General features: G+C 42.8%; 3 protein-coding genes across 5 annotated transcripts; 1 reads left to right on the plus strand and 2 right to left on the minus strand.

The window, feature by feature from the left end:
* Window positions 1–13,808: 13,808 nt before the first annotated feature.
* Window positions 13,809–15,311, minus strand: sdhaf3 (succinate dehydrogenase complex assembly factor 3). Its single transcript, XM_004560963.4, has 2 exons — window positions 15,005–15,311; window positions 13,809–14,223 (listed from the first exon to the last, which is right to left on the minus strand). Exons 1-2 carry the CDS (start codon window positions 15,179–15,181, stop codon window positions 14,029–14,031), a joined length of 372 nt encoding a protein of 123 aa, XP_004561020.2. The 5' UTR covers window positions 15,182–15,311; the 3' UTR covers window positions 13,809–14,028.
* A 6,363-nt stretch (window positions 15,312–21,674) lies between these two features.
* On the minus strand, window positions 21,675–24,454 carry rpa3 (replication protein A3). Its single transcript, XM_004560964.5, has 4 exons — window positions 24,232–24,454; window positions 24,023–24,097; window positions 21,930–22,041; window positions 21,675–21,849 (listed from the first exon to the last, which is right to left on the minus strand). Exons 1-4 carry the CDS (start codon window positions 24,328–24,330, stop codon window positions 21,767–21,769), a joined length of 369 nt encoding a protein of 122 aa, XP_004561021.1. The 5' UTR covers window positions 24,331–24,454; the 3' UTR covers window positions 21,675–21,766.
* Window positions 24,455–24,503: 49 nt separating this feature from the next.
* umad1 (UBAP1-MVB12-associated (UMA) domain containing 1) lies at window positions 24,504–35,664 on the plus strand. Of its 3 annotated transcripts, XM_012921792.4 has the most exons (5): window positions 24,504–24,652; window positions 27,214–27,302; window positions 31,608–31,693; window positions 32,101–32,265; window positions 33,309–35,664. In XM_012921792.4, the coding sequence occupies exons 2-5, from the start codon at window positions 27,221–27,223 to the stop codon at window positions 33,360–33,362; spliced, it is 387 nt and encodes a 128-aa protein (XP_012777246.3). In that variant the 5' UTR covers window positions 24,504–24,652; window positions 27,214–27,220; the 3' UTR covers window positions 33,363–35,664. The 3 variants fall into 3 exon arrangements, with proteins under 3 accessions (XP_012777246.3, XP_012777244.3, XP_012777245.3); XM_012921790.4 differs by having other exon boundaries at window positions 24,506–24,652; window positions 32,101–35,664; XM_012921791.3 differs by lacking the exon at window positions 24,504–24,652 and adding an exon at window positions 24,769–24,850 and having other exon boundaries at window positions 32,101–35,664.
* The last annotated feature ends 22,553 nt before the right edge of the window (window positions 35,665–58,217 follow it).

Below are 58,217 nucleotides of genomic sequence, written 5' to 3' on the forward strand. Positions count from 1 at the left end.
CAGTTATGTGAGGCAATAATGATATTTGTGTGAGGCAGGCATTTAGATAAAAGCTAGGACAGGGGGGGCAATCTCAGTCCACGAGGGCCGGTGTCCCTGCAGGTTGTAGATGTGTCCTCGAACCAACACAGCTGATTTAAATGGCTAAATTAGCTCCTCAACATGTCCTGAAGTTCTCCAGAGGCCTGGTAACGAACTAATCGTGTGATTCAGGTGTGTTGACCCAAGGTGAGATCTACAACCTGCAGGGACACCGGCCCTCGTGGACTGAGATTGCCCACCCCTGAGCTAGGAGAATACAATATCAGTAGGTGATATTGAGAAATCCCCCCCAGTGGCTGGACAGAACTGGACTGAAAAACAGCCCAGAGGCACTAATCATGGCTCTAAGCAGAACATCCATATTTTCTACAAGATCCATACTGCAAAGCTCTTTACCTTAAAATATGAAGTCCCTTAAGGTGACTGTTTTTGTGATAAAGTCATCAACATTTCTTTCAATAAAAAAAAATATTTTCAGTAAATAAATGTTTGGCCTTGAGTTTCATCGTTTTGTGTCTTTGATTTTCCATCTTGTTTTATTAAAGCTTATTTCTACATGTAATCTCAGCGGAATTTAATATATTTTTACTTTGAAAACAACTTAGAAGTACCTTTGACTGAATAGTTTGTTTCTGACACAACGTTTTTTTCTTTAAAAATTTCCAAAGCAAGACTCAAGGTTATGTGGTCTTTATAACATGACAGCGTTCAGGGATTTGTTCATTGAATATAAGTTTGACATGTTGACTATGCAGGAATAGCACGCTTCAAGGTTACACTGGCAATATTGTGTTATTGAAATTGGTAGTTACTGAAGGTGAAAAATTCTCCATTACACTTTTAATCCCACTGTGTCAGCAGTCGCCTACTTGTGTGAGGATCAGAGTGGTGGAAGAGAGTCTTGTAGCTGCAGATGCATTGATAGAACAGATGTAATTCAAACCACTGTACCCACCACCTATTGCTCTGCGTTCTTCTTACTCTTAGGGATATAAGGCAGTGTTTTTTTACACAATATTTTTGTGTAGGAAACTATAGGAGCCTTTATTGGGCTACCAAAACAGATCACTGACACCTTAGTTGTAGCACTTAACATCAAGAAAACTATAATGATGCTATTTGATATAGATATGCATCCAGAAAGTGTTCACATCATCCATATTTTGTGATTCTGCACACAATACCCCATGCTGGCAGAGTGAAAAAGGTTTGCTGGAAATTCTTGTAAATTTATTAAACATAAAAACAAAAAATACATAGACGAGTTTTCAAAGACTTTGCCATAAAATTGAGCTCTGGTGCAGCCTGTTTTCACTGATCACCTGTCATCTTTTTCTACAATTTGATTGGAGTCCACATGTGGTAAATTCAGCTGACTGGATATGATTTGGTCCCATAGTTGACAGTGCATGTCATACAAATGTACAATGACTTATCTGCAGATCTCTGAGACAGAATTATATTGATGCACAGATCTGAGAAATGTACAGAAAATTTTCTGGTTTCAATGACTTTTTGTAAATGTTTACAAAATCACACATTGCACAAGCGTATTGGTAACCAAGTGTGAAAAAGAAATCTTCCCTGTAAAAGTTACATGTAACAGAATAATAAACAAACTAAATCCAATCTATCCCTTCATTATATCTAGACGTGTCTAGGTTGGGGTGTGACTTATCTAAAAATAGCTCAACATTGAGAAGCAGGTGAATGGGATTAATGAGCTTCTGAGAACAGAACATACTTATAATTGCAGCTCAGTTTTATTCATAGTGATTTATTAAAAGAAAAGGAAGGGGATCCTTGTCTAGCTCGTCTCATTTCAGTGGAAGCTTCTTTTATTCCATAAAGAATAAAAACATATATAAAAACAGAGGGGCTGTCCTCTTTCTTCCTTAAAAAAACGTAGATAAGAAGCAGACGTTGAAAGGTAATATGAGCTGTAAAATTTCAAACGCATCCCACACTACCAAAATTTGCATATTTTGCATTTCCATGTATGACAGTAAAAAACTGAAGATATTCACAAGAAAAAAACTAAACTCATTACACACTGTTGTGTGGCCTTAATTATATTTGAAAGCTTTCAGTTATTCAGCAGCACAGTGGCGGTTACCACTGAGTGGAAAAAGATGTACCACCTTTCACAACTGGGATAAGGTCAAGAACTGTCAACCAAACTGCTTTACAACTACATGTCCAATGAAAATCTGAAAAAGTGTTCAACTTTCTTAATATGTCCATATTATGTTTCTTTGGACTAGAAGAGCTGTCATGACAAAACTCAATTGATGAGCATTTACGTCTTTACAGTGTACCAAAGCAGTAAAGCCACACAACCTGCAAAGAGGAGCTAGCTTGTTGGGGATGGCAATTGATAGTGCGGTCAAGCTGAGGGCTTTCTATGCATGAATCCAAGCGATGAATTGTAATGAAAATAATTTTATCATTCATTTAACTTAGTAATGACATTTTGTGAACTCTTTGTTAAAGACCCCTTTTAATCTATTAATAAAATACATAAAATTAAAAGCAGTTAGAAATTAATTTTGACTTATTAATTTTAATCACCTTCATCATCATGTGTGAAGTACAGAACATGGAATTAGAAAATATTGGCCTTGAGTTTCATCAAGTATATTTTAATATACTTCTAGATGTAGGCCAGTGTTGATGGAGGACACCTGGTCCTCACAGGACTACCACTACAAATCAATGAAAATATTTGAAATGAGCTCAATCTTAAACATATGCAGCAGTAATTTTCCATTCAGCAATGATGTGGAAGATTTTTCTGCAGAGTTATTTTTACTTTTGATATCAGTTTCATCTGTAGTGAGGTATTCTCATGATGTTCTATTGATTCTTTTCTTAAAGGAAGAGTTTGAAAAAAAATGCATCCAACACTTCTCATTTTTAGCTAACAGTAAATAATTTTGGTAATATAGTAGATATTTAAAGATTATATAAACATATACATTTTTGTCACAGTGGACTGTTTTTTTGTATGTGTGTGTGTGTGTGTGTGTGTGTGTGTGTGTGTGTGTGTGTGTGTGTGTGTGTGTGTGTTAAATATTAATACAGAGTCACATGCATCAAAATAATGCATATTGTGCTCCAGTAATGAATTGTGCAATAAAACATGCATTTGTAAATTCATTTACAGATCATGTAATTCTTTTATTTATTTAAACAGGACTATGGTCATTATTTAATAATATAATTTAAAATTATATCACTAATTCAAATGTAATTGTTATCTATTAATAAATATTTCAAATCAAAAATGGAAATCACAAAAAAGATTTAAATTCATAATAAAAACTTCAAAAACCATTTTCAAATCCCAGATTTTAAAAAACCTGAATTTCAAACGACTTACAGAAATAGAAGTAACTAGTGTTGGAGTCAAATTGTTAAATGTTGTCATTGTGTTACTTAAATTTTTAAGTCTTAGTTCAAACTATAGGATCAAAGATATTATTTTGTTTCTATTACCCTCCCCAGCCTGTTGGTGGGGGAGGCTGTAGTGTTTTATAGGGGCACATCCTATGTGAGAGTTGTTTTCTTGTTTAGTAAACTTCCCGCCTTTATGACCCTTTTGGTGAGCAGGAGGTCACACAAACGCACCCCCAAACACACACACACACACACACACACACACACACACACACACATTCTCGCACAGGCATACACACACATGCACACACGTGCTTACACATACACACATGGTACCTTATCTTTTATAACCATAGGAGGGTTTTACAATGGGTGGTGCTTGTGTGTACTGTAACTGTTTTCAATAAAAGGCAGCAAGTAGAGGCCAGGGTCGAAGTGGTCTGACCAAGGGCAGAAGGGCTGCTCTGAGATCCTTGTGCAAGTAAAATCGATCGATCGCTGATTGTCTTGCTTCCTTGTCGTTAACGGGAATAAGTTTCTAAACCAGCGGGGCCTGTGGAAGCGCAGACCCAACAACTAGTGAAATGTTTTTCTGTATGCTCCATAGGCCTATAAGGCCTTAAATTCTGTAGATCAGTTCTTTTGGTTCAGTTACTAATATAAGCATTAATAAAACTCTTTAATTTAACCATTTTGCCTCCCTGTCTCCTTTCGACCCGGACACTTTTTGTTACCTTCCCTCATCCCCTGGACATTTTTAGGGAAACGAAACAGATGTATATAGTAAATTATGTAGAAATGATTATCACAGAGTACAAAAATTTAGGTTATTTAATCCCGGATGATGTTTAGGCGATGTATCCATTTACATTATTGTGTGTGTTTGTTGACAAGAACTTGAACTTCTCTGGGAAATGAGGACACACCCACATCTGTTCTGTACCATAGTAATGGAGGATGTTACAGCTTTCACATCCCTTTGAGTGAGCATTTTGGCATCTAGCATGCACACAGAAAAACCTGCCACCTGGACTTCAAACGAGGGGCGATCGTGGCTAAAGTGTTGGCAGTTCGTCTTGTAATCGGAAGGTTGCTGGCTCGAGCCCCGGCTCCGACAGTCTTGGTCGTTGTGTCCTTAGGCAAGACACTTCACCTGCCTACTGGTGGTGGCCAGAGGGCCCGGTGGCATCGGTCAGTGCGCCCCAGGGTAGCTATGGCTACAATGCAGCTGCCATGTGTGAATGGGCGGATGACTGAATGTAGTGTTAAGCGCTTTGGGGTCCTTAGGGACTAAGTAAAGCGCTATACAAATACAGGCCATTTTACCATTTCAAACAGGAGACACACCTTCACTTACTGCGTCCTCTGCTTTTACCTCTTAATCTCTTTCTCCTTTAACCCACAATTCAAATCACTCCAAAGGAGTCATGTAAAGTTATTAAGAAGGATGTTTGTAACTTCCTCACGTGTGTACTTTTACTCATTTCCTGAGTTATATTTGAGAAAATGATCTTTAAAGAGTGGGTGACTACATGTAGTGATGCTAGCGTTAGCAATTTTAGCCAACATGGCGGTCAGGTTGAATCCAGAGGCACACACTCAGAAGTTCAGCTTGAATTCCTTTTTATTCTTCAGCTATCAGTGTTGGGCAGAGTGTAACACCAAGGCTGAATGCTCCTTGTACAAGCACACACTTCTTAGTAGTATAAAATTATCAATCAGAGAGTTTCTGACATCTCTGTGGCTAGTTTGCATTGCTTTTTGAAGGACCAGAAGAGTCACGGAAATACTAATCTAATAGTTAATCAGTTATCTCATCCAAGAGCTAATCCTGTGGTTAATCCCAAAGCAAATACACTTACTTATACGATAGCTAATCCATGCGCTAACAGGAAAGAGAAATGCAGTAAGAAAATAGATTTGAAAATTAGTGAAATCGCCATTTTACATGTCAGAAATAAATCTTTGATTCTTGAATCCAGACCTGGTCCAATGTTCCACAGCCCAGACAAAAATCCCTTCAAACCCCACACTTGCCCTGCCACTACTCATCGACTCATCCAAGTGACTTCTTCAGTCTTAGCTCAATACAGGTTTTCCCAATTACACAGTACATTTGCACGATGACTAAACGAGCACCACTGACAAACAAGTTTTCTGATCATTAATATGCAAACTGTCATGACCATTGATCAATGTCAATTGATTAATGGTCATGACAATTTACATCTTTCCCCCAGGCTGTTTGAGTTGGTTTATCTGACATTCACACCATTACTTAAAACATTAAATAATGTCCTTAAACACTGGTTGGGCCCTACCACTATTGCTTACAGGCATTGCTCAAAATGTCTGTACTTCCAAATGTAAATTACAGAGGTCCTTCGTTTATCGTGGGAGTTATGTTCCAAAAATAACCTGCGATAAGTGAAATCTGCGAAGTAGCCAACTTTATTTTTTACAATTATTATAGATGTTTTAAGGCTGTAAAACCCCTCACTACACACTTTTCTCAGACAGGCAGGAACATTTTCACACTTTTCTCCCTTGTTTAAATACTCTCAAAGTTCAAACCTTCGTAGAGAAATAAGTCCAGTATTATAGAATGAAACCAAAGGCACCCTTTGGCGGTGCAAAACGTTTCATCGACATGTGTTGTGTTTGTTGGGGAGAAAACTTACAAACATGCACTTCAGACTCACACTGCTAGCATCAAAGATTTATGTAAATTTGACAAGCATTCTGTACTATACAGGAGACACAGCACAAGATTGGTTGACAATGGTCTACAGCCAATCAGGACACTGTAAAAAAAAAAAAATCGGTGAAACAGTGAGGCCGCGAAAGGTGAAACGCGTTATAGTGAGGGTCCGCTGTACTAGAGTTGGATGTCTCGATACCGGTGTTGTCTCGAGGCCACTCTTACGTGGTCTTGCTCTTGTCTTGGTCTCGCTGTCTCGGTCTTGCTTTCTCAGATCAACATAGTGGTCGGGAGATTTGGAGTCAACCATCGGTGGAGCGGGGGGGTGACTTACTGGCCTTAAGCCCGGGTAATTTTTAACTTTTGGAGTGTAATTTGTTTCATAGTTAGATGCCTGACTGACAACTGTATAAAACAAAAACTACACACATTATTCGAAGCACAAACCGCACAGTTGTAAATTCCCCCTAATTTTCGGTATGATCCGAGGTCAGGCACTATAGGCGACTGAACACAGCACTTACACGTGTGAGTGAGGCGGGGGGGAAGCTGCTGCCTGCGAGTTTGCTGTAGGAGAAGCGCAGCCAGGCAGACAGAGGAGAGCTTAAGTTTGAGCAGGTACCAAAGCAAATCATTCGTACTGTACAAATAATGTAAATATGGTGTATCACAAAAGATTGATATCAAACTGATCACTTGACCCATATTACGTTACTTGCTCTTCGAGTGAATCAACAAATGGCGAAATGAAAAGCCAAACAACAACACTGCTGTTTCTTTAGAGAGTCTTAGCTTACGTGTGTGTTTATTTCATATTTTCAGTTGTTTCCCTCCACGGCTAAATAAAGCTCTCTAAACCAGTTTCAGTTATGTACTGATGACCACAACAATGGACGTAATGGGCTTCTTACAAAGAAAAAACTCAGGTAGATGTTATTTTATATATTATGCTTTGTATGTTGTTCAGTATATCTCTATGCAAAACAAGAGGAATTTCAACACACAGCAGTATATTCACAGTTTAAACCAGATATTTACACTTTATGGAAAAAAAACACTGTTAAACATGAATTTAGAGTAAACTTGTTTTGTTTTGGATAAATAAATATTGAAATATCTTTTGAATTAGTTAAATGTCAGAATAAAGAGAGACAGAGCTGTCAATTTTTTTTATCTCTTTCATCAAATGTAGGAGTACATATACACTAAGTTTATTGTTAATTAATAAGAAAACTCCAGACGATTCCATTCTGAGCTGAAGAAGCTTCTGATAGGTTAGTAGAGTCCATGTGAGTGAATTGGTGGCACAGCTGTGGATGCATATAAGGCAAAACACAGAGCCTGTTTCTTTGACATGGGAAAATCCAGAGATATCAACCAAAACACCTGGAAAAGAATTGTGGAGCTCCATAAGTGTGGCTCAGTTTGAAAACAATTTGGTGCCATTTGCAATTAAGAAATACAGACAGTTTCTCTCTTTACTCTTAAAGTTAACAAATATGTTTTTATATTTATCAATCTAAAAAAATAAACATTTAGTCTGATTTGATGTTACAATTAAAAAAGTGTTTTTATCTGAAGAGTCTGTAAATATCTGGTTTCAACTGTATATTTGATGATGTTGGTGTTTGGCTTGATTGTCAGAACAAAGAGGGAGCGAGAGGAGCAGAGAGAGAGAGAGGAGAATGAACATAAGCAGGTGAGACACACATGTTAGTCAAATGGTTGTTTGCCAAAACTCATCAGAACATGTATCTATTACCTAGTGCAGAGCTTCCCAAAATGTGGGGCCCGCCCCCTAGGGGGGGCGCAGAGCCAATTGCGGGGGGGGGGGGCGCAGAGCCATTGCGGGGGGGGCGGTATGAAAAGGGGGGGGACCACCTGGACACTGCTAGCACGGGGCACCCACACAAACGCAAAGCAGGAGATGAAGCATCGCTGAATATGTTTCCAAACCAACTTCATTCTAAGCCAAAGACTAGAAAATATGGTGAAGCAAATCTTCCCTCTGGCTTCACCTGCACAAGTGCCGAGGTAGGTCTCCCTGCAGGATTGGTTTTCCCTGCGTCGGGAGCAGCGCTGGGCTGCTGGCTGTTTAAATCACGGACAAACAGGATCCCACATCCTTGATTTTTAGTTCACAAATACTTGTTGTAATGACTAACGACTCCTGACATGTTGGAGATGTTAGCTCTTTATACAGTAAAGTTACAGTGGGATACAAATAACATCAGGCTGATCCTGCCACGATTTGTCCCCCGGTTCAAATCACAGACAAACAGGATCCCACAGCTGTTTATGTTTTTAAACCCATTTTGCACAGAGAGGCATTTTTTGAAAAATGTATTCATAGTAATGTTGAATATTATTCCACAGGAAAAAAACAACTACATGTAAAATAATCACACCGTGACGCCTCTGCCTTTGTAAATGGAGGGACAGTAACTGTGTGTTTATATTTAAGTGTTTAAAAACTGAAGATAGTCAGGTTAACAGTATTTTGTCTCTATCTGCCATTCTGCAATTCATCTCATGTAAACAATAACGTGGCCACAGCGTGACGTGAAAAAAGGCACATACCTTTGACATTGTGTGACGAACTCTGTATTCCTCGTCCACACGTAAACGCAAAAAACGGCGTTTTTAAAAAATCTCAGTTTTCGGTGATTTGAAACGCTGTTTACGTGGACGAAAGGTCCAAATGCATAGAAACAGCTGCATTTTCAAAAATACCCGTGTAGGTGCGGATATAGCGTAACAGAGTTAGTAGTTTATTTTATTACTACCTGTAATTTATTGCAGATTACTTGTATTTGCTTAATTGTTTACTAAATGTTTGAGGTGTGAAATAAACCGCAATGAAGCAAAATATGTGTGTGTGTGGTTGGAGGATGTGCTTGTGCGTGCGCGTGCGGGGGGGCAACATTTTTCTTGTAAAACAAAGGGGGGCCTAGCAAAAAAAGTTTGGTAACCACTGACCTAGTATATCTTTTTAGATGCCATTTGTTACTTTTCAAATTCTATATTTATTAAGTTATGCTGGCTTGTTTGCACAACAAGGCTAAATAATTATATAAACGTTTCTCAATCTAAATATTGTACTTTGGTAGAATTAAAAAATAAGTGTTGTGGTAAATGGTAAATGGCCTGTATTTGTATAGCGCTTTACTTAGTCCCTAAGGACCCCAAAGTGCTTTACACTACATTCAGTCATTCACACACTGGTGATGGCAGCTACATTGTAGCCACAGCTGCCCTGGGGCGCACTGACAGAGGCAAGTGCAGGTCTATGATGATTTTTAGTGCCACTATCATCTAGTTCTGATTGTGGTTCTGTTTTGGTTAAGTCCTAAATAGTCCTGATTTTGAACTGTTGTAGTCCTGTTTTAATTCCGGATCAGTTCTGGGTCTGGTTGAATCGGGGTTTAGTCCCTATGTCTTGATACAGCCTTGACTTTGTTCTGCCTTGCTGCTTAATTAAAAAACTAGTTTAAGGTGTCCTGCATATGTGATATATATTTTTTCCTATATGAAGTCATTCTTTTTTTAAACAAAGCTCAAAACACAGCCTAATAAATCTTTCAGTCATTTCAAAAGCATCCGCTTTAAGAGCCATGCTTAGAGAGTGCTTTGTAGTGAATCAGAAGAGTCAGAAGCCATTGAGCGAGAGCCGGCTCCTCACTTAATTTCCTTTCGCTGCTCAGCTCTCAGTGGCTCAGCTATGCTCCAATCCCTCCATATTGTGGCCAATCACATGCGAGGATATAGGATAATATCAGTATGTGAAAAACAGAGAGGGTGAGAGACGCGACAGTCAGGTGGAGAGTGCGTCTGTCCTCTCAGTAAGTGAGTGAGACAGTAGACAGCGGTGAGGAGGGCTGTGCGAAAGCAAAAACACATGAATATGCCTGAGACCCGTAAATGAAGCAGCATCTGGCTGCAGTTTAAAGACTTTTTGTCTCTGTCCTGGTTTCGTCTCGACTTGGTCTCGGTCTTGGTCTCGGTTTAGGCGGTCTTCACTACAAGCCTACACTGTACTTATTTTCTATAATTCTGACCCATCCAGCAATGAGCTGGTTCGCTCCTCTAGATTCAGTCATTTCAACATTCTACTTGAAGAACAAGACACCCATGAGTAAAACTGGCAACTATACAAAAAACAAAAACACAAAGAGTCCTAGAACTCCACATTTTTTATTCTTTGGCAAATCAACTGCAGTACATACTCAAATGGATCCATCTTCCCCCATCATATATTACTTGGTCAGACATACAACAAAAGCCTCGTGGAAACATTTTCTGGAATATCTAATATTTAACTTAAATCAGTTTTCCATTATTATTATTAATCACTCCTGTTCTTCCTTCTTGGCTTGTTACCAATGTCATTATTGTTGTTGCTGGTTGTTATTATAATCCTTAACACAATCCAATATTTGAATTATTAATTTTTACTACAAACAGCTATGCTAAAAGAAAAGACGATGATAGTGGCAATGACAGCTTAACATTATTGCCATTTTTTTGTGTTGCTTACATATTCCATTTAGTGTTGTTGTATTATTATATATTGTCATATTGTGTCACACACACAATAGCTGATTAATTAGAATAAAGATTCTATTCAACACTGGACACAGGTAATCACAGAGGATTGATCCCTGTAAGAGAGGAGAAGCGTATTACTCCGCTGAATTTGAACAGGTAAGTCAGGAGGATATTTTTTTAAGGAGTAAACATGGCAGATTTTCTTACTTTTGAAATTTTAAGAGCAGTGATTCTGGAAGCATGCATCCAGGTGAATGTTTGGTGGAGAGGTGAAGTGAGAAGCCAAGATGTCCTATCCTTGTTCTTTTCAGAGTCCGGAGGATTCAGGAGGGCAGGTGTAGCTGAGATATAATGTACTGAGTGAGTCACAGTGAACTTTCTCAAACTTTACTATTTAAATAGAATTTTTTTAATACTAAGGGTCCACATGTCACTGTTGTTTCCAGTGGGACACTGCTGTTAAGCATGTTGCATGTGTGGGGGTTCCCAGCCAGATTGCATGGACTCCACACTGGTAAGGCACATTCTCTGTAGCTCCTTACATTTGGTGTATTTTACTTTACTAAGTATTAGTTCTTAAGGCTAAAGGTCCCCAAAGTGCTTTTGATTACTTTGAATGAGAAAAACAGCATTCAAAACTGCCATCATTGTATCATGGACAACCCCTCCCACCCCATGCATGCCTCCATGATGGACTATCAGAGCAAACGCAGCAAAAGACTCATTGCCCCGAAATGCAGAACTGACCACCACAGGAAATCCTTCGTACGGGTGGCATTAAGACTGTACAGCTCTTCCTCACTCTGTAGCGGATTTTCCTGAGGATTAATACCAAAGTTATTCTGTTCCCATAACTATTTATTTTTCAGGATATAGTCATATAGTTACTTCGTTAGAGTTATTTGATATTATATTTTGCACTATCCTACGGTATATTACTGTATACTACTAATATATTCTTATTGTATATATTGTATATCTTATTCCTCTGTCTCTCTTGCTGCATTCAGCACGTGTATGATAAAAGAATTTCCCTTGGGATAAATAAAGTTCTTATGTTATCTTATGAAGAGAGGCCTACTGCTGTGTGTGTCGGCTGATTTTGCTGCTGCATTTTGTCTTTTAGGTATGTGTAAAGATCCGAGTCACATATAGATTTTGTTTTATGTGTATAACGAGTTCGTTCTACGGCTGCATGATAAATAGTATTTAACATTTAGAGAAAGTTCTCATAGCCATCTCCCAGGCGTAATATTATGTAGAGCTTCTTTCAATACTACTGACATTTATTTAGACTCTTCTTGTCTTCAATTGATCTTTCTGAATTAGCAATTACTTCTTCTAAACCAAATGTGTCAAACTCAAGGCCTGCAGGCCACATACATTTATATCCGACCTAAAGTGTGTAACTGAGTTTGACACACCTGCCCCAAACCATCACTGTGTCCTTTAGACTCCATTCCTGCAAGACTGCACAAAGAAGTCCTGCCATTAACAAATGTTTCAATCTTAAATATGATCAACCTATCTTTATTAATAGGCTATGTACCACAGGTCTTCAAGCTGGCAGCAGTTAAAGCATTACTTAAAAGGCCATCAGTTAACCATTAGCTAATTATAGGCCAATCTCCAACCTTCCTTTCATATCAAAAATCCTTGAAAGAGTAGTTGTCAAACAGCTAACAGATCATCTGCAGAGGAATGGTTTATTTGAAGAGTTTCAGTCAGGTTTCAGAGCTCATCACAGCACAGAAACAGCTTTAGTGAAGGTTACAAATGATCTTCTTATGGCCTCTGACAGTGGACTCATCTCTGTGCTTGTCCTGCTAGACCTCAGTGCAGCGTTCGATACTGTTGACCATAATATCCTATTAGAGCGATTAGAACATGCTGTAGGTATTACAGGGACTGTGCTGCAGTGGTTTGTATCATATCTATCTAATAGATTTGTTCATGTAAATGGAGTCTTCTTCACACACTAATGTTAATTATAGAGTTCCACAGGGTTCAGTGCTAGGACCAATTCTGTTTACATAATAAATGTTTTCCTTAGGCAGCATCATTAGAAGCCATAGAATTACATTTCGTGCTATGCAGGTGACACCTAACTTTATCTATTCATGAAGCCAGATAAAATACACCAATTAGTTAAAATGCAGGAAAGACCTGGATGGCCTCTAATTTTTTGCTTCAAAATTCAGATAAAACTGAGGTTATTGTACTCTGCCATAAAAATGTTACAAATATAACATCTAACCAGATGCTTACTCTGAATGGCATTGGCTTGGCTTCCAGTAACGCTGTGAGGAAACTTGGAGTAAAAACTCATCTCACAGCCCATTGTTCGCCAGTGGTGATAGTTTCAGTAATTGTGCAAAGGTATGTTTTATAAAGCTGTGGAAACCTGCAGCCAGCTGAGACTAAAGAATTCACTTGGATAAGTGAGGAAACATTTCTCCCACTGAAAACATCCAGATGAACAGAATCAACTTTTTGGGATTAAAAAGTACGCTTGTCTTGACTGCTTGGCTGTCTCAGTCCACATCCTTGGGTTGCTTTTTCTGTGCTGTGTCACAGATGTTCAAAATATTTAAGAGATAAACAAGAAAACTGCTTAGTTTCTATTAGAGCTACCAATTTAGATAAACACAAACCTAGTGCAACTAAATTAATAGTGCTACAGCAAATGTAGTAATATTTACATAGCATTTTTCTAGTCTTACTAAGCACTCAAAGAATTCGATCCTACAAGCCACATTTTCATATTCACACAAATAGACTTTAATACATCACTTTACTCTATGCCTTTTAGCACTTGTGAAAAATCTAACATTCACACTCACGACTCTGATGAACTGGGAAGAATTTAGGATTCAGTACTTTGCCCAAGGACAATTGAGGACCAAAACACTGACCCCCCCAATGAGTAGATGACCCTACTCTAAACATGCTGGAGCACATTTACGTGGCAGACATTAAGAGCTGTCTAGAGATTTTAAAGGGCAGAAAATGCTGAAGAAATGCAGGGCAAAATGCAAACGGTCACTGGACAGCTGTACTGTGATACGGCTGGATGTGGAGTGACCATTATGCTTACATTACTAGCGTGCTAATGTACTTCAGGAGGAGCATGACATCACTTTTATTTGCACCAAAAAAGGGTCACACAAAGCAACACAGAATTAGTACACAGCATTTTAACGTAATCAAATATTCTTAAAAGACTCCTTAGAGCACCACCCTTTACCTAAAGCACTCACGAGTTTAAATTCATCATAGTCATATGTTGTTTGTTTTTGTCTTCTTTCTGTCCAAGCACTGCTCTCTGGCCTGCAGCTTCACTTCCTGTCCTCTTGTATGTCAAACTGTCTTTTGGATTTGGTGGATTCCACCATGAGTTCATACAGTTGGCTGATCTGTTCATCCTGGAAATCATTGAGCTTTTTCTGTGACAAGTGGTCTCCAAACTTTACTGAGTTGTATCTTTCCCCAGCTGACTCCAGAACCTGAGTCTGCAGAGTGTTCTTGTAGTTCTGCAAGGGAGATTGGGGATGAAGGAAACAAACATCAGGTTTGAGCATTTAGCATCTGCTCTCCCACACACTTATTAAACATTGTGGCTGCTAGATTTCATTTATTGCCATGAAATGAAATATATGCATTAACATGAATGGAAAAAATCTTTATTGGGAATAACTATATTCAAATGATCTGAAATCCTGTCTTCCTTTTTGAATCAGTGAGAAACGTTTCATATATTTTTTATTGTTTCTTTGGATTAGGGCCTAATTTAAATCACACTAAATAACTACTAATCATCAAATCATTGCTAAAACAGCATCCAGTGGTGTAGGAAAATGAGGAAAAGCAGTAATATTAGTCAAATGACATGTATTTAAATGTTCTTGAGCAGTAACGGATATTCATGATGCACTTTTTGCTATGCTTGAGATCCTTGAGCTCAAGGTCACAGGTCATAAGTCACCAGAGGTCGAGAGGAGATCACCCAGAGTAAGTGAAATAGTTATAGCACCTTCTGGTAACTTTTTTTTTTTTTAAATACACGTAGAATACTGTGAGAAGACAAATTATTTCATATTTTGTCATTTTCTGTCTCTATTTTTCAACAATGCGTTAACATAAGGATGATAATTTATTCTATTTGCAAATATAACCAAATGTCTATTGGACTATGAAGTAAAATGGTGAAAATCTGCAGATAAAGAAGACAGTCGGCACCTGTACCGTAATATCTGAAATATAGTGCAACAAAAGTCTAGCCGCGGCTGGCTTGACCGCCGTGACCCGCCTTACCTCCCACTCTGTCATGAAGCTCTTGACCTCCTTGGGTCCTGCACTCTTATGTCTTCTAAACTCGTCCTTCACATATTGGTCACCAAGGGCTCGGAGCTCTATGGGCAGGAAGCGGTGCAGGACCAAAATTCTCTTGTAAAGTGAACGGACTCTGGAGACGTGAGCGCACACCGCCATCAAGTGCACAGAAACCGTATCTAACACGGCAGGATTAAAGAAATAAAGGAAAACGGCGACAGACAGGACACAGTACCAGACCACAACATTCCCAAGTACAATTACTCAACTGAAGTCCGGAAATTGGTCTTCTTCGTTTAGTCAACAAAGTAGATGACTGGCGCATTTTCGCCCCCTCCTGGGTGCAGTAGACTATTTCAGCCGAAAAACCTTTTTATTGGAAAGTATTTTCATCTCTTAACTTTTAAAAATTACTTCATCAAAATGAAAACTTCATGTTTGATTATGAACGAGAGAAGCAAGCAAGATCAGCAGCCAGTGTGGCTGATTCTTTGTTGCATCATGAAAAGTCTGCTATGAGAAAACTCTTATCATCTTTCTGTAATTTGATGATTTTTTTGTTTGTTTGTGTGCGTTTCTTTATAGGCAGTCCAAATAGACATTATTCATTCTCATTTGATCAAGTCCCAGAAACTACTTTCTTGTTGTTATTTCAGTTTTGGGCATTTAAGCTTTTATGTCTACAAACATCTATGACATGTAGTTTAGGTCCCATCTTCAATTTACAAAATATGTCTCTCTTTGAATTCCTGGCTAGAGATACAAAAGACATGATCATTTTTCAGTTTCCTCCAAATGACTCTCATTAAAATCACTGTAGTCACTGTTTAGCTTTTCTATCAGCCTCTTCAATCCACTGCAGTTCTTGATAGAGATTTAAAAAAAAAAAAGTTGAATATCAGTTGACAGCTGGATTTGAAGGAACTTAGCCTCAAAGACCTGGAAATTCATTTGATTGCGATACATTTAGAGGAGTTAGAGTTTTCACTGAGTAAATATCATCAGATTGTCCTCAGTGTCTCTATTATCAAACCAAAGGCTTTAGAAAGGTAAAAATCTTCCTCACAACTGTAAATCTCTCATATAACTGAAATTTGGGGACACATGCACACATACTCTACTGCTAAGTTTTTATTGAAAATTATGCACTTTAATGTCTCATTGCACTCTGAAATGAAAAGCATAAGCAATAAGCAATTTGAGTTCAAAAAAGAAGTAATGTAATTTATAGACCAAAATATATTCTGAACTTTTGACTCATCAAAGTAGCCACTTCTTGCAGATATAACAACTGAACACACACGTGGCATTATTTCTACAATAGAAATCAAATATTCTTTAGAAAGTTCTTCCCAAATCTGTTGCAAAGTTCCCATAAATGTGGACCTTGTAGTTTGCTTTGCTTTCACTCTGAAACTGTAAATAAAAGTCGCCACTTTCAGGGATTTAAATAAAGCTGTCAGACCAGAATATGGATCACAAGTCCCCAAAATTCATAGTTTCTCTTCATATCTTAATTTTTCCTCCATGGATAGATGAAAAGAACATTACTTTAGGGTAGGGTAGTGCGTCGGGTATGTGTCTGAAACCTATGAATAATTATATAATGCACACTAGTATTCTGAGTCTTTAATTGAGCAAATCAGACTTAGCCCTTAGCGAATACACAATACTAGGAATAACATGATTTATGGGTTTGAAGTTCAACTAAATAAAAAAAACCCATAATTTGCAGTTACGTAATATTCTGAAGATGTCACTTGGATGAGTGACGAAATGTTTCTCCCACTGAAAACGTCCAGATGAACAGAATCAACCTTTGGGATTTACTGGATGATCGATCATGCATCAAGACATCAAGACTTTTACATTTGCTTGATACAAATTGAATGCAACTTAATCATTTTACATTTTATTAACTTTGAACTCAAGAGACTTCTAGTACAACACTTAATCAATATGAACACTGTAAGTATGATTTAAAAAATTAGTAAAAACACTTCTTATGATGCAGTTAAATCAGCCCAGTTTTGGACCATGTATAGCACCACTATTTTATCTAATTAAAATCTTCTATTTATATGTTACACAATTTAAAACAGCAATAACCTTAAACCAAGAGTCATATTTAATTATTTTGAAACTAAGTTTAAGTTTCCCATAACTCTGTATTTGATACGATCAATATAAAAAGTGTTTATTGTTAAGTTACAAGTAAAGTCTCAAACAACACATTTACTGCGACACATCTCATGTCAACGACCCCTCCCTCCCAACTTTAATAGCACACTGTCATACTCATCCAGTACACTTTATACACTCACACTCACCAACAGACCCACTCAAGATATCACTTTCAACAATGAGTGACGTGGGGGGGGGGGGGGGGGGGGGGGGGGGGTGTCTTCCTGCATCCCTGTTTCATACACCCTGCCCGGGACGAAGGTCCACTGGTGGTTTGGGTGCTGCTGGACGCTGGCTGGTTATTTGAGCACCTAGTGCCCTGTTCTCAGGTTGTGCCAGGGCGGCTGGCTCTGGTCGGCTCCTTGTTATCTCTCTCACACAATTTGGCCGTGGGTGCCCTCCCTCATTTTCCTGCTGGGATTAGATGTGCAGTTGTTGCTGAGATGTACTGTTATGTTTTCAGTAGTCCTGGGGGCTGCGGATGACCCGGATCTCCTGGATCTGTCTGCCTCTGGCTCCTGGGGCTTGCAGCTTCCCATGATCATTTCCAGAAAAGGAAAAAACAAAAAACAAGGAAAAAAGAATGACAATCAAGCTGCATTAATACACTGTTGCCAAAACAATATTGCAAATTTAATACAAACAAACAATAATTCCATCCATCCATTTTCTTCCACTTATCTGTAGCCAGGTCACAAGGAGAGCAGCCTAAGCAAAGAATCCAGACCCCCTGTCCCCAGCCACCTGCTCCACTTTACCCAGGGGAACTCCAGTTTGTCCTGGGTCTCTGGGGCCTCCTCCCGGTGGAACATGCCTGGAAAACCTCACCTGGGAGGTGCCCACCCCAACTGGCTCTTTTTGACGTGGACGTGCAGCAGCTCTACTCTGAGCCAGCCAGAAGCCACCCACCCCCAGGTGAAGGAACATTTCTGCTGCTTGTATCCGCAGTCTTGTTCTTTCGATCACTACCCAAAGCATATGCCCATAGGTCTGGGTAGGGACGTAGATTAACAGGTATGGAGGTGCAAAACATTGTCCATTCTGACTCAATGTCCTAAGCCTCCCTCACTCCCTCCCTGTTGAACTTCTTTCGGAGGTGGGAGTTGAAGATTTCCTGAACTGGGGCCTCTGCTAGGCATTCCCAGCACCCTCACAATACATTTGGGTGTGCCATGTCTGTCCAGCATCCTCCCCCCCCACCTGACCCAAAAGCGTGTGAACAGAAAGCAGCTGCCAGTTTTAAACAAAAACATTAATAACACAACAGCAGCAGTGATGATGACTCTGGCAGTTTAACATGGAGCTGGAGTCTGTTTACACGCAGCAAAGAGGAGGAGCCGTTGCAGAGATGTGAGCTCAGGCTGAGTGGAAGAAAAACGTGTTTCTAGCATCCTTCCTGTGATCACCATTTAAACCTTTCAACCACATTTTAACCAATTTTCACTTGATTGTCAAAACTACAAAAATCTGAATCGCTGTCCAAATACTTACGGGTTTGAGTTTGGGTGTCATACTTGACAGTACTCTCTCATTTCAGTCTCACATCAATTACATAACCCTTTCTGCATACTATCACTTACGTAACATTAACCGACTTCGTCCCTTCCTTACTCCCCATGCTGCTGCCATCCTCATCCATAGTCTTATTACTTCCCAGATCGATTATTGCAACTCCCTCTTATTTGGTCTCCCCAATAAGTCCCTCCATAAAATTCAACTTCTTCAGAATTCTGCAGCTCGGGTCATAACTCGTACTCCCTTAAGAGACCATATTATCCCATTTCTTCAATAGCTTCACTGGTTGCCCATAGAAGCAAGGATAAACTTTAAAATCTTACATCTCATATGTAAGTGCATCCATAACCTTACCCCTCATCTCTGTGATCTGCTTCATATCACCACTGTTTCCTGCTCTCACAGATCTTCGTCTGTCACTCATCTTGTTGTTCCTTCTGCTCGTGTCATCACTGTGGGGAACAGAGCTTTCTGTCACTCTGCTCCTCGGCTCTGAAACTCACTTCCTTCAGTCTTAAGAAATATATATTTATATATATAAATATATACCCTGAAGCTCCCAGGTCTCTGGTACAGGACCTGAGCTTGAAGGATTGACCGCCCACAGGGGTGAGCGGGGATATATATATATATATATATATATATATATATATATATATATATATATACATACACACTCTTATATAAATATAGATAGAAATATAGATTTCCTTTTTAAGTCACAGCTCAAAACCTACCTGTTTAAACTGGCCTACTTGCTTTAATACTGATCTTACTTGCTGTCAAATCGGGGCTGATGGCGCGATATGGCAGCCTCGCTTCTGTCAGTCTGCCCCAGGGCAGCTGTGGCTACGACTGTGGTTTGCCTTCACCAGTGTGTGAATGTGAGTGAATGAATAGTGGAATTGTAAAGCGCTTTGAGGGCCTCGAAAAGCACTATAAATGCAATCCATTATTATTAGAACTGTTCAGAGAACAGTTGTTCTGGAACCAAACAACCAATATGTGTTCATATTACAGGTCTTCACTTTAGCTTCTATGCTCCCATCATTTGTTGCACCCAAAAAATATTTTTCAACATAACAGAACCCGTTATTTTTAGGTACTTTTGGCCCATGCCTCTGTAACACTTCTCTGTTCAGGGTAAATTCTCTGATTATACTGTCCTCTGCTGCCAAGTACGCTCATAACAGAAGTGTTTACTGTTTTTGGCTGCTGTTGGGGGGGGGGGGGGGGGGGGGGGGGGAGAGAGAGTGTAGAAAGAAGGCAAAAAAATATTTTATCTATCCTAGCCTAGCTTTGGAAATTTGTTACAACAGTAATTTTAGTAATAAGGAATGTAGAGCAATACAGAACTTTGCTAAAACTGAGACTAAATGTATCGCAGCAGCAAAACATTTAAAATGGCTATTCCACTCCTTTCCAATACAATTACCTCGACGCAATTTCTTTTCCTGTTAGCAACTGGGTTTGTTAAGCCCAGGGGTCGGCAACCTGCGGCTCCTTAGTCCTTATACTGCGGTTCCGCGTGGTTTGGGAAAATAAATTAGAAGTAATTGGCTGTATTTTATTTATGTTAGTTCTGTTTTTTTTAACTTGTAGTTCTAAACTGGAAGATTACTGTGATATTGAAATATAAAAATAAAATTATATTCTATTATTTTTTCATCGCTCAAAATAAGCGTCACACTCGCGGAAGCCGGTGTATCCGCCGAAACGGCGTGCCTTTATCGAGACTTTCAACCCCAGGTAGGCCAGTTATGGATCTTCGGATCCACATTACGTCAGCAGCTGTTCTTCACCGTGAACTATGTTAAAAACAAACACCGCTCACGCCTCACAGATGACAGCTTACAGTCCTGCGTAAAGATGAAGTGACTTCGTGCAGCCCCGATTTGCAGACGCTGTGCGCAGAGGTTCAGGAGCAGAAGTCCCATTGTAAACATATCACGGCAGACCCGACGATGTTTCCATGAACACGCTTTTCAGCATCTCTTTATTGACCACTTTTCACACACGGTTGCTGTACGCATACAGCCGGCTGTAGCTTTTCAGCTCACAGCCCGACACACACCAACACAACAGCAGAGAGAGCACAGACGTTAAGGCGACGAGGCGTGATTGCGGGTGCAGCTCAGGTGCGTCGCCTCCCCTGCAGCGGCGCTTCAGACCACGCCCCGCCACACACATTAACCAGGTAAAATACATTTTTAGGCAGAATGTTTTTTTCTTCAATTATTTTTTTAAAAGTCAGGTCAAGGCTCCAAAAGCCGATATAAGGGTGGCGGCTCACAACAGTTTTTGTTTGCTGGATCATTTTAGTTCAGCTTTCCTTTTGTTATATTTCTTTCAGTTCAAAATGTGTTAATTACATAAATAAAATGTCATTTTCTCTGTAGCACTTCATGGATTTCATAAGCAGCACACCTTAGTTGTTCACACAAAGCATAAATGTAAAAAACAATATATACAGTGTTATCTTCATTTTAGATGTCAGAAAGTATTTGCGGCTCCCAGTGTTTTCTTTTGCGTGGAAACTGGCTCCAAATGGCTCTTTGGGTGTTAAAGGTTGCTGACCCCTGGTTAAGCCATTCAGCTTCTATATTTTGTCTCTACATTTAACCTTTTTATGACTCTTAGTTCTTGTGCTGCCAAGAAAATGTATTACAAATGAATTATGAAGTGTAACGCATTCTACTCTCCGATTGGTTTGAAAGCTCAGCTAAACATAATGTGAAACTAGCTGAAACTGACAAGAGTAAAATTAGCCAGCTGAACACTTCCCATTCAAGTGTCAGTGCTGTAAATTCCAGTCTGTGCCACTGTGGACATGAAATTCTGCTGTTGCTGTCACTCTATTGTGTCTTTTAAATTTGTTTATATTTGAGTACATAAAGTATTACCCACTTATTTTACAGTTTATCATAAAAAAAGAACCTTCAGTGACATGTGATTAACAAAGGTTTTCATTTTAATGCAAATATTTTGTACCACACTATTCTCTCCAACATGTAAAATGAGACACAAAAACAATGAAGCCAATCTTCATCCACTTGCAGCCACTTCAAACGGGTAGTACTGAGGAAAGTCGTGAATGACCTTCAGGGCTTCATTATACAGCTCCAAATCTGTGGGATAAGCAGACACAGCACACTGTGAGTCACAGATCAGGAACAAAACTTTACTCAATCAGTCTAGAGAGACGTACCAAAGGGAATGCCTTTGTCCTCTCGTAGGATGTTGTATGTGGTGGTGGTTATTACTCCTTTGCTGGACACCATACCAATGACCTCCACAATGCCACTCAGCTCTTCTTCAAGCTAAGAAAAGAACCAAATAGTTATTGAAAGTTTCTGAATGAAATTTTAAACCAGCCATTTTGCCAACACTCCACCTTCATTTTGCATTAATATTTTAATCCCCCCTGTGTTTATTGAAAGTCAACAATCTCTGCTCAAGACTTTCAATTCAGTTAAATTTATTTATATTTTAATATACTTTTAAAACAATATAGATGTAGGCAGATTAATATAATAAAGCAAAGCTACATCTTTAGCAATCAAGGCTTGGTCTGTACTCATTTGTCCAGTAATCCTTAATCCTTAATGCTCTAATTGAATTTCATTCTTGCCTGAAATAGGACATACTTCTTTCCCCTGCTAGAGTAGGTTTCTTAACAGAAAACTCATTGTTGCAGCCATGGGCAGCCCACACTGACCCCTGTAGACTGTTTTTTGTTTTAGTCTCCTTGACTCCACTGTTCTCTTATTAGTTAGCTAACATAAACTAATGTGAGTCTATCAACTGCAACCAACTACGGGTGGGCGGATATATCGAATATGCTTGATGTATCTTAACTGATTTGTTTGTTTGTTTCAATTTTTATATGTTATAAGCACAAAAGAGCACCCTTTTTAATTTCAGTTCTTTTATTTTGTCTCGTGAATTCTTGCTTTTTTTTTATTGATATGCTCTTTGTTAAATGCAGTGTTGGGCAAGTTACTTTGCAAAGGTAATTAGTAATAGTTACTTCTTTAAAAAAGTAAGTGAATTAGTAACTCAGTTACTATATTCTAAAAGTAACTAATTACTTGGTAAAGTAACTATAGCATTACTTTAAAAAAAAAAGTTTAACCCTGTGGGGTCCAGGGTATAATTGGCTGTTTCTGACTACTTTTCATTTACCTCTAAATTTCACCTTTAAAAACTGTTTATCTTGGCTTGTTTGGTATCATTCTTTTCAGCACAACCTCACATGTCTGAATTTACAGTTAGTTTTTCCATTTTGGCATTCTGTATTAGCACAATAATCTAAAAATCAGACTTAAAAACATAAAATCCGAGTAGAAGAGTTACGTTTTTTTACTGTTTAACAAATCATTTTCATAACTTGAAATGCAAACAGAAATTGTACATTTTAAAAACCTATGCACAGTTTTTGCAAACAACAAAGTTAAATGCAGCTATTTACCTAAAAATGCAGCCAATGCATTTTTCTAACAACCATTTCAAACTATTCAGAACAATCAGGTATTCTGCATCAAATAAGATGGGACATAAATTATTGGTGCCTCTTCAAAATATAATTTCTGTCCACTATAAGATAAAGGCCCATATGGAAAAGAAATAGTAAAAACTTATGATTTACTCATGAAAGTGGCCACTTTCTCATTACTTTCATATATTGTTTTAGTAAGTATCCAAAACATACAAGTTTCATTATATAATTTTTCAAGGGATCTTATATCTGTTTTCACTCTTGTATGCTTTTCATACAAGTTTCACACAAGACAGATACAAACTTTATAAGATTTATATATATTTTTTCCATATGGGCAAGCTTGCAGGTATCAGGCTTGTGATGTTCCCCACGCTCTTATTCCCATCACTGATTAAATGTGTAGTGTTGACCACGGAAAGAAACATACTGTGACTAACTACATAACTATGACAGAATAAAGTTATGAGTGCTGTATTTGGGAGGAAATCTATCTAGGAATTGATCATTAACACTGAAATCTCCCCTCATAATTACAGTCACAGCTGTATAGTTGAGCTTATCCGACACGTCGTTCAGAATACTGCAGCGACTCCCTGTGCGGGCAGGCATAAATAGAAGTGACTGTGTGATGACGATGCGGCGGCGAGCGAAGCTCCTACGCGGAGAATATGACCAACAACAACGGTACAAGCAAACAAGAGTGGTCCACAGACCAGTTGTACCACATACTTCGTACCACCAGCACCGCTCACCCTGAAACGTGTAGGCAAACTGATGCCATAAATTATGGCAGTACTCACAGGTTCGTTCAATTCTACCGTAGCGCTCTTTCCTTCTCCATCAGACACACTGAACGTTTTTCCTGTTGGGTGAACCTGGTCAAGAAAAGCAAAACTAATACTTTATGTCCTTGCTGTTAACAGAGTGGGCCAGTGCATATATGCAGGTGTAGGTTAATCCATATTTATAATTGTTAAAAATAGTTTAACTAGCACCAGCCAAAACCCACCTTTTCAACGCGCCCAACGAAGCAGACACCTCTGCCAATGTGCTGTGACAGCATAGAGCAGTTTATTCTTGGTTTAGAAGCGTCCAGTAGACTTGCCATCTTTACAGTTAGCTTCTTTCACGTTCCTGGACCTTCGACAGCGCAACACAGCGCGGGAAACGCGTAGTCCTGACCTTTAGTACAAAGGCGCAGCTCAGGCGGGCGGCTTACCCAGATTACATGAAAAAACGCGGCACTTGAAATTACGGCCAAAGGGGAATACAAAACAAGCGCCTCTCATTTTTCCAAGCCATATCCGTTGTGCTCTAACATTTTCTTCCGCGGAAACGACAACGAATCATTCCGCTACATATTGCTGACAGCACGAATTTTACAAAAAAAGAACACTGATAATTTCTACGTGGACAAGGACCGCTTTAAGGTCAGTGAATTCACCGTCATAATAACTCGGGTGATCCTAAAGGGCGAAAATATGATAGAATATTCTGATATTTTTTGTAATGCTGAGCGAAGGTAACACGAACAGGAAGTAAACGAGTGGCACCAATAACTGGCAGTAAACACTAAAGGAACAAGAACTGACTTTATTAAGGCTTTCTGAATTCGACAAGTAACGATAGTAAGAGTGCCATTTTCACTTTCTATAGAGCCATGGCTGTTGTTTGGGCTCTCAAAACACGACCGAAGGGTAGACAGCGACCAGGGTCACTTTAAAAGAAATGTATCACTAATAAGTTGTGATGCATTTCTACATTCATATGCCCATGAAAACCTTAAATACGCCCGTTTGTTTAAAGTGATTCAACGTCGTTCGCCTTGGCTTTCTCTTTGACTAAATTATGTGTAGAACGGATTTGACGTTTATCGTCAGTTTTCAGAACAAAGATGTGAAGTCTCAACAAACAAGGACGTTCTGTGAACGTTTTTTTTTTTTAGCGAAACTCCATTCTTGATAATATCAGGCAATAGTCCTGTAGAGCACCGAGACTGTAAATATGTAGTGAGATCTCAGCAGAATACACATTTCACAAGTCGTTAGCAGACTTCTGTGAAGTTAAAGAGATGCGTCTTTCAAAATGGGATTCCACACATTGGAGATACCGAATGAAATATACTGTGGTTCACTACGCATAATGTATTTTTATTTTTGTGGTTCCAATACAATGACTGGAAAAAAATAAACTGGATTGAGACAAAACAATGGCCCAAAGATGGGATCCAGAACCGAAATACGTTACCTGCACTCACTCTTCAGCATAAAATCATTTCTTAATATATTTGTTTAATATTTTCCTGGTTGCTTCTCTAAATGTTTGCTGCAGTTCAACCAGCATAAACTTTGAACAAATGCAAGTGCAATATTTCTGTAATTTCTATTAATGAATTTATTTGTCACTAACAGATATTCACAGCACTGATCACATGAAATGTCAGCCTATAATAGTTATGGTGTAACAACACAGTGGTTTAGTAGCACAGTGTGGCTGCTCAAGTCAAAGAATGGATGTTGATAAATTATATATATTATATAAAGGCGGGTAGAAAGATATATTCTGTGTGGCAGAACATCTAGGCATGGCAGAACGATAAGTGAATGACAGAACCGGATGCATATATCGTGGCGAAGTTACGGTGTGGTGTAGTAGATGTCTTTATGAGGAAGTATTTTTAGATGACTTGCTGAGGGACTCATTTCTATCTCGTGTTCTTCCTGTCACGCGGCTCCTTGAGATCTTCTGTAAACAGTGATATACCTGATATGTATGGGATACATAGTCAGACCTCTTCAATAGCAGACCATTTGACTTCAAAGTAGAAAAAAAGAACAATATTGGTTGCATTCCAATAAGAATGGATTCTGCTTTTTGGATCAGAGCTAGTTTTAAAGCCTGCTGTGTTAGGGTGGACAGCTACAAGTAACAGGTATAGCCTAAAAGGTAGATCAACTGAAGGTTTTCAGTTTGAATCCAGTTTCAGAGGCTAAATGAAAAAGAAAAATTGTGTTTCTTAACATTGGAATGGGTGTGACAGCAGAGGATGCTGGGTATAGAGTGAGATAGAGGCAGATGATCTGTTGTTAAAATCCCTAAAAGAGGGAGCAGCCAAAAAAAAAGAAGGCGACCATTAAGCTGGGATGAGGAATACATTTTTTTACAAGTGCAAATAGTGTACTCTGTAGTGCTATTTGTTTGCTGGAATTCATAGGTGCCAACAGAGAGACATTTATCTTTAAACAAATATTAAGGATTCTGTGCTGCTGCTCTCACACTGGTAAAAGTCACAGATAGGTACACCTTCAGGGCTGCACCAAAACACACAAAGTAAGGAACACATGACAGAATCATCAACTTGTTAAATTAGCAGCACCAAAAATAGTTAAATTTAAGCAGTTTTCCCTTAAAATGTTACCCTTGTTGTTCTGAAGGTAATGCCTGTGAACTCACATGTTGGAATTCCAGACCTGGCACATCCAAACATATTTTGAGGGTGTGCTGGGAGACCCTTTTCTAGACTAAAAATTGGTACACTACCTGACTGTGGTAGAAGTGGTAGAACTTACAGATTTAAATGTCTAGTAGCAAATTCAGTGATTTCAAACAAAGAAAAAGGGGGAAACTGTCTCCTCAGTTAACTGAGTTATTCAAAGACATGGGTATATTTTTTCATGACATTATTACATTTATCACTTGCATTTGCATACCACACAAGAAACTAAAGCACAATCCTAAAACTTTTCTCAGGTTATGTAAAAACCTGAGAACATTCCTAAGGGTTCCCTGAAGCTTCTACAAAACTAACTTTCAGATAACAACCTGAAGGTTGCTGTTTCTGTTTACTGACATTTGAACTTTGAGTGAATCAGTCTGTTGTTATGCTTTCTCGACAGTAAGCATGATAAAATGAATGAATGCGAAACGTATAATGCACTGGCTCTTCATCTAACCTATTGCTTCTTCTGTTTTTGGGTTTTTCTTTACACAGGTTTATCATGTGGAGCTTGTTTGGACTGCGTAAGGACTCAAAGAAGTCAACCCCAGACAAGGAAGTAGATGGAGGATTTGTTATTGTTGGTAAGGAACATATTAAAATGAAACTATATATAAAGCTGAAGTTTACAACTTGTTTTACAAATTTTTAAGAGTTTTTCTTAGTGATGTATGGTTATCTGCACATTCACATACAGGTATGCACCTCTGACAGGAAGCACTGTAATGTTAAAATGAACTCACAACTCCAGAATGTCAAATCAAATCAAATCAAATCACTTTTATTGTCACATCACATGTGCAGGTACACTGGTACAGCACATGTGAGTGAAATTCTCGTGTGCGAGCTTCACAAGCAACAGAGTTGTGCAAATACAATAATGTAAACAAGCAAAATACAAGAATGGCTACATTCATTCAAACTAATAAATATATGTACAATATATAATAGTATAGGCATTTCTGGATGAATGTGGTTGGAGTTGTGTGTTTTGTTCCTTTCAACCATCATCATACCCTGTAGCATGTACTGCATGACAAAAGACCAGTGGTGTTGTGCATTGCTCTTATGTAGAGCCTACACACAGTTTTACTGACTGGTGTCTCAAACTTAAATGAGTTGTGAGCCACTGCTGGCACTGTCACCGCTTGTGAGGGCCACTGTTCAAGTGGTACAAAAAGCAAACAAACAAGAAAACACCCACAAATATTTCCAAAAATGTTTTGTTTGTTGTTTTAAAATTTTAAATATTGTATAACAAGACAAAACTGCAAATGTGAACGCACAGAACGCACAATTTAGATAGATCTCTAAATTGCTCTTTCTCTCTAAGGTGCTATAGAAAGTTGTCTTCCACTAGCTTTAGGCTTTTCTGAAAGCTAATAGTGTCACATTTCAGTCTGGTTTCAAACCACATCATAGCACAGCACAAGCACTTTTAAAAGTTTTTAATGGTCATTTATTAATTACCGACTTGGGCGATTCTCACGCTTTTAGACCTAAGTGCTGAGACAGTTATCCTAATCTCTAGACTAGAGAGCTGTGTTGAGTCACTGCTTTTGATGGTTTAGATGTTATTTAACAGACAGAAGCTTTCTGTCAGGTTAATTGAGTTTTCTTCAACACCTGCTCGCCTCACTTGTGGGATCCCCCAAGGATCCATTTTTAAGTCCAATACTCTTTTTAACTCTTAATACTCCATTAGTTTAAAAAAAAGAGAGAAAAAACAGAAGTGGTACCTTTTGGACTTCCTGACACTGACTCCTCTTTTAAATGTCATCCCCTATTGTTCAGTAGACCCACAAAACCCCTATACAGAAAGTTGATTCCAGCTGTCTCATTAAAACATCTAATCCCTGATCCTGTTATCCGTACCCAGATAGTGCAGGTTTCTGGAGTCAATGTGGCTGAGGCCACTTGCTCAGCCTGACTCCCTTGACATCCAAGTGTCTTCCCTGCTTGGCCTGATATGAACAAACCAGAGTAGCCTTGCAGGTCAGATCTTATAAGTAACATCTGTTATTGCAGCTCCCGTGTCGTTTGTGGCACTTGTTAATCTGAGTTGGTTTTAGAGGCCCATACAACAGGCCCAAGGGAAAATATTACTTGGAAAGGCTTGAGCAGCGAATCAGAGCTATTTGGACTAATATAGATTAATACTTAGATTTATACCTTTATTGTTCCACAAAGGGTCAAAAAGGGAATGTCGACAGTTTAGACTTTAATTGCAGGTTTTTATTAAAGCAGCTGGGCAGGAGCAATAAAATAATAAAAAAAAAAACATTAAAAAAATAATCAAATCACTTAAATTCTATTAATTTAATTAACTCACTTTAAGGTTATATGCATGTTTTGTTCTTGTCTTTGAGGGGAGAGAGGTTGGTGGTGTGGTGGCCACTTCCAGCACTGAAGATGTGTTCCACTTCACTGCTCTGTGTTAATGGGAATAATCAGTAAACCAGGTTTCCTTGATAGATTCCACATCTTCTCAAAGATGGTAACAAAGCAGGTAACAGCTTGGAAGTCTTGAGAAGCTGCAACTTCCACTTAGAAAACGATGGAAGTTCAAATCCTTCTCAGAATTATAATCCAACCCTGATGATGATCATAATGATGAAATAGGGCCAAATGCAATCTGTGAGTCCACCGTGGACAAACTCCCCTTGGCGCCTTTGTTGGAATCTCCAACGGTAAACTTCTGGAATCCAGTCCTTTGAACTGCTCATCACGCAGGGCTCCGGAGACTGACCCCCAACGCCTCCAGGCATCCCAGTTTATACTTGTTATGTGCCCCACTCGCCCCACCCTTCTCTCTCTCTCTCTAATATCTATTTAACCCATCAGTTGTTTACATAAGATTCACTAATCTTCAGCCCCACCTTATCTCTCTCTCTATCGTTCTCTGTTAACATGGAAAATTTAATTACATTTGATCATTCAGTCACATATCAATAAGATTTACTTCACATTTCATTCAGTTCAGATTTTATTAGCACGTTCTTTAGCATACTCCCTTTATGTCTAAATGCTTTAAAAATCTGTGTTTGTTAACCACAATTTACTCAACACAATATACTGAGTACAATCCCCCTTTCACTAAATCACACACTTTAAAAGTCAGACATCCAGAAATCAGCGTGTTGTGTCCTGTATGTGCTCTCATTCACTCTCTTTCTCTCTCTCTCACACACACACACACACACACACACACACACACACACACACACACACACACACACACAGCCACTCTCACATCTCTCAAGGCTGTTTCTACACAGGCTGTCAGTTAGGTCTGAGTTAGGCGTGTCTCAAAAAATCATTATTTTATTTTCTTACTTTTATTCTTATTCATCATTTTAGCCAAACTCAAACATCTTTATATTTAACTGATTATGTGCTGATCAGTACTGAGCATAATTAACTCTCAGCAAATTCACATAATTCACATCATAATTCTGTGTTTAACCCTTCCAACATTTAACACTGTTTTTCTTGTTCCAAAATATAATGATGGGTCGGCCACACAGTTCTTATCATCTCAAGCTCAGACATGAGTAAAAAGGGCTGATGATGGATCAAGTCTATACACACAAAATCTAGACAACTAGAATAGACATTTCCTCTACTCAGACTACATTTCTCTACTAACAAGTTGATCAGACTTGTATTTTTTATTTGTCTTTGATTACGAATAATCATGATCTGCTTAGCTCTGTTTTAGCACTCTGACCACTTTCATCAAATTGTTATCCCCTCAGCTTTGATAGTAAAGGCAGCCAGGGGGATTTCAGTCTTTTCCAAAGTTGGCCCTTTGGAAAATTCCAAAACCTGCGGGTGATTTTTGACAGCAGCTTCACATTTGATAAACAAAGAAATGCTGCTGTTAGTGCCAGTTTCTCCCAGCTAAGGATCCAGATTCAGATGACATATACCAATTAGTTACACTACATGAATGTCTTAAAGACAAAGAGAAGATGATTTCTAATTTATAAATTAGAAGTAATTTATATAATTTATAATTAATTATAAATTCAGATAAAACTGAGGTTATTGTATTTAGACCTAAAAAGTCTCAGAAACACAGTGTCTAACCAGGTATTGCATTGCCTTGGCTTCTAGTAACACTATGAGACATCTTGGAGTAGTTTGTGACCAGGATAAGTCCTTTAATTTGCTTATTAAACAAATTTGTAGGACTGCTTTCTTCCATTTGCACAATATCATCCTGTTCATGCATTTTTACCTCTAGTTTGGACTACTGTAATTCTTTTTTGTTTGTTGGTTTTTAAAGAAAAACTCTCCATATAAACTCTCTGAGCAACCTTTAGTTAATTTAAAACGATACAGCAAGAGCACTGACAGGACTCGACACAGAGGCCATATTTGTCTCATTTTGGCTTCTCTTTATTGTAGTTTTTTGAAGATTGGTGGATCTCTGTCTAGCTTTACTTTTCTGTGACGGTCTTTTTGTACCAATCACGTTACTGACCTGTAATGTGACTCTGTGCTATACACTGGTCTCCCAGTTTTGCCGACTTTTAAGACCTCTTGCTGCCATCAAATTCTGAATTCCCTTATTTGTTACCTCAAAATCAGAGGTCCAGTTTTCTGAAAATCTTCTGAACGCGTTAACTCAAGAACGAGGGAATGTATGATTTAACTTTTTAATTAATTAATTAATTTGTTTGTTTTATAATTGATACCATAGCTGTTAATTGTGTTTGCTGATTATGATGTTTCATGTTCACATGCATCTTGAAAATGAGGTAAATAAATATTTATTAATGAATAGAATATATATTTTTTTGGGTGAGAAGCCTTATTTCTTCTTGTTTCTTCAGTATTTGTTTCTAGTAAACATTAAGCTGTCTGTCCTGTTTGATCTCCAGCCGAGACACTTGAAGAACAGAGACAGAAGCTGCAAACCATGAACGTCACACAGCCCTCAACAAATGTCATAGTGCAAGCATCAAAGGTGAGCAGCATGCCACGATCACTCTTCAAGCCCTTTAACACTGAGCTTAAGCAGAAGCCTCATCGCTCGCCTTCTGATCATTTCACATTTACTTCCCAAGCCTCACTACTTTAGCATTGACTGCTTTATGTCTAATTGGGCACTTTGCTTTAGACTCTAATTATACTTGTAACTGCATGTTTGTGAATTACTGTTTGCGCCATTGTCTCACTGTACAGAAAACTGTGAGATGCATCTATTCAGAGCCTCCACATTAACACAAATGTCTGACACAACCCAGTAATCTAAATCTTATCCAGCAGAATAAGACATAAATTGAACTTCAGGGCAGAATTCGGGCAGAATGTTGCACAAAACTGGTTTCAACATTGTACACTCACAAGGAACATCTCTCCTTTTCTTCATAGTCGTCCTGCTCAACTCCAGATCCGCAGTATGACACAAAGTTCCCAGCAACTTCACACAACACGGGGACAACGATGAGACCTCGAGCAGTGGAAGCACATTCGACTCTTCCAGATCTCCTCGGGGATGTCCCCTTCACTTTGGCTCCTCATGTCCTGGCCATGCAGGCAGGATTCCCCCTCATCCCTGATATATTGCTGTCCCGGGACATAAATTATAATCTAGCCAGCTTTCAATACGACTTCACTTTAGAGAATTCTATTCTTCACAACGCCTAGTTTCTTTGAACTGCAATATTCCATAGTTCACACTATGGGGAACAGAGCTGGTAGGCTGCCATAGCTGACTTTATAACATATTGAAGAGAACAAATCAAACCTCATCTAAATGACACAAAATTAAATTAATTTAAATGTAGGGTTACTGAAATATAATGAATATATGGTCAAATTGTACTGTTGATCCCAAAAAGGTCACAGTTTTATAGGAAATGAAAGGCTTTCTTAAACTCTGTGTGTTGCTCATGGTGTGCTGCTTAACTTAAACGCAGACGGACAGTTTAGGTTGTGATTGCCTAAAACATGGTAAGACATTTTTTCAAGTTACACTCTGTAGATATAATGAAGTATAGGGTTACTGTGATTAGCAAAAGGAAAACTCCAGGTTATTACAACTCTGGCCCCATTGTCAGCGCTTCAGCTATCCCTTTGAGCAGTTAAGATCATGTTTTTTTCACCTCCATGTAGCTGTTTCCAGCCCCACGGGCTAAGGCCCAGCCAGCGGCCACTCCCCGGGCCTGGCTTCAGGGTGAGAGCCCAGAAACCTCCCCCCAAGTGTAGACTTGTTCCTTGGTTTCTTTGCTTAGACAGCAAAGAAACCAATGGTTTCTGAATTGCTCTTTATTGGTCTCCTCACCCAGGAACAATTGGGAAAGCGTATCATGGCAAATTGACCCAACCACATAGCTCCTAGGATCACGACATACAAACACCTCCACCACAATAAGATGTCGCAATTTCTGCTCTAAAATGAAGAGATTCTGTGTCTATTTTGTTTTCCTTATAAACATGCAATGACCGTTTTGTTGGTCATTGCATGTTTATAAAGTTTGCTGTACTGCATAACCAGTAAAGCAAACAGTTTGGGTTTTTTTTGCTATTCTGCTGTTTTTCTTTTTCTAATTTTATTTGTTTCTTCTCTTTTGTACCAGAGAATCTGTTTGAGGCACATTGGCTCATTCCGACTGTTGGAACCGCTGCTGTAGGACATTTCTTCGTTATGGTTTTTCTTCTTCAGGAAGAAAAACCATAACATAAAATGGGTACCTCCAAGCATCCATTACCAGGCCACCTGCTGGCTGGGGCTCAAAACAGATTCCTTAAAAATCAGAGCCACTACAATTTTTGAGAAACCAGCAGTCTCTCATAAAACAGACTGCTGCTGTCTATAACTATGTAAAAGTCATTATATAGGCAGACAACAAACAGACATGCAGCAGACAGCTTGCAACCATTCACGGTTGTTGTAGAGCCATAGCTACATACCTTATATCTTTAGCCTGGATTCCACTGCAATGAAAATAGAATGGCTGCTGTTAATGCGAATGTTCGCACCATCTTCCACGTGCAGAGTTCCTGCACAACTGCCTGACAATATGTGACAGTCTAAGTGAGGACTGACATTCTGTAAAGATCGAGATACACTTTGGATTCAGGTCTCAGCACATCTGCTCTGAGACCTAAACCCACTGTTACTGGTTCCTGTGCCATAAAGGGGCAACTTCTGCCTTGGTGTCTTCCAAGAACTATCCATTATTTTGACAAAGAACTGAATGTTACATAGTAGCAGAATCCACATCACTGGTAAATTTACATCCCCATAACAACTGATGTCACTGATTCCAGTTTAGTGCTCAGCAACTCTGTGGTTCCAGGCCAGTGCCAGCTGCTTGGTGTGTTTTCTGGCACTGGATCCAGCCTTTAATATTCAGTTAAGTAAATTATCTTTGGATATGCCCAGAACTGCCTTCTTGCTTCACAAGACTAATGTCCCTATTTTTCCTCATCAACATTTTTAACATGTCAAGTTTGTTGTTGTTGTTGTTGTTGTTTTTCTTTTTTTGGGGGGGGGGTTGAACATTTGCATGGTGGCCCCTGTTACAAAAATGGCCTAAGTTATGAATTCGATTTTTCCTCCAAGAAAGAACTAATTTTTGTATTTGTCTATTTGCCAACAATTCAAACACTATGAAATGTAAACCCTCGTCATGTGAGGATGTTGAACTTGGTTGAAAAGGCACTGACTTGGTCAGTAACATGGTCACTTGAACAGATTTTGAAATTCATACCCTAGGTGCAGTTACTAAAAAATCTTGAATGACTTTCAAGACCTTTAAGTCAAGCTCTCAGTGAGCTTGACCTTAAGGTCAGAGGTCAAGTTTTCTAAAACTTCAGAAGGAAGTCACCTGGGAAATTCAAATTCATACCATGGATTCATCTAATAAAACTCTCAGATTGAGTCTCTGTAACCTTAACCTCAACGTCAGATGTCAACTTTTCTGAAATTCTCTTGGGATTTTCATTATCATGGATATTTTTACTAGGAGGCTGAGAGGTAGACCTGGCAGCCCCCAGTATTTTTAATCCAGTAAATGTACATGCTAATGGTACCTTGCCTTTCCTGAGCTAGTGCACATTTTACTCTGCAAAACATCTTGTGAGCATTGAATATATGCTATACACGGGTTAATTGTATCCCACTTTTTGCATTTAAACATTCACTGCTGTAATCAGCATTAATATATTGATACTTGTACTTCAGATGTCATGAGGATTCATGCAAGTCATGGGTGACACTCAAACGTTACCTTTAGGTAAATTCATATTAAATTATCAATATGCTGAATTCACAGATGGGTTTCTACAATGGATGTAGTTTCAACATCCTGTAAGCTTTTTAACCAGTTACTAGTGGCACTCCGTCACTGTGTGTGTGTGTGTTCCTGTCTAGCTATCTTTGTGAGTACCAAAATCTGCATTCTACTATACTTTTGAGAACCAACAGTCACTTGTGAGGACACACACACCTCACACATTTTAAGGCCTTTTTGATGCTCAAAATGTGGTTTTAGTGTCAGGGTTACAATTAGGTTATGGTTAGGGTTAGGCATTCATTTTTAATGGTTAGGGTTAGGGTAAGGGGCTAGGGAAACCATTATGTCAATTAAGGTCCTCACTAAGATAGCTGAACGGGCGTGTGTGTGCTGTGTGTGTGTAGCAGTGGTCAGATTGACCTCTTAAGTTGAGGTTTGCTGAGATGGAATCTTTTTTTGGCCCATCCTATTCCTCGAGGAATCTGTTGGTAATGTGTGGCCTTGATTGTGACTGGGGACATTTTTTTTTCACCATTAAATTGTTGTTGAGCATTGTTTACCTTGTGTCCTTATAGTTATTTTGTCTCCTTTTTTAAAATATCTGGACATTTTATTGCTACTCTTTATATTGCTTTCTTTGGGGAATGTCATAGTTTCAAAAATAAACTTAGAACTTTACCCGTCTTCATACTGACCTGCTTACTTGTTTGGTTTTGGGACCTAATCTTTCTCGACCTGGAACTTGATTACTTTACTCTATAAAATGTCTTGTGAGCCATGAATGGAAGAAGGTACAACATGTATCACTAAACATCACACACACATCTCCTTGTTCAGCTAGCAACATGCCTTTCTGTTCTGCCATGTTGGGAGATTAGTTGGATGCATTTGTTGTCACAGAGCTTCAAGTGAATGTCTAGTCCATCCATTCATTCGTTCCATTTGCCCTTATGGGGGTCATGAGGGGGCTGAAGCTTATCCCAGCTGCCATAGAGTGAGCGGCAGGGTACATCCTGGACAGGTGTGGTAATCTGACACAGAGAGACAGGTAACCATTCACACTTGCATTCACCTCTTGGGCATTTAAGAATCATCAATTAACCTAACCCCACTAATTGCCTGTCTTTGGACTGTGAGAGGAAGCCGGACTATCTGCAGACAACCCACACAAACACAGGGGAACATGCAAATTCCACACAGAAAGGCCCGGTGAGATAATAATAATGGATTGCATTTAGCGCTTTTCGACACCCTCAAAGCGCTTTACAATGCCACTATTCATTCACTCTCACATTCACACACTGGTGGAGGCAGCTACAGTTGTAGCCACAGCTGCCCTGGGGCAGGCTGACAGAAGCAAAGGCTGCCATATCGCAGCATCGGCCCCTCTGGCCATCACCAGTAGGCGGTAGGTGAAGTGTCTTGCCCAAGGACACAACAGCCGAGACTGTCCGAGCCGGGGCTCGAGCTAGCAACTTTCCGATTACAAGACGAACTGCCAACTCTTGAGCCACGAGATGGTGGACTCGAACCTGAGAACAGTGCTAACCACCATGCCACCGTGCAACCATGCAAATGAAGAGAATCTAGTAAATCTTTGCTAGTTATAATAGATGTAATTTATCAACTCTGTTTTTGTTGGTTTCTATAGTATGTCCAAAGAATGTGAATCCTGCAGCAATTTGAGTGCGTGTTTATACTGGTCAGGGATCCCTTGAGACAGAACTGTGGCATCTTTATACATTTCAGAGTCAGCCTCTAAGAAATCCTTGGAACGTTTAAACCTGCATTGCTTCTGTGTGTGTGTGTATTAGTAGGCTTTTTAATGCATTCCCTATATGTGTGCGTGTGTGTCTTATTTTCATTTTTTACTTTTTGTTGCTATGCTGAGGACCCTTCTCTTTCTCAAGTTCTGCCCCGAGTCACTCGGCCTGAGTGTTGTGCTTTTCAGGACAACCTTTAACCCAGTGATTTGTGTCCCACACTAAAAACAGACTTCATTCATTCTCCCTCCACCTTCTGCAGCTGTCTGTCTCTCCAAAATCCTTCATCTCTGTAGCCATAGGCTGGTGAAGTTGCTATATAGCGTGATTTTGGCATTTGTATATGCTGCTGGTAACCCTGTAAGGCTGAGGGTGATGCCATTTTCTGACCACCTGCCATTGACTCCTGATGAGGTGGTGTGTCTCCACTTTAAAATAATCAGTCTTTATTTTAGTTTCTGTTGGTTTAAATTCCACTTCAGGAATAATGAGTGTTGTGGTTCATTCATTCCTGGAAGAAAAGGAAGTAGCTTCTAAGTCTGCATTAAAATCAGAGCAGTTTCTCTATTGTGCTAGCTGGGGGAGATTGGTTGATGTTGAAGCTTGTTTTTCAGGTTTAGAGTGGGGTTGAGGTGAAGCTGTGGAATTTTTACCAAAATCTGCCCTTGGATGTAAGTCTGACGGTGCTGATGGTGCTTGTCTGTCATTTTGCTCCAGCCTTTGTTCTCAAGGAGAAGGTTGACCCAGGGCCGGGTCTATCTGCTTCTGACACTGAGACGTTTGATTAATATCATTTTTCATCCTGCCTGTCAACACTTTCTCTCCCTGATTCCTGCTTTGTCATAAGAAAATAATCTTTCTAACTGCATTAAATGACAATATTCATTTCTTCTAATTAATTTGCTTTATACATATCTTGATTTTTCACTTTTTTAAGTTTCATTTCCCTTTATTGGATTATTTTATCTTATACTGAAATACTTTGTTACACTTAATTTCTGTTGGCTTTTGTAATTTGAGCTCCCCGTGTTGTTCACGTTTAATCTCAGAGACCGAGATTCTCAGTGATTCTCAGTCAGTCATGACTTATGTAACCCACAATGCCACTAACATGAATCTGCCTGTGGTAACATTAGCCTTAACTAAAGCTTGGTTTTAATCTTTTTGTTGTTCTTATTTAATTTTTCTGGATAAAGTTTGGAACGATGTCCCCTTGCTAGAAGACATCAGTTCAGCTCTGTTGTAAATGGGTCAATATCTACAACACTGTAGAAGAGATGGATAATATCTAAAATATTTGTTTTAAAAGCCCAGAAAATAAATAAATGAATAAATAAAAATAAAAAAACGTGGGAAAGAATAGCTTTAAATTTTAAATTTTTGTACAAGAAAAAAAGGTTGGAAACATTTTTAGCCATGGAACTGGAGCATTTAGTTTTATTTGGTTTGCCTATTTTTACTCAAGCCTCATTGGATTTAAATCGTCATTTCTGTTTCATGCATGTTTTGCAGATTGTTTAAAAGGTATTTTATAAGAGTGCTATTTATGTGTTTTTACTTCTCTTGCCATCATATTCCAATCTTATATGCAATAGCAATTACAATGTTCAAGAGGGCTAAATCGCAAACTGCAACTTTTAAATATCATGAACTGTGATCTCTGTAACATTTTATTTATTTTCATTTGTTTATTTCATTTGCAATCGGTTCCTCTCAAAGGAACAAGTACATATTTATTTGATGAGTAACTCAAACCCATGCAGACTGCCTTGTTTTCTGAGATTTGGTGAGATAGTTCTTTGTGTATAGCTAGAGAACTGCCTCCACAGGTGACTACATTACATGAAAAATGTAGATTTGGATATACACTTCTTTTATATATTATCAGTTCTTTTTTTTCTTTTTTTAAAAAAAAGATGTAAATAGCAAATTTTAAAATAAGTTCATACACCAATAAAAATACTTTAAAAGGTCATTCTGATTATGATTCAGATTTCAGGATGGACTGCGAACACTTGCACAATCTAAGCTCACCCAGAGACCTTTGACCCCCTTCAATCCTCACAGCTGACCTTCTTGACAGCCTCTTCACCTTTCTCAAGTTGGCAGTAATAGAAGGCATGCTAAAGAAGTTTTCATTCCTTTCTGGAGAGATACCGAACAGAAGCAGAAGTTGCATGTAGGGTTTGACGTGTTGTGTCAATCAGAATCAGAGAAACTTTATTAATCCCAGAGGGAAACTGAGTTGTCATAGCAGCAAATATACAACAAACATCACACACTCTTATAAAATGAGTGTAGAAACAGAGATATTGATAGAAGTTAATATTGATAGTCTTAAGTTAAAAGTACGTGTTTTTTGTTTTGTTTTTAATGACATTTTTGACAGTTGCTCCAACTGTTTGCTTAAATGTTACTGTAGGTTATTTTTCTACAAGCAGGCAAATGGTCATAAATTGAATGCCAAACTAATGAGAATGTGGTTAAGATTTGCAGGGCATGGCATTTCTTTCTAAAAGAGATCTTAACAGTGATATTATATTACACAAGTCAGGTCCAATACTGTATGTTAGTGCAACTAACCATGATTTTCCTCTTGCACTCAAATCAGGCTTTAACTTACAGCAAAATGTATACAAATCAAATTTCCTATGTCATTTTGTTTCTGTGTTGAGGATACCCTCTTTACTGTGAGGACATCCTTACTCCTGCATTTTACTTGTTCCAGAATCTTGTAGTGAGATGATGACAATAACATCTTCTGAGAACCTTATATTCAGTAGTTCTGAGATTAAAGTAAGCATGTTCCAATTTCTTTTTAGATTTGATTTAAAAAACAAAAAGCAAAACAAAATCAATGCATTTTTTTCAGTGAATCAATATGTAAGTTGTTTTTTCTTTTCTTGCTTGTTTGTGAGTTGTTTTTGTTCTCTGGTGTTCTGCTTTAAAATTGTTTATAGAACTCTTGATTCTATTTGATACAAAATCCCACTGTTTAATGTATTTACTGACTGTATTAACACTCATGGTGTCAGTTTTAGTCTTGTTAATGTGTCAAAGAGGCCACATCAGTTGGTAAAATGACCACTGATTTCTTTATTTCTTATTGAGTTCTACATAGTCAAAAAACTTTAGAATTTTAGTAGTATTTGATTTCTGAGTCATTTAACACTGTGTTTTAACATGAAATGTGGTTGTAAAATGTAAAGACAAAGGTTTGGAGCTCATATAGTCAGTGTTGGGAAGGTTACTTTTAAAATGTATTCCACTACAGATTACAGAATACATGCCCCAAAATGTATTTTGTAACGTATTCCATTACATTACTCAATGACAGTAACGTATTCTGAATACGTTGGATTACTTAATATATTATCATGCTTTTTACAACTTCATGAATGTACTATTGCTGTGTGATTTATTACGATTACTGAAGGTCCGCAACACCAGACTGCAGATGAGCTGCACACAGGGCTGGACTGGGACAGAAAATTGGCCCGGGCATTTTGACTAGAGACCGGCCCACCATTATAGGAAAAATCATAAAGCCTTTGAATGAAAATAAACACTGTTGTGACAGTAATGTACACTGTTCTGATGGTATATATGTATCAATCTATCAATTGTTTGTTGTAAGACTCAGATAATTATTTTTGTAAAAGTGAGACATTTTAAATGGGAATAAGAAAGTATTTCCTTGTGCCCCCCTTACCCTTTTAATGCCCTACATGGACCCCTGGCAACACTTTGCTAGACCCGCCCCTGCACAGTTACCAGCTGTCAGCTACTTAGAAAAGGATCCTGGTGTTATTTGTCTCTCAGAAACAGTTCATAACTTCCCTTCAACTCATTCATGTCACCTAAAAGGTAAACCTGTTTCTCCATCACAGCTCTGATGATTCAGTAAGGACATCTCCTGGTTTCATCTTCATGTTTCCCTCTCACCAGATAACCAAACCATATCATGACCAGCAGGTTTACAGCTGTGGCTCCAGCAAACATCAGCTGATACTAGAAATTAATATTAAATAAATTCTAACAACAGCTGATCAAGCTTAAAAGTGCTGCTGTTGTTTAGCGCGACATCCGCTGGTTTCCTCTTTCTGGCGCAAAGTGGGCAATAAATAAACAAGAGAGAAAAGCCGATCAGCTGATCATTGATCAGTTTCATGATTGAAGTAGAAACAGGAGAGGGAGGGTGAGAGGATGAGAGAAGAAGAGCCAGCTGTGCAGCATAAACACAGAATAACTCCAGCTTTGTGTCTTTTTCATTGTAGCTGAAGTCCGGGACAAACTGTTCCTTTTCACCTCAATACGAAACGCATGATATTTTCTCTGAATACGAGATGATTCCGTTTTTACGGGACAGTTTGAAACTCTAATAATTAACCTTATGAATAAAATAAAGTTCAACATCAGTAACATAGCACCCACCCAGCTGTATAGAAACTCCATCATGCTAGCTAGTACGCAGTACGAAAAAGTCAGCATAACGAAAATAAACTCCACCTAAACTTGGTTCATATCTGACCCAGATGGACTGCAGGTCATAACTTCTTACCTGAAGTTCAGTTCACGTGATACTCAGCCCGGTGGCCGCTTCGGGTCTCTCCTCTTGCCTCCCTTTTCCTTCGTCCACCTGCTGGCTTCCACCACTTGCTAATGTTATTGAATCTGTGGAAGCGCCGCGATAGCCACCACACGAAGTAACGAGTAACCATCCATCCATCCATCCATCTTCATCCGCTTTATCCGGGGCCGGGTCGCGGGGGCAGCAGCCTAAGCAAAGAGGCCCAGACCTCCCTCTTCCCAGCCACCTCCTCCAGCTTATCCGGGGGAATACCAAGGCATTCCCAGGCCAGCCGAGAGATATAATCTCTCCAGCGTGTCCTGGGTCTGCCCCGGGGCCTCCTCTCGGTGGGACATGCCTGGAACACCTCACCCAGGAGGCGCCCAGGGGGCATCCTTGTCAGATGCCCGAACCACCTCAGCTGGCTCCTTTCGATGTGGAGCAGCAGCTGCTCTACTCTGAGCCCCTCCCGGATGGCCGAACTTCTCACCCTATCTCTAAGGGAGAGGCCAGCCACCCTTCGGAGGAAGCTCATTTCTGCCGCTTGTATCCGCGATCTCGTTCTTTCGGTCACTACCCACAGCTCGTGGCCATAGGTGAGGGTAGGGACGTAGATCGACCGGTAAATTGAGAGCTTCGCTTTTACACTCAGCTCCCTCTTCACCACGACGGACCGGTGCAGCGTCTGCATTACTGCAGCTGCAGCCCCAATCCGTCTGTCGATCTCCGGCTCCCTTCTCCCATCACTCGCGAACAAGACCCCGAGATACTTGAACTCCTCCACTTGGGGCAGGAACTCATCCCCGACCCGGAGTGGGCACCCCACCCTTTTCCGGCTGAGAACCATGGCCTCAGATTTGGAGGTGCTGATCCTCATTCCCGCTGCTTCACACTCGGCTGCGAACCGTTCCAGTGCGAGCTGGAGGCCCTCATCCGATGAAGCCAACAGAACCACATCATCTGCAAAAATCAGAGATGAGATTCTGAGGCCACCAAAGCGAAAGCCCTCCGCCACTTGGCTGCGCCTAGAAATCCTGTCCATAAAAATTATGAACAGAACCGGAGACAAAGGGCAGCCCTGGCGGAGCCCATCACCCACCGGGAACGAGTCCGACTTATTGCCGGCAATGCGAACCAAGCTCTTGCAACGGTTGTATAGGGATCGAATGGCCCGTAGCAATGGGCCAGACACCCCATACTCCCGCAACACCTCCCACAGGACACCCCGAGGGACACGGTCGAATGCCTTCTCCAAGTCCACAAAACACATGTAGACTGGTTGGGCAAACTCCCATGCACCTTCAAGTATCCTGGAGAGGATAAAGAGCTGGTCCAGTGTTCCGCGACCAGGACAAAAACCGCATTGTTCCTCCTGTATCCGAGGTTCGACTAGCGGACGAACTCTCCTTTCCAGCACCCTGGCATAGACTTTCCCAGGGAGGCTGAGGAGTGTGATCTCCCTGTAGTTGGAACACACCCTCCGGTCCCCCTTCTTAAAGATGGGGACCACCACCCCGGTCTGCCAGTCCACAGGTACTGCCCCTGATCTCCACGCAACATTGCAGAGGCGTGTCAACCAAGACAGCCCTACAACGTCCAGAGCCTTCAGGAACTCGGGGCGGACCTCATCAACACCAGGGGCTCTGCCACCAAGGAGTTTTTTAACTGCCTCAGTGACCTCGCCCCCGGAAATTGGCGGGTCATTCCCCTCATCCCCAGACTCTGCTTCCTCCTCGGAAGACGTGTCAGTGGGATTAAGGAGGTCCTCGAAGTATTCCTTCCACTGCCTGACAATTTTCTCAGTCGACGTCAGCAGCGCTCCGCCAGCACTATACACAGTGCAGGTAGAGCACCGCTTTCCCCTCCTGAGACGCCTGACGGTTTGCCAGAATCTCTTCGAGGCAGTCCGAAAGTCTTTTTCCATGGCCTCTCCGAACTCCTCCCACACCCGAGTTTTTGCTTCAGCCACTGCCCGAGCCGCATTCCGCTTGGCCTGTCGATACCTGTCGGCTGCCTCCGGAGTCCCACAGGCTAACCAAGCCCGATAGGACTCCTTCTTCAGCCTGGTGGCTCCCTTCACCTCTGGTGTCCACCATTTGGTTCGGGGATTACCACCACGGCAGGCACCAACCACCTTGCGGCCGCAGCTCAATGCAGCAGCTTCGGCAATGGAGACGCTGAACATGGTCCATTCGGACTCAATGTCCCCAGTCTCCCTCGGAATGCTGTTGAAGCTCTGCCGGAGGTGTGCGTTGAAGATCTCGCGGACTGGGGCCTCTGCTAGACGTTCCCAGCACACCCTCACTACGCGTTTAGGTGCACCAGGTCTGTCCAGCGTCCTCCCCCGCCACCTGATCCAACTCACCACCAGGTGGTGATCAGTTGACAGCTCAGCCCCTCTCTTTACCCGAGTGTCCAGAACATATGGTCGCAGGCCTGCTGATACGATTACAAAATCGATCATCGACCTACGGCCTAGAGCGTCCTGGTGCCACGTGCACTTATGGACACTCTTATGTTCGAACAGGGTGTTCGTTATGGCCAAACTGTGATTAGCACAGAAGTCCAATAACAAAGCACTGCTCGGGTTCAGATCAGGGAGGCCGTTCCTCCCAATCACGCCTCCAGGTCTCGCTGTCGTTACTCACGTGAGCATTGAAGTCTCCCAGCAGGACAACAGAGTCTCCAGGTGGAGCACCCTCCAGAGCCCAAGCCATGTGTCGAGGTGAGCCCGACTATATCTAGCCGGTACCTCTCAACCTCAAGCACTAACTCAGGCTCCTTCCCCACCAGAGAGGTGACATTCCATGTCCCTATTGCCAGTCTTGGCAGCCGGGGGTCAGTCCGCCAGGGCCTCCGCTCCTGGCCACCACCCGGCACACAATGCACCCGACCCCTATGGCGCCTCCTGCGGGTGGTGGGCCTGCGGGAGGATGGGCCCATGTCTCCTCTTCGGGCTGTGCCCGGCCGGGCCCCATGAACTAAGGCCCGGCCACCAGACGCTCGCCCTCGGGCACCCTCCCCGGGCCTGGCTCCAGGGCGGGGCCCCGGTAACCCTATCCCGGGCAGGGTAAACTGTTCCCTCGGTATCCTTTTCATAAGGGTCTTCTGAATCGCTCTTTGTCTGGTCCCTCACCCAGGGCCAATTTGCTGCTGAGTAACGACCCTATCTAAATCCCAGTAACGAGTAACGCATTCCTGGTTTTGGCATAATAACTAGGTACCGTGCTCGTTACCACAATAATAACGTAGTTACTGTAACGCGTTACTTAATAACGCGTTAGTTCCAACACTGGTTATTATTATATTTACATGCTTCCAGCTCCCATTTCTGCTCGATGACAACTCGTACTTTTCCACTCACCTTTTTCTCCCTCCTCGCGCTCACAGACACATAACGGGTATGGCAGTCCATTCTCCCTGCAGCACGGACTACAGGGAGTGCAGAATTATTAGGCAAATGAGTATTTTGTCCACATCATCCTCTTCATGCATGTTGTCTTACTCCAAGCTGTATAGGCTCGAAAGCCTACTACCAATTAAGCATATTAGGTGATGTGCATCTCTGTAATGAGAAGGGGTGTGGTCTAATGACATCAACACCCTATATCAGGTGTGCATAATTATTAGGCAACGTCCTTTCCTTTGGCAAAATGGGTCAAAAGAAGGACTTGACAGGCTCAGAAAAGTCAAAAATAGCGAGATATCTTGCAGAGGGATGCAGCAGTCTCAAAATTGCAAAGCTTCTGAAGCGTGATCATCGAACAATCAAGCGTTTCATTCAAAATAGTCAACAGGGTCGCAAGAAGTGTGTGGAAAAACCAAGGCGCAAAATAACTGCCCATGAACTGAGAAAAGTCAAGCGTGCAGCTGCCAAGATGCCACTTGCCACCAGTTTGGCCATATTTCAGAGCTGCAACATCACTGGAGTGCCCAAAAGCACAAGGTGTGCAATGCTCAGAGACATGGCCAAGGTAAGAAAGGCTGAAAGACGACCACCACTGAACAAGACACACAAGCTGAAACGTCAAGACTGGGCCAAGAAATATCTCAAGACTGATTTTTCTAAGGTTTTATGGACTGCTGAAATGAGAGTGAGTCTTGATGGGCCAGATGGATGGGCCCGTGGCTGGATTGGTAAAGGGCAGAGAGCTCCAGTCCGACTCAGACGCCAGCAAGGTGGAGGTGGAGTACTGGTTTGGGCTGGTATCATCAAAGATGAGCTTGTGGGGCCTTTTCGGGTTGAGGATGGAGTCAAGCTCAACTCCCAGTCCTACTGCCAGTTTCTGGAAGACACCTTCTTCAAGCAGTGGTACAGGAAGAAGTCTGCATCCTTCAAGAAAAACATGATTTCCATGCAGGACAATGCTCCATCACACGTATCCAAGTACTCCACAGCGTGGCTGGCAAGAAAGGGTATAAAAGAAGAAAAACTAATGACATGGCCACCTTGTTCACCTGAGCTGAACCCCATTGAGAACCTGTGGTCCATCATCAAATGTGAGATTTACAAGGAGGGAAAACCGTACACCTCTCTGAACAGTGTCTGGGAGGCTGTGGTTGCTGCTGCACGCAATGTTGATGGTGAACAGATCAAAACACTGACCGAATCCATGGATGGCAGGCTTTTGAGTATCCTTGCAAAGAAAGGTGGCTATATCGGTCGCTGATTTGTTTTTGTTTTGTTTTTGAATGTCAGAAATGTATATTTGTGAATGTGGAGATGTTATATTGGTGTCACTGGTAAAAATAAATAATTGAAATGGGTATATATTTGCTACATTCTTTAGGGTGACGCCTGTAGCATTCAGCTTAGCACAACAACAACGAAAAAAAGGTGCTGGGCCTTTCTCAATATGTATACTTGTGCGTACTTGCGTTCTCGTGTACTCGTGATACGTCATCAGTCGGAGACCAAGTACTGTTCCAATTCGAAGTCCGCATCAAGCCGAGAACGCGAAAAAAATCCCGGATGTGTTCTCGCTCCGCCCGTTTTGTCGAGCATGCATCGGTGGTGACTTGTGTGGACTTGGTACAGCTAAATATCCCAGAATGCATTTCATCCAAAACTCAAACACGGCAATGGCGGACGAGCGGGGCTAAAAACATTTAAATATTACTCTTTCTGGGTCACAAAATACATGTACACTATTTTTATTCAATTCAATTCAATTTTATTTATATAGCGCCAAATCGCAACAAAAGTCGCCTCAAGGCGCTTCATAGATACAGAGAAAAACCCAACAATCATATGACCCCCTATGAGCAAGCACTTTGGCGACAGTGGGAAGGAAAAACTCCCTTTTAACAGGAAGAAACCTCCGGCAGAACCAGGCTCAGGGAGGGGCGGAGCCATCTGATGCGACCGGTTGGGGTGAGAGAAGGAAGACAGGATAAAAGACATGCTGTGGAAGAGAGACAGAGGTTAATAACAGATATGATTCAATGCTGAGAGGTCTATTAACACATAGTGAGTGAGAAAGGTGACTGGAAAGGAAAAACTCAATGTATCATGGGAATCCCAATTTGTGCATGTAAATGAAGAGTCCTCTTCACACACTGAGGTTAATTATGGAGTTCCACAGGGTTCAGTGCTAGGACCAATTCTGTTTACATTATACATGCTTCCCTTAGGCAGTATCATTAGAAGACATAGCATACATTTTCACTGCTATGCAGATGACACCCAGCTCTATCTGTCCATGAAGCCAGATAACACACACCAATTAGTTAAACTGCAAGAATGTCTTAAAGACATAAAGACCTGGATGGCCGCTAACTTTCTGCTTCTTAATTCAGATAAAACTGAGGTTATTGTACTCGGCCCTGAAAAGCTTAAAAATATGGTATCTAACCAGATTCTTACTCTGGATGGCATTACCTTGGCCTCCAGTAACGCTGTGAGGAACCTTGGAGTCATTTTTGACCAGGACATGTCCGTCAATGCACATATTAAACAAATATGTAAGACTGCGTTCTTCCATTTGTGCAACATCTCTAAAATTAGAAATATCCTGTCTCAGAGTGACGCTGAAAAACTAGTTCATGCATTTATTACTTCCAGGCTGGACGACTGTAATTCATTATTATCAGGATGTCCAAAAAACTCACTGAAAAGCCTTCAGTTAATCCAAAATGCTGCAGCAAGAGTCCTGACAGGGACTAGAAAGAGAGAGCATATTTCTCCTGTTTTGGCTTCCCTTCATTGGCTTCCTGTTAAATCCAGAATTGCATTCAAAATCCTGCTCCTCACATACAAGGTCTTAAATAATCAGACCCCATCTTATCTTAATGACCTTGTAGTACAATATCACCCTATTAGAGCACTTCGCTCTTGCTCTGCAGAACTACTTGTTGTTCCTAGAGTATTTAAAAGTAGAATGGGAGGGAGAGCCTTCAGTTTTCAGGCCCCTCTTCTGTGGAACCAGCTTCCAGTTTGGATTCAGGAGACAGACACTATCTCTACTTTAAGATTAGGCTTCAAACTTTCCTTTTTGCTAAAGCATATAGTTAGGGCTGGACCAGGTGACCCTGAATCCTCCCGTAGATATGCTGCAATTGTCACGGATTGCCGGGGCAAGCCGTGTGGAATGTAGGAAGGACCCAAAAGGCAGCAGCTCTGGTGCAGGTGAGTGTTTATTAACAGGGGTGGGTAAGTACAAACAGCGGTGGCGACAAAACATGAAACTGGAAACCTAAACTGGGTAAACTAATAAGACAAACCAGAACGAGGATGCAGGGAGGTCCGGAGAAATACATATGGGAAGACGCAGGGAGACCAAGGGGAAACAACACAGACGAACCAGCAATTACTAAGACAGAAAATACAACTTAAATACACTCAGAGAACACAGGGAGATTACACACAGGTGGGAAACACAGCTGGGAGTGATTAACATAACGAGACTAGGGAGGCAAACTGAAAACACTCACATAAGACGCAGACCTTCACAATTAAACAGGAACACATGGGCAGAACAGAGTAAACACTAAACAAAGGAAGAACAGAACCAAAATCGAAGAGAAAACACAAAATGCTGGGTCAAAAGGACCCAGGATCATGACAGAACCCCCCCCCCCCCCCCCTCAAGGGCTGGCTCCCGACAGCCCAAAAACAAAACAAAAAAAACAGAAAACAACCCGACCAGGGCGGGAGGAGGGGGTCCAGGACGGAGGGCTCGAGGCAAAACAAAACAGGAGCACCAGAAGGCCAGAAGACAAAAAGAAAAACAAAACACAAGTCCAAAACCAAAAGAAAAGCACACCAAAGCACAGGAAAACCGAGTCCAAAACAGAAAAGACCAGGGGGCCGGCCAGGGGGCCGACAGCACAGGAGTCCAAAACAGAAGAGTTCAGGGGGCTGGCCAGGGGGCCGACAGCACAGGAACCCAAACAGTCCAGGGGGCCGGCCGTGCGGAAGGCAACGGCGGCCACTCAGGCGATGGCGGTCCGGGGGCCGGCCGCGCGGAAGGCAACGGCGGCCACTCAGGCGAAGAGGGTCCGGGGGCCGGCCGCGCGGAAGGCAACGGCGGCCACTCAGGCGATGGCGGTCCGGGGGCCGGCCGCGCGGAAGGCAACGGCGGCCACTCAGGCGAAGAGGGTCCGGGGGCCGGCCGCGCGGAAGGCAACGGCGGCCACTCAGGCGATGGCGGTCCGGGGGCCGGCCGCGCGGAAGGCAACGGCGGCCACTCAGGCGATGGTGGCCGGCCAGTAGCCTAGCCAGCGGTCTAGAAAACGGCCGCTTAGCTCCAGACCCAAACGAGGCCGGGCCAGGCGAGGCTGAGGCCACAGCAGGCGGAGATGATGAAGCCGGGCCAGGCGGAGATGATGAAGCCGGGCCAGGCGAGGACGATGAAGCCGGGCCAGGCGAGGACGAAGCTGAAGCCGGGCCAGGCGAGGACGAAGCTGAAGCCGAACCAGGCGAGGATGAAATTGGACCAGGCGAAGCTGGAGCTGAAGCTGAAGCTAGACCAGGCGAGGATGAAACTGGACCAGGCGAGGCTGGAGCTGAAGCTGAAGCTGGACCAAGCGAAGCACAGGCAGAAGCTGGACCAGGCGAAGCACAGGCAGAAGCTGGACCAGGCGAGGATGAAGACTCTGATGAAGCTGGACCAGGCGAGGATGAAGACTCGGATGAAGCTGGACCAGGCGAGGCTGAAGGCTCTGAGGCTGGACCAGACGAGGCTGATGATGAAGCTGCAGCCGGCGAGGAGGATGATGAAGCTGCAGCAGGCGGCTGGACGGGCTCCTCGGGCCCCCCAGCTGATGAGGTAGGAAGCTGGACGGGCTCCTCGGGCCCTCCAGCGGAGACATGAGACGAAAACCGGAGCGGTCCTTCGGACCCTCCAGCGGAGACAGGAGACGAAGGCCGGAGCGGTCCCTCGGACCCTCCAGCGGAGACTAGAGACAAAGGCCGGAGCGGTCCCTCGGACCCTCCAGCGGAGACTAGAGACAAAGGCCGGAGCGGTCCCTCGGACCCTCCAGCAGAAGTCAACACTAAGCCAGCAGTCATGGAGTCTTCTGGCAAACACGAAGGCAACTGGCAATGCACTGAGCACTGGCTCTGCCCAGGCAACGCTGACATGGTGCAGTTCTCAGGTGGCTGCATAGACTTCAGGGGTCCAGAATCAGCTGGGGACTGAGACCTAGCCTCTGGGGAAGCCCTGGAGCGGCAAACTGTGCCAATGGCGGCTGAACCGCGAAAAGCCCCTTGAGGTGATATTAGACTTTCTCCCTGCATGGAGTGAATGAGTGAAACCGGGGATACTGGAGCCGGAGCTACTGGGACCTGCGCTACAGGCGGCACTGGAGCTACTGGGGCCTGCGCTACAGGCGGCACTGGAGCTACTGGGGCCTGCGCTACAGGCGGCACTGGAAGGGACACGGGTGGCTCTGGGGCCTGCGCTACAGGCGGCACTGGAAGGGACACGGGTGGCTCTGGGGCCTGAACTGAAAGGGACACGGGAGACTGAGCTGAAAGGGACACGGGAGACTGAGCTGAGGGGGACACGGGAGACTGAGCTGAGGGGGACACGGGAAACTGAGCTGAGGGGGACACGGGAAACTGAGCTGAGGGGGACACTGGAAACTGAGCTGAGGGTGGCTGCCAGGGAGCTAACTGAGCTGAGGGTGGCTGCGAGGGAGCTAACTGAGCTGAGGGTGGCTGCGAGGGAGCTAACTGAGCTGAGGGTGGCTGCGAGGGAGCTAACTGAGCTGAGGGTGGCTGCGAGGGAGCTAACTGAGCTGAGGGTGGCTGCGAGGGAGCTAACTGAACTGAGGGTGGCTGCGAGGGAGCTAACTGAACTGAGGGTAGCTGCGAGGGAGCTAACTGAACTGAGGGTAGCTGCGGGGGAGCTAACTGAGCTGGGAGTAGCTGCACAGGCGATACGCAGCTCGCGTTGACATCCGCCACACAAAACACAGCCCCTGAATGAACAGTCACGTTGTCTGGAAAAGACACAGAGTCCTCACTCACCACAGCCGGTAAATTAGAAGTCCGAACGTCCGGCTGTGGGGTGGCGCGTCGGCGGCGCGATCGGCATTTCCTCCCCGCAGACGGCTCCGACGGGCCGGGCAAGATCACATCCGGCGAGTCGGGCAGCGAGGCAGGAGTGGCTGAGAGAAGGTGAGGTGTGTGCTGGAGAAAAGCCTGCATGGTCGGAGGAAGCGATTTTAGAAGCCATGGCAGGCCGGAAAAGAGCCGTTGTAGCCGGCTTTCGACGGTGCGGCGAAGCTCCTCTGGAGGGTTTTCAAGCCACAGCCCGAGGAGAATCTCCACGTTATATGTAACGTCGTCCTGGAGCTCCTCGGACGGATTTACTGCTGCTGGGTCCATGGTGGCTGGTTCGTACTGTCACGGATTGCCGGGGCAAGCCGTGTGGAATGTAGGAAGGACCCAAAAGGCAGCAGCTCTGGTGCAGGTGAGTGTTTATTAACAGGGGTGGGTAAGTACAAACAGCGGTGGCGACAAAACATGAAACTGGAAACCTAAACTGGGTAAACTAATAAGACAAACCAGAACGAGGATGCAGGGAGGTCCGGAGAAATACATATGGGAAGACGCAGGGAGACCAAGGGGAAACAACACAGACGAACCAGCAATTACTAAGACAGAAAATACAACTTAAATACACTCAGAGAACACAGGGAGATTACACACAGGTGGGAAACACAGCTGGGAGTGATTAACATAACGAGACTAGGGAGGCAAACTGAAAACACTCACATAAGACGCAGACCTTCACAATAAAACAGGAACACACGGGCAGAACAGAGTAAACACTAAACAAAGGAAGAACAGAACCAAAATCGAAGAGAAAACACAAAATGCTGGGTCAAAAGGACCCAGGATCATGACAGCAATAGACATAGGCTGCCGGGGGATTCCCATGATGCATTGAGTTTTTCCTTTCCAGTCACCTTTCTCACTCACTATGTATTAACAGACCTCTCTGCATTGAATCATATCTGTTATTAACCTCTGTCTCTCTTCCACAGCATGTCTTTTATCCTGTCTTCCTTCTCTCACCCCAACCGGTCGCAGCAGATGGCCCCGCCCCTCCCTGAGGTTTCTTCCTGTTAAAAGGGAGTTTTTCCTTCCCACTGTCCCCAAAGTGCTTGCTCATAGGGGGTCATATGATTGTTGGGTTTTTCTCTGTATCTATGAAGCGCCTTGAGGCGACTTATGTTGTGATTTGGCGCTATATAAATAAAATTGAATTGAATTGAATATATAAGTCACTTAGATCACTTCTAAATGTTAATGTTTGGTTTATTTCAGTGTTTTATTTGTTCCTGAGTATACCGGTTTGGCTGTGATTAAAGTTAAGCTTCATAACATATTACTCACAGTTAAATTAAGAGGGGACGGCAGTAAAAACTCTGGACCTGTGACATCATCAAGTACGCTGGTGTTCCAATTGTACAAAACGCGAGTCCGTGCTCGCGTTCTCAGCAAGTACGTACTCCCGTGTGATCTCGGCAAGACCGGTCTCGCCGAGAACGCGAGTACGTACTTGCGTACTTAGAATTGAGAAAGGGCTGGTCTCTCTTCCAGGAAACACACAGTCGCAGAGAGAGCGCGTCACCCTGTAACCATGGCAACCGTAACGCTGCCGCCTGCAACAACAGAACGACAGAACAAACAAAACCCAAACAATATGAAACAGGAAAATACCGCCGTGTAATCCATTTATTTCGTTAAAGTAACTGTATTCTAAATACCACCTATTTAAACGGTAACTGTAACAGAATACAGTTACTCATATTTTGTATTTTAAATACGTAACGGCGGTACATGTATTCCGTTACTCCCCAACACTACATATAATTATACTGATAAATGTCTTAAAATAATATCCAAACTGGCAACATGCATGAAATGGACGATAACTTTAACTAGCTTTAACTGTCTTTGAGTTTAAATCGGTGACAACATTTCTAATGATACTAGACTAACAAAAATCTGTGCACAATCATACGGAGCCCCACAAGGGATATGGGAGGGGAAAAAATTAAGATGAACTTTTGCGAGATCTCGCAAAACTAACTCGGGATCTCGCAAAAGTTGAATTCCAACAATGGCGGCAGCTACTTAGTTGTAATATTACTCTTTCTGGGTCACAAAATAAACTTTTAAGATATTTTGAGGCGTGAATGTAGCTGTGTCAATGTCAAATATCTGCTCGATTTACAAGACATCACATATTTGCAAAAGTGCTCCGACGTTTTCGGAGACGTCTGACACCCACCATCTCGAAGCTAACGGGAGGTCGAGACCTACTATAGCCGGGGGGAACACCGCTCACCCGGCACATTGTTTTGTGAGATCTCACAAAAGTTTATCTTAATTTTTTTTCTCCCATGTCCCTTGCGGAGCTCCATACAATCACAACTACCATAAATTAAATATCCTTTGTGGTCCTTCTTCCAACATAATGGGTCTCTTTTGTTAATGTTGTGGTGGACCACTAGAGGGCTCCACTCACACCCAGTGTAGAGGAAGTGTGTTCCTGTGTTTTGTGGCACGATATGCGCAGTTGATGTTGGAGACGAATAAAGAAGGAGTGAGAACTGAGAGCTGTGTCGTTGATGCTTACCTCCACATTGGTGACCCCTGACTCGAGCATGCAACGGGCCGTAGATAACGCACACTCCGCTATGGATGCATCAGCGGCCGCCGGACCTCCGCCTCCTGTTGCAGCTACGTTCGCTGAGGCGCTGAAACTGCCGGACTTTTGGCTCCATGACCCCCCGTCATGGTTCGTACACGTGGAGGCTCAGTTCGCCCTTCGTGGCATCTCGGCTGACGACACGAAGTATCACCATGTGGTGGCCTCGCTCGACCCGCTGGCCACCCGTCGCGCGATGGCGCTCCTCCGGGACCCACCCGCCCAAGGGAAATACGCCGCCCTCAAAGAGCTGCTTCTTCGGCGCTATGCCCTCTCCGACGCCGAACGAGCCGAAAAGCTCCTCAACCTGTCAGGCTTGGGTGGCGGTACCGCGCTCGAGCTCATGGAGAACATGCTATCGTTGCTCGGGCCGGATGACGGTGGTTTCCTCTTCGTGCACCTCTTCCTTCGCCAACTACCGGCCGCCGTGAGAGCTGTCCTCGCAAACTCTCCGCTTCTGCCTGCGAAGGATTATCGCTCCCTGGCTGAAGAAGCGGATCGTATTCTCCTGGCTAGCCGCACTTTCGACGTTCACGCCCTGGCTACGGACACGCCGGCGGCACCTTCCACGCCTCCACCTGCCTCCCCCGGAGCATCCGCCCCCTTGCTGACGGCAGGGATTGCTACACGCCGGCACCGCGGAAAGAGCATCTGTTTCTACCATCAGCGTTTTGGCGACAGAGCGCGTCGCTGCCTGCCGCCTTGCGCTTTCACGGCCCAGGGAAACGGACCCGCCAGCGCGCCGTAGCAGCCGCGACCGCTGGCAATACAGAAAGGCTGCTCTTCATAGAGGACTCGCGCTCCGGGAGACGTTTTCTCGTGGACTCCGGCTCCCAGAAGAGCCTCCTTCCCCCTACCGCTGCCGACGGACTAGCAGCGAACTGTGGGCCGCAGCTCATTGCAGCTAACGGCTCTCCCATCAAAACGTTTGGGGAAAGGTTGGTGACTGTTTGTTTTCATGGCCGGGATTTCCAGAGGAACTTTGTTGTTGCTGCTAGCTCTGTACCTATTTTGGGTGCTGATTTCCTGTGTGCTCATGGACTACTTGTCGATGTCGCTAACAGACGTTTAATCGATGCTCTCTCGTTTTCTTCGCTACCCTGTTTTACTCGGGCCGCCGAGCCCCTGATTCGGGCTAATGTAGTGACCTCCGGGGATGCTTTTCAGCGTTTGCTTTTAGAGTTTCCATCGCTGTCTGTCCCTAATTTCTCTAGCACGGTAACGAAGCATGGGGTTGAGCATTATATTCCCACGGTCGGGCCCCCGGTGTTCGCGCGCGCGCGCAGCCTCGACCCCGCGAAACTGTCCGTCGCTCGGGAAGAGTTTGCAGCCATGGAGCGCCTTGGCATTGTACAGCGTTCGAACAGTGCATGGGCCTCTCCGCTTCACATGGTGCCCAAATCGGACGGTCAGTGGCGGCCATGCGGAGATTTCCGCCGTTTAAATAATGCCACGGAGAATGACCGTTACCCCATCCCCCACATTCAGGATTTTTCTGCCAATCTCGCCGGAACGTCGATTTTTTCTAAAATTGACTTGGTGCGGGGGTATCACCAGGTTCCCGTGCGCCCCGAAGACGTTCCTAAAACCGCTGTCATTACCCCCTTCGGCTTGTTCGAGTTTTTGCGCATGCCGTTTGGCCTGAAAGGTGCCGCCCAGACCTTTCAGCGGCTGATGGACTCCGTTTTGCGTGGGCTGCCGTTCGTTTTTGTTTATCTGGACGATATATTGGTGGCCAGCTGCTCAGCGAGCCAGCACGAGTCCCATCTGCGCCAGGTTTTCCAGCGTTTGGAAGCGCACAGCCTGATCATCAACCCTTCCAAGTGCCAGTTTGGGTTGCCTGTTCTGGATTTCCTCGGGCACCGCATTTCCGCTGAAGGTGTGGTTCCGTTGCCCGACAGAGTCCAGGCCGTTTCGGCTTTTCCGCGTCCCACGTCGGTTAAAGCGTTGCAGGAGTTCTTGGGGATGATAAATTTTTACAACCGCTTTCTCCCCAGAGCTGCCCACCTGCTACAGCCACTCTATGCTGCCTTAAAAGGTAAAACAGCCAAAGATCCGGTTGACTGGCTGCCTGAACGCGTCCGTGCGTTTTCCGCAGCCAAGTCTGCGCTGGCTGACGCCGCCCTGCTGGCCCACCCGCTTCCGTCGGCGGAGATCGCGTTGACCACCGACGCCTCGGACGTGGCAGTGGGCGGAGTGTTGGAACAGCGGGTTTCAGGTCTCTGGCAACCGCTTGCCTTTTTCAGTCGTACGCTCCGGGATGCTGAACGCAAGTACAGTGTTTTTGACAGGGAGTTGCTGGCCCTGCACCTCGCGACACGGCATTTTCGTTTTTTCCTCGAGGGTCGCAACTTTGCTGCGTACGTTGACCACAAACCTTTGACGTTTGCGATGTCCAAGGTCTCTGACCCATGGAGCGCACGCCAGCAGCGCCAGTTGGCGGCCATTTCTGAGTTTACCACAGACATTCAGCATGTGGCTGGTAAGTCCAATCACGTCGCTGACTGTCTCTCACGTGTGTTGGTTTCTCCGGTGTATGTCGGCATCAACTACGCTGCCATGGCCGCCGAGCAACGTGCTGACCCGGACGTCCTTGCCCTTCAGTCAACAAAAACGGGCCTCGTGCTGGAGGACACCCCGGTGTGGGACGGCGGTCCGCACCTTCTTTGCGACGTTTCCACTGGCCGCCCCCGCCCGGTGGTTCCCCTTTCGTGGCGTCGTCGTGTTTTTGACTCGGTGCATGCCCTCTCTCATCCCGGCGTCCGGGCCTCGGTCAAGCTGGTCAGCGCCAGGTTTGTTTGGCCGGGCCTTCGCAAGACGGTGAAAGAATGGGCGGCAGTTTGTATCCCATGCCAACGCTCGAAAATCCACCGGCACACACAGGCACCCCTCGAACCTTTCCGTGTCCCGGGTAGGCGTTTCGATCACGTTCATGTGGACCTGTTTGGTCCCTTGCCGCAGTCACAGGGTTTCACGCACCTTTTGACTGTGGTGGACCGCACAACCAGGTGGCCGGAGGCGGTACTCGGACAGGGGCCCCCAGTTTGTTTCCGAGCTTTGGTCTGCTATGGCTGACGGCCTGGGAGTCAAGGTCCACCGCACCACAGCATACCACCCGCAAGCTAATGGGATGTGCGAACGGTTTCACCGGTCACTTAAGGCCGCACTCCGTGCTTCCTTGACAAGTGGCGACTGGGTCGACCGTCTTCCGTGGGTTTTGCTGGGTTTGCGTAGCGCGGTTAAAGAAGACCTCGGGGTTTCCCCGGCTGAACTGGTCCTCGGCCAGCCTCTCCGGGTCCCCGGGGAATTCTTACCTGAGAGCCCTCCCCCATGTTTCGATACCTCTTTGTTGCCTTTTCGCCCCCCAAGAAACTCATTTCCTGTTCCTGGTCCTGTGCACCACTGCCTGCCTGACACCTTTGTTCCGAGTTCATTGGACTCTGCTCGTTTCGTTTTCGTCAGGCACGGTGCCCATAGGACTCCGCTGCGTCCACCATATGACGGGCCATACAGGGTTCTTAAACCAGGCAACAAACATTTCGTTTTGGACTTTGGCGGTCGGCAGGAAGTTGTCTCTGTTGACAGACTTAAGCCTGCACATGTTATGCAAGAGGATCAGGTGGTCCCGGCCCAGGCCCCTCGCCGCGGCCGCCCACCTGCCACCGGGCTGATGGATTCTGTTTTTTCCCCCAGGAGCGACCCAAAATCAACGGAGTCCGAGTCGTCTTCAGCTTTTTCTGACCGCCAGTGCCAGCCTCGCTCCCGGGCTGGGTTGCCCTCTGTCAGTTCCCCACCCCCCCAGTTCAGCCGCTCCGGCCGTTTGCTTAAGCCCCGGGTCCTGGACTAGTTCTGCTGGGTGTTCGGGGGGGGGGCATGTGTGGTGGACCACTAGAGGGCTCCACTCACACCCAGTGTAGAGGAAGTGTGTTCCTGTGTTTTGTGGCGCGATATGCGCAGTTGATGTTTTTCTCTCAAGAAAATGAACAAGGTTGCAATACAATACTGTGACTGCCATCATCTTCGTCATCAAGTGTAACAACATTGTCTCCAACTGATAGTGCTCTGTATTCACCAGTACCACAGTCACTTTTACAAATACCATTCATATCTGGGTTATCCATTCCTGCATTGTTGACTATGCCCTGACACATCTGAAGAGGGGATTACCCTCCTTGTGGTGAAAGTGCACAAGTATTCTACCGGTTCTGAAAAAAGAAATTCCAGAAAAGGTTTGAATGTGATCAACTAGTTCTTCTGAAGAACAAAGAATCTGCAGTCTCTCTTTGAATTTGTTCAATACATTCTAATACATTATTTTAAAAAAATCTTATGGCATTTCCATTGCTACTTACTCCCCAAATTAAAAACAATACTAGTAAAGAAAACTGAATGATTTTGAATAGCTTCTTTGCTTAGTTCTTCTGGTCAGGTCTTGATTAGTAAAACAAAGTTCCAAGTGTATATTACTGTGTGGTTTAATAGTGACTTCCTGCTTAGAAAATGCATTTATGTGAGAGTCAAAACGTATATCTGTAAGAGTAAATGATAAATACTGTGTGTGTGTGTGTGTGTGTGTGTGTGTGTGTGTGTGTGTGTGTGTGTGTGTGTGTGTGTGTGTAAAATAGGTAGTGTTAATATATTTGCAAGACAGTATGTGAGGATCCAGATATATGGATGTAAAAGAAGAATGTATGTGTGAGAATGAGGGACTAGATTTTGGCTTGTACAACCCCTCATATATCTA

The sequence above is a fragment of the Maylandia zebra genome, linkage group LG22, assembly GCF_041146795.1.
Source record: "Maylandia zebra isolate NMK-2024a linkage group LG22, Mzebra_GT3a, whole genome shotgun sequence".
In the NCBI taxonomy this organism is placed as follows: domain Eukaryota; kingdom Metazoa; phylum Chordata; class Actinopteri; order Cichliformes; family Cichlidae; genus Maylandia; species Maylandia zebra.

Excerpts from the sequence above, each read along its gene's own strand:
- sdhaf3 (XM_004560963.4), bottom strand. The coding sequence starts at position 15,181 with ATGGCGGTGTGCGCTCACGTCTCCAGAGTCCGTTCACTTTACAAGAGA. Across the intron at positions 14,224-15,004 it reads GCTTCATGACAGAGTGGGAG|AACTACAAGAACACTCTGCA; the intron begins GTAAGGCGGGTC and ends TCTCCCTTGCAG.
- rpa3 (XM_004560964.5), bottom strand. The coding sequence starts at position 24,330 with ATGGCAAGTCTACTGGACGCTTCTAAACCAAGAATAAACTGCTCTATG. Across the intron at positions 22,042-24,022 it reads CGGTAGAATTGAACGAACCT|CTTGAAGAAGAGCTGAGTGG; the intron begins GTGAGTACTGCC and ends TTCTTTTCTTAG. Across the intron at positions 21,850-21,929 it reads GGACAAAGGCATTCCCTTTG|ATTTGGAGCTGTATAATGAA; the intron begins GTACGTCTCTCT and ends CTTATCCCACAG.
- umad1 (XM_012921790.4), top strand. The coding sequence starts at position 27,221 with ATGTGGAGCTTGTTTGGACTGCGTAAGGACTCAAAGAAGTCAACCCCA. Across the intron at positions 27,303-31,607 it reads TGGAGGATTTGTTATTGTTG|CCGAGACACTTGAAGAACAG; the intron begins GTAAGGAACATA and ends TTTGATCTCCAG. Across the intron at positions 31,694-32,100 it reads TCATAGTGCAAGCATCAAAG|TCGTCCTGCTCAACTCCAGA; the intron begins GTGAGCAGCATG and ends TTTTCTTCATAG.